The sequence below is a fragment of the Muscardinus avellanarius genome (genome assembly GCF_963383645.1).
Source record: "Muscardinus avellanarius genome assembly, chromosome: 7".
NCBI lineage: Eukaryota > Metazoa > Chordata > Mammalia > Rodentia > Gliridae > Muscardinus > Muscardinus avellanarius.
In genome coordinates, this window is record NC_137793.1 from 26048671 (window position 1) to 26120759 (window position 72089).

A 72089-nucleotide genomic window follows, 5' to 3' on the forward strand; every position below is an offset into this window, starting at 1 on the left:
TCAAGGGGTCATGGGATAGGCTAGGCAGGGGGTTTGGAGCAGGGCACCTGTGTTCCTCTCTGCATTGGCCAGTGGAGCATCTGCCAGCCAGTTCCCAACCCCACCCAACCTTAGCCTCAGCCAGGCCAGGGGAGCTCAGGAGCACACAGGTGCTCAAGACTGCCAATTCTGCACAGGATATTCCTGAACCCCCTGCCCTACTCCAACCCCTCTCCCACCCCCCAGCCCCTCCTGCCCGTCAGCAAGGAGACTGCAAATTCACTTGACATCCAGTTCAGCAATGCTTCTTAAAAACGTTTGTTTGAAGCCGGGTGTAGTGGCGCACACTTGTAATCCCTGCACTTGGGAGGCTGACAGGAGGATCGCACAGGTACAAAGCCAGCCTCAGCTACTTAGTGAGGCTCTCAGCAACTTAGTGAGACCCTGTTTTAAATTAAGTATAAAAAATAGGTCTCTGGTAGCATAGCCCAGAGGTAGAAAAGCCCCTGGGTTCCACCCCCAGTACCACAAGAAAAAATAAATGTTTGTTTGAACTATACATGTGATATACATCAACACAAGCTTCTTGCAAAAATTAAAAAATATGGAAATTTAAAAAATGGAAGGGCCCCCTTGACCTTTCCCAAACCCCCCCTAAGACACCACAGGGATGCACGGCCACTATGTGTGGCCAAGCTTAAGGACTGGGGCGTACCCACCTAAATCACTCAGAACTCTTCTGTATGGGAAGTTTACTAAAACTTTGCCAAGCCACTGTATATTATCCAAGTCCACCAATCATTTAATATTCCCTGAAAAAATTAACTACATTTCTCATTTCCCCCTTTTCTATAGAAAGAGGGGTATACAAATTTCTGAATAATGTTGACCTCCACACCCATGAATTTATTAATATACACATGAATTTATTAATCTGTCTTTCTTGCCAGGAAATCCTTAGAGGACAGAGGAGAAATTTGTCTTTGCCTCCTACAGCATCCTACATTTAGTTATTCATTCTCCCACTTCAGCACACTTAGGTTGTCTCCCTTTGGCCTTTATAAGCAGGCTGCAGTGTGTATCACTGACACACTCATCCCTGAATATGTAGGTGAAGAAGTGTGCCAAGCAGACTGGAGGACCTGGAATCTCTGGATCAAATTGTGTGCACATTTTAAACTTTGATTGCACCTGCCAAATTCCCCTTCCTCTTAGTCATATCAGTTTACACTGCTGTGAGCAGGTCAGGAAAGCATCTGCTTCCTATCTTCAATCCAGAGGTTCTGCTGCTGGATGATCTGCAACCAAGTGGGACATTCTAAATTGCATGGCCTCATGAACAAGCAAATAAGCTTTCATCTCAATATTGATGCCGATGGATGCTCCCTAAAGGGCATTACAATTTGGTTTTGCCTTGAAAGTATTAAGACCACGCTTTGTAAACAAGCCAGGAACATCGCTGTATTCCCCTGGTCCCCTCTAAGTGTAGATCTTCTTTAATCCTCTTATGCCAGTCAGAAACACACTGTTTTACAGTGACTTCACTATCAAGCCAGTAAAATCCCACAGCTGTTTTGGAAGAATTATTGTGTGCCACCCCTCCTCCCCCAGTTTAACAGCAAACAGCAGTCTGCATTAAAAAGCATCTTAGAAATGGGACCGACCATTATCTTAATTACAGTCAACATGTTTATAATGCTAAATACAGCTGACCTAAAAACTCAGGCTTCACGCAGCATGTATGTGGCTGGATAATCTGGGCCCACGTTTATGACATTTGGCTGACATTTCCTCTCTGACCTGTGTAGAAGGATGTATCACAATCCAGGCACATTGATAGGAGGGAGAGCCCTAGTTTGCCATTTAAATAAATTTAATTTTAATTATTTTCCTGAGATTGTGTCAGTGATAGAGAAACCTATCTTAGCAGAGAAAATCAGTCCTCAGAACCTCAGCAGAGACAACCCCACAGCAAACAGTAAGCTATGTGTACAAGCGCCTACCTAAATCTTTTATAAAGTTATTAATGTACCTGTCTTTAAAATATTCACTATAGGAAAAAAGTATTCGCTTGGGTACCTATTGTGTGCCAGGCTATGCTAGGCACAGGAAATATGTGTGGAAAAGTTGCCCCCAAGGGCCCTGGCTGCTCACGGTAGCGACAGGAACCAGACAGCCTGCAGATGTTCACCCTACAGGGGCTGTGGATGGCAGAGGGCAGGTGGGAAGAGGCCCGGTGAGGCTCACACCTGACGTGAGTGCCATACAGAGGAGGACACACAGGAAGGATGCCCCAACTGGAAGAAAAGCAAAGGGGTGTCACCAGGGTGTATCTGAGAGCAATAAAGAGGTGAGTGCAGTGGTAAGGGGGAAGAGGTGAGGGAGGGACTTCTATTCAGGCCCTGGTTATCAATGGCCATCCAGTTCACTCTACATGTTATTTATAAAAAGGGCTCCTGCAGAGGGTGGAGACCACCCCAAAGCAATGAACTTGACAGCATATGGGCCAAACCTTCATCTCCGCACCACATCCTAGACCCAGAAGGTTAGCCCAGCACCCATTCCCAGCCCCAAGTCTGCAGATGCCTGGGCTCCTACCCCAACTGTTCTCTCTCCTTGTCTGTTTTGATCTGTCAAAGCTCTGTCCATCCTTCAAGCTCACTTCCAATGCCACTTGCTTTCCAGTCCTTTGCCCAGTTCCCAAGTGTCTCTGGAAATAGCCCTCCCCAGACACTTCCCCATCCTGCTCTCTCCTCTGTTCCCTCCTCGCTCCTCCTTCCCAAAGCAGAGCTGAGGCCAGGCAGATGTAGATGAACATCTGCTGAAATAACCGACTTAGTCACCCCTGATGGAATCAGCCTGCAAACATGGGGATGTATCAGCCCTTGAATAAGCCATCTCTCACTTTTCTTACCATGAATTTTACAAAGTCGTGTCTTGAAGTCAAAATATCTTAAAATTCTGCTTGTCTTAAGCCTTATACTCTACTCAAAGGCACGTCCCTCCTGTTATCATGCTCGCCTAATTCTGTCAAAGACCATCAACCATAGTCTTGCTATTTGCTGCCAGATAATGGGAAGGGTCCATAGAGGGTTATTACATCATTCATTCTACATTTTTCATATTCCTTAAATAACAACGATAAAAAGAATTTCATAATATGCCAATATTTGAAGTGGTTTAGAATGTCCTTAAGAAGTTATTTGTTTAATTAGGATGACTTTTCTGAGAAACAGAAGAAGTTCATGGTTAAAAGAATAAACTCTAAGATCAGATAATCCCACATTCAAATCTTGCCTCATTTTATCAACTGTGTGATTTCGATACATTTCATCTCCTCTCTGATCACTAAGGAAAGGATGATGGTAATAGTGGCTGCACTAGGATGGACGGGAAAACAGAACAGGATGGAGAATGGATGGTATTTGGCACAGGGCCAGACTCATTGTTTCTGAGGCTTAGTAAAGTGGACCTATTGGCATTACCTGGAGGAAACATTTTCCTTCTACCTTTATTGGATTTTCACAACCTGTTTTGATGTTGGTGTATTTGCATACCTGTCTCCCTTCTCTCCACTACAAAGCTCCTCAAAGTTTGGGAAAGTATCTGATTCATTTCTATATCCCTCGCATCCAACACATGGTCTGAATCATAGAAAATGCTCCTGACTTACAAATTGTATCAAATTATGTGTATAAATATATACACACACATGTGTGTGTATAAACATATACACATATGTGTGTGCACATATATGTGTGTACATATTTATATTTTCCTTGTAATATGCATAGATATATCATCAACTCTGTACAACTCCAGGGAACTTCAGGCCTCACCCCAGACACCATGTGGAGATGGTACCCAAAGACACTAATGGAAGAGAGCCCAGAGCACCTACACAAAGACAGCAAGCAGCCCACACATAAACATGTGGCTCTCATGTTCCCTGTTTTGATTTGTTCATTCCTTTATTCATTCAACAAAGACTTAATGAGCACCACCTGTAAACGGCTCCCTGGATGCTGAGGAATCTCCACAGAGAAGGAGGGTAGGATAAAACAGCTCCTGTTCTCACTGTGCTCAAATCTAGGGAGGACAACAAGGATATGAGGGGTAACTTCATGACAGGGTGATAGGCCTGTGGAAAGAGGAAAGGGGAGCAGAGGCAGAGAGGAGGAGTGGGGGAGGGCCTCTGCAACTATGCCTAAAGCACTAGGTCTTGGAGGATGAGATGGAGTGAGCAGAGGGAAGGGTTTCCTGGGCAGGGGGAACCGTGTGTGCAAGGCTTCCACAAACTCCCAGGTTCACAAGGTCTACCAGATGTCTCCTGCAGGGGGCGTGGCAATAGAAGCAGCTATGGGGGCCATCAGCGCCTACAGTGTGATGGGCCTTGAATGAGCTTGTTTTTTTTTTCTGAAAGTACTTAGGAGCCATTGAAGTATGTTAAGTAAGGGTAAAACAAAGTCCAATTTGTATTTTATAAATATCCTATGTTTATCTTTCCAGGAGCAATGCGAACAGGGCTTGGAGAACCTATCTAAGGGAATGTATCATAGTCAGGATTGGCCCATGATGGGACTCAGAGCGCATAATCTCAAACCAAAACGTATCTCAGAAATCATCTCATCTGACCTCTTTCTTGTAGAGATGAAGAAAACTTATTTTCAAAGGATAGAGAAAGACATCCGTTGGCTTAAATGAGATATCATTTCCTACAATTCAGTCTTCCTAGGCCCACTACCCTCTGTCATTTTTTTCTTGCATCTGGGCTCACGGGAGCATGAGAAGCAGCCTCACTTCTGTGGACACAGCTCACAGCAGATCCTTGTCAACAGGGAAAACATTTATCAGTCCTGAGAGTTGATAGCCTCATGTTCTGTGAGCATGAGAAAAAAATTCAAACTGGTTTTATACATTTTTCTCATTGTGATTAGAAAGCTAAACCCTTTTAAATCAGAGATTACTCTTGAGCTTCTGATACTATTTAAATTACAACTCCCAAATCTTTGAATGATGTAACAGGCTAAAGTTGAAATGCTGCTTCTTAATTCTGTGCATCTCATGGAAGTTACTTAATGTGACAGAAGGCCACGCAGATTGGCCTGGTAACAGATTCTTAGAGGTGTTGTTTTGCTCCAGTGCTCACTATAGCCCCAATCCTCCATAAAAAAAATAGGTTGGTTTGTTGCGTTTTCTATCCAGGAACTCTCAAGCAAATCCTAAGAGGCACATGGAATGGGGAAAGCACCGCAGCTTTCTGTCAAGTGACCACAGTAGCCATTTCTTGCATATCAGCAGACCCTACATTTAACAGACAGGCCATCAACTCATTATTTCCAAAACAAATGCTGCAAGATACGGAGATTGGATGCATTCAGATGTTGTGGAGAGATTTATTCACTCAGTAACTATTGGTAACTTGAGCAATTCTCTTAACTGCACAGACATGAAAAGCCACTTGCATCTGCAATACCAGATAACCACAGCAAAAGACAATGGTCCTGGGAGAATCCCAAATGCAGGCACTCTAAAAGCCATGTCTATACCATCAAGCAAACTCAGGAGAAATCAGATACCTACCAGACCCATTGTTACAAATGCAACAAATGCTAAGTGATCAAACCCTTCAAAATGGGAGTCCTGAAAAGAAACATTGAGCTCCTCAACTGTGCGCTCAGGGCTTTTACAGATACTAGCTTCATTTCAACTTTCACATGAATGAACCTGCACATTTACTTCCATTTCATGATTGGCCAAACGCAAACAAAAAGATCCATATGTTGGCTTATGCGCGCCCTGATTGAAAGTGTGGGAACTCTTGTCCATCTGTGCTCCCTGCCTTCCTCAGGCCCAGGAGCCAGAGGGCTGGGGCCACAGGAGGTGGGAATGGCTAGCGCAGTCTCTGGAGAAAGGATGGGGTCCTCAGAGAGAGATGAGAGATCAGAAAACCATCAAAGTTGAGCTACATATTGGATTGCTTTTGAGGATAACTCCTCCACTGAGGAAGTTAATACAGAAATGTTGCTCCTCCTGTTGAATGGATGAGCTCAACTGAAACTCCAAGTATGACTGGCTTAGATCCCAAGTGAAACCAGTAACTTTCCTGAGTAAACCCCAGATCTACTAATGAAAGCCAGTGCTCAGCCAAGTATGGGAGTGCTCACTTGTAATCCTAATAATTGGGAGACTGAGACAGAAGGGTCACAGTTTCGAGGACAGCCTCAGCAAGTAGTGAGACTCATCAACCTAGCAAGACTTTGTTTCAAAATAAAAATAAAAAATAATGCTGGAGGTACAGCTTGGAGGTTGAATACCCTGAATTCAATCCCCAGTACCACACACAAAAAATTAAAAAATAAAGCCAGTACTCAATCTTCCTTCCTATTTTTGCTAATCACTCATAGGAGTGAGCGTGTGTGCGTGCACACGTGCATGTGTGTGTGTGTGTGTGTGTGTGTGTGTGTGTGTGTGTGTTTGTGAGTACATCTGATTAAGAAGAGCATCTTCTTAGCTGGGGATGGGGGAAAAACACATCTTTTAAAATGTCTCTATCCTGTGAAAGTGTTTCACATATTTAATATTATTAAGGCTAATCACTATAGTTAAAAATGAGATGAAAGTCATGCTATAATTTTGCTTTCGCAAATTACATCCTCAGAAACAAATGCTTTTAGTACAATTAACACTTCATAAGATGTGCTTTATCGATCAAATATGCCAGAAATCCAAAGTATACCCTCACTCTAGGTATGCTGAATCGTATATTTATTTCATATTATTTCTAATGCATCACTTACTTTTTGCTCTTTTGCCAGTAAAATAGATGGCAAAGGGAGGTGTCTATATCCTGTGTACCTAGTGGAAATGGCAGCCCACCTGAACACTATAGCTTATGCTACTAAGCCTCAGGTTCAAGAATAAAATTAAACTTCAAAGAGTAAAAGATATCCAGAAAGCTATGAAGTGGAAAGAAAAGACATGCTTTATGGGCGCTCATTCTAGACATGTTCACTCTATGCCAAAGCCTTGGGAAGGCAAATGTGGAGTTTAAAAGACACCATCTGCTGTGTGATGTGCCAAGTTATAAACTTAACCCTTAATTTGTATGTCACCTGCTGCCTTCCCAAGGGGAGAAAATGGCTGAGCATATTAGTTAACTGAGTAGCATTAGTAGGACCTAAGGTTGTGCCCCATTAGACATCTTCGTAAGCCCAGAAAACAACCTGCACATTCTCTCCAGAAAAAAAATCCATTTTAATATGTTCATAATATTTTAAAATGAGCACCACGCATACAGATGTTGCTATCAGCCAGGAGTCTGCCACAACTCTATAGCAAGCTACAATCTTTTCTACAGTGTTTACTTTATTTAAAACAGTCTCTTTGAAAGAAAAGATAAAAAATTCATAAAACTTTCAAATCTGAAAAATGAAAAATAGAGTAATTCCTCAAATAAGGAAAGGTTTCTTTTAAAAACATTAAGACCAAGGGAAAAAGAGAATATATAGCCCAAATTATAAAATATCTTCTATTTAAGTATTCAAAGGCAACATGTGGTATACACAACAGGAGAAATTTCCAATAAAATAAAATAGCATTTGGTTAAAATGCCCTTGTTTTCTTACATGTACACCTGAGATATCTTAGCTTTTAGAAGACATTTAACAAATACAACACAGCTCATTCTGGGTTGATTTGAGTTCACAAAATAATTTTATTATATGTAAGAAAGCATACAGGCAGCAAAATTAAGAAAACATTCACAATACATCAATAACACAGACCTGATGCAGGAGAGATTTTTCAGCAGATGTTTTTCTTTTTACCAATTTCATCTACATGTTAAGTCAACTGCTTATCCAGAAGAACACTTTTGTAAACATTTCCAAAGAACTCTGTTAAAATGCCCCACATGAGAAGTATCTGGCAAAGGAGGCTGAGGGGACTTTTTACCGTCGGGCTAAGACACGGGAACCTGATTGTGAAGCACTGAAAAAGGAACAGCATTTGTTTTGAGAGACACCGATGGCTTTGGGGTACTTAACACACTCAAAGAGAACGGGATCTCCCGTTCCCTCCACCAACGGCTCTGTCTTATATGAGAACAGAGAGGCACTCTTCATTCAGTAGTACACTGTTAACATTTAAAGACTTTTTGCAAAAACAAAATTGAAAGAAAATCAGCTCCGAATTCAGATGAAAGCCCTGCAGAAGTAGCTCCCTTGGATGGTTTGGTTTGGCCTGGGAAGATGGACACGCAGGACATGGGCCCCTTCCATCTTTGGGGCCCACCTCGCTGTCCAGGCCACCTATTGGTTTGGTTCAGAAAAAGCTATCTGACATAAAGAAATGCAAAATGAGAAAAAGATGAAGAGGGCCAATTATTTTACATACATACAGAGTGGTATATATTTTTCCTTACTAGCTAAGATCACAAATGTGAAATTGTAGTCTTCTTAATGGGGCTTTGATATATTTACAGAACTGCAAATTCTCCCCAGGGGAAAAAAGTCTTTGTCATTTCAAACATTTTAAACAAAATGGTTGCTATGCTTTTAAAATTTTTCTTAGAATCGTTTTAGGGAAAAATGAAAACATTCATAGCATCTGTCAACTTTCACCTAATGTTCGTATCTGTAATTTACGGGATCATCACAACTTTATTTCCTATCAGTCTTTGCTGCGCCTCTAGCAGTTATTAATGAGCATTTAGCATCTCAGATGGTCAGTGTGTTTGTTTCATTGGCTTATAAAGTGCTAGTTCAATGGACAGTTCAATTTCAGATAACTCATTAACTCATTGCTTTATCCTATTAAATATGATAAATATAGATTTATTATAAATTTAAAATATCCATATAATACAATAAATAAATAAAGCTGATATCAACAAAGCATCTCTCAATTCTGAAAAAAAATCCATTCCTACTGTAAGGCTCAATTATTTTTTTTAGAAATAATGTATGAAGGCATGCACCTACCTTTACAATCTGAAAACTTTACTTGGAACAGTTTTAGCACCTGTTTGTATAACAGCAAGCTCAACCCTTCTCAGTTCCTTCATGAAAAAGTTTTGACTTTTAAGTGAAGCTGTTCATTGTTTGGTTCTTTGCCCTATTTCTTAAATCCTAAGTTAGTAAGTCTCAGAAATGATTTTGAAGCCATGTCCTTTGTGACTTCCATGTGTCCCTGTTTGATGAACCAGAAAAACACAGAAAATACATTGGGATGTGTTTGAAAATATGCTGAGTTGTCTGTTTGAAAGCAGCAGAGGGCTCTCCTGACATCCCTCAGGCTCACTAGACCTTCGTTCCTCAACAGCAAGCATCTGAGGTGAGCGTGTGTGAAGTTCAGGTCGGGTGCTGGCCATTGTGTGTGAGGGGCTGGATCTTCTCTAGAGAAACATCAGTGTCGTAGTCCAATATGACCGACAGGGCTGGGGACAGCTTCTCTAGGGGTTTGGCTATTCCACCTGCCTCCTCCTTTTTCAGGTCCTCGGCAGAGCCCACGGCATGTGGGATCAGGTACACCAGATTGCTCTCCTTGGAGATGGAGCCTCGTGGCTCATGATGGCTGGAAAACACCACAGCCCCATTATTATTGATGCTAACTGTCTCTATCGCATTATTTGCTGTCGGGCAAAGTCTGTAGCATCCTAAGAGAGTTGAGAACGCCTTCTGAAAATCAGCATTGAAGGCATAAATGATGGGATTCAAGGAGGAATTAGCCCAGCCGAACCACACGAACACGTCAAAGGTGATGGAATCAATGCAGAAGGGCTGGGCTTCTCCAGCCTGGCAGAAGGGCACCATGCAGTTGGAGATGAAAAAGGGGAGCCAGCAGCACACAAACACCCCCATGATCACCGACAGGGTCTTCAGCACTTTGGTCTCCCTTTTGAAGGACATCTTAAAGGAGCTGTCTGACTGAGAGCACTCAGCAGGGTTTCCATTCCCTGTGGTGGTCTGGCAGTTCTTGGCGTGGACGGCTGCCCTTTCCAAGGCCGAGATACGGCGTATCTGTTTCTGGGCAATCCTATAGATACTGGTGTAGGTGACGATCATGATAGCCACCGGGATGTAAAAGCTTATTAGAGAGGACGAGATGGCATAGGTCCTGCTCAACCTGCTGTCACAGTTGTCCTCAGCCTCTTCCAGGAAAGTGGCATTGCCCTCAAAGAGATCGGTGGGTTTTGCCTTGTGCCAGCTGAGCTGCACTGGGATGAAGGAGATGAGGACAGACAAGGTCCACGCCACACTGATCAGGATGAAGGCTGCCTTGGGAGTCATCTTCCTCTCGTACTGGAAAGGGCTGGAGATGGCCCAGTACCTGTCCACGCTGATCACGCAGAGGTTGAGAATGGACGCCGTAGAGCACATGATGTCGAAGGCCACCCAAATGTTACAGAAGGACCCAAAGGGCCAAAAGCCAGCGATCTCGGCCACGGCTTTCCAGGGCATGACCAAGACAGCCACCAAGAGATCTGACACAGCTAAGGAGATGACGAAGAAGTTGGTCACCTTGGACCGCAGGTGTCGGAACCTGATGACAGCAGCGCAGACCAGCGTGTTGCCCAGGAGGGTGGACAGGATGAGCACGGACAGGAAGCAGGCGGTGAGGATGCGGAAGGAGAAGTCTCTCTCCACCACCAGCCCGGCCCCATCCATGGTAGAGTTGTTCAGAGCCATCTTCCAAGAGGAAAGCACATTGGGGCTGGACACTCCTCAAGTTCCTAGGCAAGGACAGGGGGTCAGTTGGACATCCAGGAGTCCTCACTCACCAGACAGCCCCTGGCACAGCCCCAGTTGCTCCCCTGGGTGGAGGACCTCACCAGCATTCCATCAGGGGAGCTTCCCCGCTGCTTTCCAAGTCAAGCCCATGCAAGTCTCCGTGGTTCTCTGACTGTCTTCAGATTCTCCGGCTCCAGGTCACTGTCGTGAACACCAGTGGGTCCCTAGATTCCCTGAGAAAAGCTCTGGCTTTTAAGCATATTTTAAAAAGTCCACCCAGAGATTCCGGGCCTCTGCGTGCCAGTCAGTTGCAATCACGTTGCAGGACTCTTCCCTCTCTGCCCGTGACAGACAAGTCTTCTCTTTGGAGACGCAGCCGAAAATGCATGTCTCGCTCCCCCAAGCCCCTGTCTCCTCCGCAGCTGTCTAAATGCCCTAAAAAGCAAAGGAAAAACACACAGTCATTCGCCAAGACCTGAGCAGATCACATCTTTGCCCACGTCAAACCTAATCTAATCATTTGCTGGGCAACTGTGTCAAGGCTACCTACCTTGCCTGGAGGTTGTCTTTCTCTCTCAAAGCCCCCCGGAGCTCGGAAAGTGGACTTCACCGGGCCCAGCGGGAAGCGGGAAGCGTGCTGCGTCTAGCCAGCCAGCTGCGCGCAGCTGGAGTTCGGCTCCATAGCGCAAAAATCACCCCGCTGATTTGGGAAAGGGATGCCGCCGAACCAGGCCGCCAGAGAACCTGTGCCGCCCCGGTGCCTTGAACCGCTGGAGATGGGTAAAAGGAACCGGACGGACCCAGGACGAACTCCCGGAGCTTTTCTGGAAGAGGACAGCCCAGGACTAGTCGCTTGCGCAGCTCTGCCTCCTTTCTCCTGGAGCCTAGCGCCTGGACGCCCCTCCAGTGGCCTCCACCCCTCCGGGCAGGACCCTGAGCCTCCCCAAGGCACCTCCCGCTGCCTCTCCGAACTATGGGAGCGCGAGGCGCAGGGAGCCGGAGCCGCGCTGGCGGCGGCGGGCGCACGGGCCGGCTGGGAGCCCGCGAGCACAGCCCACCGGCCCCCGCGTCCCCTCCCCTGCCCTAGGGGCGGGCTGCGCCTGACAGGCAGAGTTGCAGGCGACAGACACACGTGGTTGCCTGGATGCTGCTCAGGGTAAGGGGTGGTGGCGCACAGGTGGATGCTGGCGATCCCTGGGTTCCTCGCCAATCGCTGGACCCCGGACAGCGCGCGGCAGAGCCCGCAAAATAATCCCAGTGTTGAAACCTCAAGTTAGAACAAGTCTCCTACCTGTAAGAAAACTGGCCTGACATCCAGCGCCTCTTGGGGTCAACCCAAACTCAACTCAAAGCCCGAGGGCAGAGAAGACCCTCCCCACTGCACGCACAATGACAGCTGGCCGGTGTCCGACCCGCGCGGGCGCCAAGTGTCCCCGCCTAGAGTCAGACCTACGCGGGCGCCGGTGCTCACCGTCTCGGGAGAGGCCGGGCGGCGGCCGGGGTCCGCAGCTGTGCCCAGGGGGCGCTGCGCGGCACAGGCCGAGCCCGCGCGTCGGGGCTGCGGCCAGCACTGGACTCCAGCTGGTTCCCGGAGCCCTGCGAGCGCCGGGCTCCGCGCCACGCGCTCTGTGGGCCCGCGGCGCCCTCTGCTGTCTGCTGAGGCTCCGGAGCCCGTGGCACCTTGGCAGGTCGCCAAGTCACTGGCACAGGCTTGGTGTCCCCAAGAACCAGCGTTTCCATCCGCTCTTCACCGCGGATGACTGCCAGACCCTGCGAGATGAGGAGCGGAGTCTTCCCTATTCAGGACTCCTCTGCTCGAAATACCCTAACACCGACCAGGGTGAAAGTTCCTTTTGGAACAGGTATTTCACCTGTGTCAGGGTAAAGGAGAAGTGACCCTACTCTCAAAGAGAACAGAGCCCCAGCATTTACTGAGCAGCCTATGTCCCGGGACGCACACCTGGTGACCTTCGCCCCTTACAAGGTCCTTCCCGTAGGCCTGTTCATCTCCACCTCACCTGTGTGTGGTACAGTGAGCTCAGAGAGGCGCGGGGCCTGCACAGAGTCACACAGATGAGAAGGGCCCCAGCCGCTGCCTACCGGCTGCCACTCGTGTATACTGCCAACCTAACCACATTTAGCACCAGAATCCACACACTAAATAGCTATCTACAGGACCAAAATGGAGGGAAGAGAAGATGGAGACAGGAATGCCTGGCTGAGGGCTCCCCAGCCATTCCTCAGCTGCCCCCAAACGTGCACAGGTCAGGATTCCCACGAATTGTGCAAAATGGGGACATCTCGGGTCTTTCTGTTCCTGCATAAACGTGAGAGGGGTGTGAGCCTGAGGCTGGGGAATTACTCCCAGATCCATGTCCCATGGATGCTGTAATAGGATTGTTATAAGGTTGAAATAAGATTCTGGTTGCAGAAAGCGAGGAGCAGAGCCCAGGACCCAATTAATGCATACTGGGCAGAGACTTCCAAGAATCATTAAAAAACAATGTTCTTGTCTCTAAGTGAACCACACTACATGGGCGCTGGAATTTTATCTGTAAACACCCTCAATCTAAATAATATATATATATATATATATATATATATATATATACACATATACATATATATATATATATACACATATACATATATATATATATATATATTTTTTTTTTTGCAGTACTGAGTTTAGAACTCAGGGGCATTCTACCTCCAAGCTACAGCCCCAGCCCAATTTTTTACTCTTTATTTTGAAACAGAGTCTCACGGAGTTGCAAAGGGCCTCACTAAGTAGCTGAGGCTGTCCTTGAACCACGATCCACCGGTCTCAGCCTCCCAAATGCTGGGATTACAAGTGTGCTCCACCATGCCCGGCTTCCTAAATAACAATTCTAATTATCCAGTACAAATTACCTCCTGGTTTCTGAAGAAGGGGCCATATGATTTGACACAGATTCTCCTCTGCCTGTGTTCACAGCTCTGTCCTCCCCCACCCACTCTCACTCCCAGGGTCCCACAGACTTTTATGCATTTTTTGCCATACACATGCCCCAAGAACCACATTCCTTAAGCCATGTGTAACTGTAACATTTCCAGATCATTTTCTTGAAAGAAATCATTCTCCAAGCTTTCTGATTCTTTATTCATCTCTTTTGCTTACCAATAAACACAAATTAAAGGATGCGTCCATTCAAGACAGTCACATGAGACTCTGTGTAACCCCTCACATTCTACCCACCTTTTCATCCTTAAATTTTTGCACTGCAATTACCAGACACAAGCAAGATGGGATAAATCCGCCACCTGGAAATTTGGGGATCTTTATCTGTAGGATAAAAAGCAGGTGGGATTGGACAGAAAGAGGGAAGACTCTCTTAGATATTCCTCTTAAACAAGTAGCAAGGGAGGAATTAATCTATGAGAGCAATTTGCATCTCATCGCCCAGAAAACAAAGAGCTGGACTGTTTCTCTATGGTTCTACAATTCTGAGACATATCCATGAAGCCCTCATCTGCTAGAAATCAGCCCTGGCCTTTGAGTGTGGTTGCAGAGGGAGCAGGAACGAGTGTGGCTTAGATGTCAGGTTTCACTTTTCACACTGTGAATTTCACAGTAACTCATAGTTTGGCTAGAGGTTTGGGATGAGGGAGGGCAGTTCCAATTTCTCTCCCTGGAAGCCAAGGTGAATCAAAACTTTCCATTTTGTTCTATAAAAAAATCTCCCCACAGCATCAAGAACATGCATACAAATGCAAGCAGGTATTAGCATTGGTCCATGCTGGGAATGTAGACCAAACACAAAAGTATCTTTGTTCCCCCAAATTGACAGGCCTTTTAGATTCTACTGTGATTTATGCATTGCAAGAATGGGGCTACTTTTCAGCAAATTTTTATTTGGGGTTTGTAAAAGTCAGCGAGTACAGAAGGTGCACTATCAGAAAGGGCTTAATCTCAAAAAAGAATAAATAAAGCAACTGAACTGTCAAGTATATTAATGATGTATGTAGGAGGTTTTAGGACTATTAAAGCTGACTTTCGACTGTAAATGATTGCTAATGATGTTACTGGCAAGAGATAAAGCTTGGCTGACCTTGGGTAAGTAAATAAAATGCTTGTTTCAGACAATGTAAGTTCTCTGAAATTCCTAATCCTGTGTTCTATTTTCTTCTCCTATGGCTCTACTATTCAAAAATTACCACTTAAAAATTTTGAAAGCAGTGTTCTATTTTGCAGATCAATACAAAGCACAATGATCACTCTAAACTCAATATTTTCAAATCCATCTATCTAAAGTCATGCAAGCTGCAACTTCCCTGTCAAAATAACTGGCTGCCAAATTTATACCTGTTACTTCCGCTGCATCTTTTGATATTAAGAGTTTTTAAATTTCTGTAAAGTAGATTTTATAGAATGTAATGTGTTCACTGCCTTTGTGGGGCGGTATATCATTGTATAATTTCTGTGTGTAAATTGAATGTTTGGGCTTTCAGTACAGTATTTATATAAAGCAAATATGTTATGAAAAAACTTTAGAAAGCAATGTATATCACTTTTGGTAGTGGTTGAGAAGTGATCTAACATGTCTGACTTGTTTTCTATCATAATTTCTATCCTTTCTTCCCTTTTTCCTTGTCCTCTTTTTCTGATTGTTGTCTAGACTTAACTGAGTTGTTTTTTTGTTGTTGTTGTTGTTTTCTGGGGATCCAACCCATAGCCTCTCTCCCATGTTAGGCAAACGCGCTACAGGTAAGCTATATCCCAACCCCTGCATAGTCTTTATAACTCCATTTTATCACCTTTATTGACGTATTTTCTATAACTCTTGTTATTTGCATGGTTGCTTTAGAGTTTTGTTATGGTTTAAATCTGAAAAGACCCCCCGCCCCGAAATTCATGTTCTGAAGACTTAGTGCCCAGTTCAGCAGTGTTCAGAAGTGGAGCCTGTGTGAAGCGACTAGGTTGTCAGGGTTCTAACCTTATCACTGAATAAATCACCGATAAATCCATGGCTGAATGGGCTATTGGGAGGTGGTAGGAACCTTAGAAGGTGGAGCCTGTTGGGAAATGCAGGTCAGTGGGGCGTGTGTCCTTAAAGGAAACGTTTTGTTCCCATCCCTCCCCAGCTCCTACCCCTCTCCTGCCCTCCCTCCCTCCCAGCCTTCCACAAGCAACAGGGACTTATGAATACCCTCTGTCTATAACCTCTCATCTTTCCTCTGGCCACTTTTCAAAAGACTTTTTTCTTTCTCACTCTTCTGTAACAACTTAATTGAGATGCACCTTTGTATAATTTACTTCAAACCTTTAGTGTACTTGGAATCTGTTGTGGTTCTTGTATTTGTAAGGCTTGCAATTTTTGTCAAATTTGGACCATTCTTTTCAAATTATTTTTCTTTTCCCACCTCTTTCCATTGAGTTTTTCAAGTACAAGTGCTGGAGTTTGGCCTACAACTCACTGTTGTTTACTCTCCTTACTCAACTCTTCCCTCCCAGTGTACTCCATTTTGGGTAATTTCTATGGCTAGTTCTTCGAGTTAACTAATATCTTTCTTCTGCTCTGTCTAATCTGTTGTCAATCCCATTCTGCGTATTTTTCTTCTTACATTTTATAGTTTTCCCCTCTGAAAATGCATTTGGCATCTTTTTTTTACATCTTCCATGTCTCTATTGAACTTTCTTAATAAATAAGACATAGTTAAACTTTTTTTGTGGTACTGGGGTATCTGGAAGCCCTTCTACCTCCAGGCTACACTCCCAGACCTATTGTTATATTTTTATTTGGAAACAGGGTCTCTTAAGCCAGCAAGGCTGGCTTCGAACCTGCACTATCCTCCTGTCTCTGCCTCCCAAGCGCGGGGATTACAAGCATGCATCACCACACCCTGCATAGTTAAACTTTTAAATTTTAGTAACAACTTTTTATATTTTTTAAATCTAAAAAGACAATGAAATCTAAACAGGCAAGGAAAATTGGGTTTGGCCAAGGAGACTGGCCTAGCCATGTTGGTTTTCTTCCGATTGTTGTATACCATAACTGCTGCTGACCCTGGTTCTGGTCTACCAGAGTGCCAAATCCAGCCAGGGCTCCACCTGTCATTATGGCTCACCTCCTCCATCTAAATCTCTGTCATAAGAGGTACATAGAATCCATTTGGCCCCAGCCTAGCCTTTGAGGGTTGTAAACACAGATATGTTCAGTAAGAAATGAAATAGTTACAAGTACTGTCATGCATTTTATAAATATATTTATTGCCTTTTACAAGCCAGCTCTTATTCTAGCAGTGAATAAAACAAACATTCTTATCCTCATAATTCACATTTGAGTGCTAAACGAGAAATATCTTTTGCACATCACAATACAGAATTGCCGTGCATTTCAATTTTGTTGAAGAAAAAAATGAATGCACTTGCTAGCAACAATCTATGCCAAGATAAAAGACAGGCTAGTTCACAGAAATTGCTCATACTGTGTTTATAATCTATTTAAGTCACCTTAAAAAGTCTTCTTTAAGCTATTTATTCAAAACATAAAGCCCAGGGGAGAGTGTATGCAGACATACACACACACACACACACACACACACACACACACACACACACACCCCTCAGGCTGGAAGTCAGTGCCCTGTGGAGAAATAAAAACTGCTCATCTGTCTGTTGGGCACAGAAGCAACATATGATTAAAGAATTCAGAGGGTCTCCTTCAGTTCACCAAGGTGTTCATAAGCCAAGGCCTTGGTCGTTACTCCCCCCCCACCCCTCAATAGGGTCACTTTTCACTCTTATTCCCTGGCTTCAATTGCCCTGATTCTGTGAGACAGAGGTTTGAGCTGTGATGGGAGGAGTGATCACAGGCTACACAGACCAGGCCTTCGATGTTTGGCTTCATTAACATCTATCTGTGGGGCTTCCTTCAGGCTTTTCCGCCCTGCTGACTTTCTTTTTTCACCCCTGAAAGTATAAATACCATTGTGTACCATACACGGTTGTTGCAAAGGTTCAGTGACATTCTATCTATGAAAGACCAGAGAGGTAGGACAGGGCATGAAATTCTCCTCCTCATGACATATCATCTCCACAAAGGCTGTTCATTCAGTGTGTGTTTGTTGAGTTTTGCCAGCCAAGCCTCGGTTTCATCTTCCGTGGTGAAAACATCCCAGGTTCTTTGAGTGGGATTGCCTGTTCTTACTGACTCCATCCTGGTAGATTGGTAAGGTTATACTCAGTACAATGTGCCCCACCCTAGCTAAGGGGTAGACTGGAGGGCAGAGGTAGGTTGACCAGATGTTTCCTCCATGAGCTTTGAATGTTAAGCTGAGCAGAGTGGTTTGATATGCTGAAGAAATGCTGTTACTCCCATTGCATCACCCTGGCTGGACTGCTTCTGCTAGGAGAATGTTCATGCAACTCTTGCTTCCAGAAGTCCTAATACTTTATTTCCTATCCATTCCTAAACTCAATTCTACAGACCCCCCCCCCAAAAAAAAAATGTTTTTTACTGTTGCCTGTTCAACGATTTTTTTATGTGGTACTGGGGTTCCTGGAAACCCTTCTACCTCCGGGTTACACTCCCAGACCTATTTTTATATTTTTATTTGGAAACAGGGTCTCTTAAACCAGCGCGGCTGGCTTCAAACCTGCGCAATCCTCCTGTCTCCGCTTCCCAAAGCACGGGGATTGCAAGAGTGAGCCACCACGCCCACTTTCAATGATTATTTTTTTATTGGTTAGCCATAGTGACAACGAGTGGGAATGGGGTGAAGAAAAGGAGACAGAGGAGGAAGAAAAGAAAAGGGGCCAAATCAACTAGAGATATTGTTTTCACTTGCCTGGCCAGCAAAAAGGAAAGTTTATTATGCAGAGTCTCAGATTTTTTTTTTCTTAACTAGCAAGATTACCCTGTGTAATTATATAGTGATGAGTCTTTCCAGACTTATTTTGTTTACAAACTTTATGCCCTACAACAAACATATTCAGTAGATTAAATGAGCAACACCTTCTTCCCTTGGGCACCTCCTTGCACTTGATTCCTATGATTATGCTAGTACAGAAGGAGTTCCAGCCCAGTGGGTACAGAGCTTCAGTTTAGCAGGACATGAAGAGTTGTAAAAGGATGGTTACACCACAAAGTGAATGTATCTAACACTACTGAACTCCATCACTCTTCCAAGGATGATGCTCCATGACCTAATTACCTCCTATTAGGCTCTGCTTCTTAGACTCTGCCACATCAACACTGCCCACTAGGGACCAATGTACCAATGCATGATCAAGGGACACACTCAAACCATAGGCAAAACACAGCAATGGTTGATGATCTGTATATCAAAGGAAATGTTGCATCAAAGAAAAAGAAGCTGAACATGGTGGTGTATGCTTGTAATCCCAGCATTTGGGATGCTGAGACAGGAGGATCGTGGTTTGCAGACAGCCTCAGCTACTTAGTGAGGCCATTTGCAACTCAGTAGACCTTGTTTCAAAATAAGAAATAAAAAATAGGGCTGGAGGCATAGCTCAGAAGTAGAATGCCCTGGGTTCCATTTCTAGTACCAAAAAAGAACCAAATCTAACTCTCCAAATCATTCTAATTGATTTTAAGAGTAGAACTCGTTATTGTTTAAAAATTAGATTTTTAAAAACCACTTAAAGGAATAAAAAACAAATTCTTAAAATGAAATACTATACCAACAGATGTCATTTTTTAAATCCAAATTGAACCCATTAATTAGCGCATATGAGATCTGGTGGCAGAGCAAGAGATCATAAAGTTAAATTAATTAATTTATAAGTAACAAAATAATAAATTAATTGGGTTAAATTACTGAAAAACACTGTCGGTGCCTAATGTGTTGGGTTTTTTAATCATAGTTAGTATAAAATGTTGTTTTGCATTTGATACAGCCTAATAAATGTCATATTATTCCTCAAATATACTAACATAAACACGTATTAAAAATAACGATAACTTGGAAGCAACAAAGTAGAAAGGAAACCAATGATTTTAGTGCCCTCTTCTGACCAAATCTGGTGAACGTTTTATCATCTTGTTTAAATACAAAGAAACTAATGAGTAGTGATATTTATTAACTTGCCTAAAGATCACATCCTGATAAGAGGCAGGGCTAGGATTCACATTGATTTCTCTCTGATTGCAAAACCTGGGTGTTTCCTATGGTCCTTCAAATTTTTGTGTTGATTCATTAAATTACACACATGCACACATACACACACACTTTGAGGGTTTGAGGGGGGGTGTGTGTGTATGTGTGGTGCTGGAGAACCAAACCTAGGGCCTTGTGCATGCAAGGCAACTGCTTTACCACCAAATTTTAACCCAGTCACACAGTTTCTAAATAACATAAATTTATTTATAGTTTTTGACTGTGATAATTTCTATGAAAAAAACAAACAAGAAGAAATAAGGCAATACAGATCAAGATAATTTTTATGGTACATGATTTTATTGCTTATAGCAATTGCTTACCTGCCCTGGGAGAATATTCTACTTCTCCCACTCATAAACTTCAGGCTCCCATGCATTTGTGATGTGCGATGCCTCTTATCCTGGTGAGAAAGGGGTATTCTGGAATGCTGTGGAGCTCAGGAGTGTTCAGACAACTCATTTGGGCCAATCAAACGTGGCTGGGAGTGATATGTATTGTCACCAAACAGAAACATTAGGAATCAGCTCCCAGTTCACCATCTCCCTTCTCTCTACCTTAAGTCCAGTCATGCCCCAGGTTATGACGCCCATCAGTTTGTACAATAGTGAAGCCACCATGGACCAGAGCTGCAGGTGACACCAATGGCATGTTGCTGTTGCTGTAAGACACTGAGATTTGGGGATCATTGTTAGCACAGCATAGCGCAACCCACCCTGACTGATTTCCCTCCTCAACACCAGACAGTTGGTGCAGACTCCTTTGAAAAAGTGACATGAGAAGCCGGGCGTGGTGGCACATGCTTGTAATCTCAGCATTTGGGAGGCTGAGACCAGAGGATCATGGTTCGCAGACAGCCTCAGCTACTTTAGTGAGGCCCTCTGCATCTCAGTGAGACCCTGTTTCAAAATAAAGAATAAAAAACAGGGCAAGGGGTGTAGCTCAGAGGTTGAATGCCATGGGTTCCATTCCTAGACCTGCAGAAAGAAAGATGGAGAAAGAAAAGAAAGAAAAGAAAGAAAAGGAAGGAAGGAAGGAAGGAAGGAAGGAAGGAAGGAAGGAAGGAAGGAAGGAAAAAGAAAGAAGTTATATAGGAGTCAAGACCTAAAAAAAGAAAAGTTTCCATTTAGAACTTTTCAGACAATGCAACATAGCCAATAAACGTGCCCCTGATAGGAGAGAACAGGCACAGAGGAGGAGAGGCCTGGGTCACTGAGCTGACTGCTGAGAGGCGGTGCCACAGGAGTGTCTGCCCTGCGTATAAGGACAGTGGGAGCCGAGGTAGAGGTGAGCTTTGTTCCAGATGGGATGAGAAGTCGTTGAAGGATTCCAAGCAGAGAAATGACGAGCTTGGATTTAAGTATTTAAAAGTCTGTCCTAAATGCAATGTAATGAAGCATGAAGGGCAGCAAGGAGACCAAGTAAAGGCTTCGTCCAGCCCTGTTGTCAGTTGAATTCTATCCTTTTCTCAGGAAAAAAAAAAAAAGTTACACTAGGGTTGTGGATCAGTGGTAGATCATTTGTCTAGTTTGTGTGAGACCATGAGTTCATATCCAGCATCACTGCTAGGAAGAAGAAAGAGAAGAAGAAGGAGAAAAAGAAGAAGTAATTTTTATTACTCAGAATATGACCTTGCATGGAAATAGGGTAATTGATAATATCATTAAGTTTACATGAGGTCATTCTGGAATAAGATGAGCCGATAATTCATATAACTTGTGGGGTTTGTGTGTGGTACTGGGGTTCCTGGAAACCCTTCTACCTCCGGGCTATATCCCCAGACCTATTTTATATTTTTATATGGAAACCGAGTCTCTTAAGCCAGCGAGGCTGGCTTCAAATCTGCGCGATCCTCATGTCTCTGCCTCCCAAGCACGGGGATTACAAGCGTGCACCACCATGCCCGGCTTCATATAACTTATAAACAGATGAAATTTGGGCACAAATACCAGAAGGATGTCCATGAAGATGCAGGTGACATTGGGGTGGTGCAAGTCATTGAAACCAGGACCTAGCAGAGACCATCAGCACACCCCCACGATCCAGGGAGGAGGCAAAACAGATTGTCTCTCACAGCCACGTGGGAGTCAACCCTGCCTTTAGGAAGGGTGACCTTCTGAAATTTCTACAAAGGTACTGACCGTGCCCACGAGAGCCCTGACTTCTTTAACCCTCAGCCTCTTGGAGTCTAGATCTGATCTAGATCCTTAGTAGAAATTTCACACCTCAATTCAAAACTTCTTTTGCAACCTCTACTTTTAGGACTTCATGTGCTTTTCCCTCTGCCTGAACTGCTCTCTGCCAGATATCTGCATGGTTCACTCCTCCCTCCAAGCAAGTCTCTGCTCCAGTGTCATCTCTGCGGAGAGATCTGAACATCCCCTGGAAAATCTCCCTCCCCACCTGCCTCTGTCTTTCCATCCAGCATTCCTTTCTGCCCATTGCTGCAAGTGACTTACAGAAGAAACTAGCTCCAATCACCTGCCTGATCCTGGCTCAGTGTAGTGCCCAGTAAATACATAATAGATGGATTAATGGGTTGGATCTGAACACAAGTGGAGTGTGGTATCTTTCTTTAAAAAGCTCAGGAAACAGAACCTCCAGTGTGAGCCAGAGCAAAAGGAAATGTAAACTGTTATTTTTCCTTAATTCTACTGTAGTACATTAAGGTTAGTTTAACTAATGAATCAGTTCCTTAAATCTATATTGCAATGGCTTACCTTTCTCAGAATAATCAATGTTATCTTCAACCTCCAGGAGCTATTAAAAATATAGTTGTCATCTAAATGATACTTAGTATCACTTTATTTTTATTTTTTTATTTATTTATTATTTATTTATTTTTTTGGTGGTACTGGGGTTCCTGGAATCCCTTCTACCTCCGGGCTACACTCCCAGACCTATTTTTTACATTTTTATTTGGAAACAGGGTCTCCTAAGCCAGCGCGCGCAGCTGGCTTCGAACCTGCGCGATCCTCCTGTCTCTGCCTCCCAAGCGCGGGGATTACAAGCGTGCGCCACCACGCCCGGCAGTATCACTTTATTTTTAAATAAGAAGCCAAAGCAAGATATATTCTTCAGATACTGTGTATATAAGACAGGCTGGCTTTCACTCTGAAGCAAGAATGTTCTGTGTATGACTCTGAGAATATAATTAAGTCTTTTCTGTCAAATAATTAGCTTAATTTAACATAACACCATTTTGTAAAGTTGTATACGTTTCTTCTTAGTACATTAGAATGTCCTAAGCCGGGCATGGTGGCACATTCTTGTAATCCCAGTACTTGGGAGGCTGAGCCAGGAGGATCTGGGTTTGTGGCCAGCCTCAGGTACTTAGTGAAGCTTTCTGCAACTTAGTGAGATCCTGTTTCAAAATAAAGAATAAGGAGAGATTCAAAATGGCGACTGCAGGATGCAACACATCTCAGTAGTTAAAACAAATAAAGTTCAAGTCCGAGAAGGCAGAGTCTTGACAAACAAAATAAATAAAGTTCATGAACCAAAACAGAACCAGGAACCACAGAGGAAGAAATCCAGTACTCTGAACTGTGAGATCCACTGCAAAAAGCCCAAGCACATGACCAAACTGCTGTAGACGCAGCCTGGCCGCTGGCACCATTTTGGGCCATCAGCTCAAATCGCAAGTCCCAGCTCTGGCTGACTCCAGCATGGCAGCCCCAAGAAATCCAGAAAAATAATCCAAGAACTTGAAAGTGGCCACAGAGCTCCAACCTCCTAAGCGACCAGTACCACACTTCAGGGACGTAGAAAAAGATCCAAAAGTCCATTCACTCATCAGAGGTGGTAACCACAGAGGCACAGCGAACCCTCCAAAGACCCAGCAGCAGCAGGTCAACCAGGTAACATCTTGAGTTACTCACTACTCAGCAGAAGACTGCCTGGAGGAGCCCCAGGACCCAGCGGGCTAGTCCAGTTAGAACCTCCAGAGACACAGGAAAGGTGCTCAAAGCGCACTACCTGCACAGGGTCACAGGAGGTTGCTCCAAGACTACACTGAACACCCTCCACCAATGCAGGTAGGGAAGCACAGGCACTGAGAAGATGGCCTGAGTCCTGGGCAAAGAGCACAGAGGCCCAAGTGCCCACGAGCACAGGGTGGAAAAACATGGAATCCTGAACTTACATGGAACTCATTAACAGTGACACCTGATGCCCTGACACCTAAACACAAAGTTGTCAGAGGTGAGAGAAGGGTGCAAATATTCAGAGAGTGGGTTCAAAAGCTGAAAATAATTTACAGAGCAAATAAGAGACATTGGAATATACTCCAGAATCTACCAAGGCGAACAGAAATACAGATATTATATGGGCCCGGTCCTATATACGTAAATTAGTAGTACTTTTTTTCTTTTTTCTTTTTGTTTTTTGTTTTGTTTTTCTCTCACACTGTCACCAGTTCTTTTTATTTTATTTTATTTTTGTCTTTTTTTCTTATTGTTCTTTCTTATTCCCTTTTTCCTTTTGATTTTTTATCTTTGATTTATAATTGTTAGTTTTGTAACTTGTTTTGTTACTTTATTTGTGTTTGTTTGCTCCTTCTTACCGTTCCTTTTACAAACTTCCTCACCCTAGCCTATCTACTCTCTTCTCTCAAAACTTTTCTTTTTTCCCTTACTGTATCTCATTGTTTTATATTCAAGGTATTTCGTATCACCATACTTAAATACTCCACTATGAGTCCTACTATCTAACCTTCTCTCATTTTCAACCAGATACTACCTTATTATACTTAAATTCTTACTCAACCAAATCATATCCTCTACTTTACCTGACTCCTGTACCCATCATCCCAGCTCTACCCCCATTACCCAATCCTTACCACTGAAAAAAGCACTGCTTACTTGCTGACACCTCTAAATTCCTACTACTAATATTGAATTAGACAAAATACCCAAAAGAGACAAGAATGTCAAGACATCAGAAAACAAGCCTGAGAAACCTGGAAATATGAGAACTAGGAACAGTAAAGAAATAACAGAAATCATGAATACTGACCTACAAGAAATGCAAGAAGGAGAATTTCAAATCTTGATCTCCAATATGATGAAAGGCCTCACAGCGAGTGTACAGAAAATGAAAGAGGAAATGGAGACACTAAGTAAAACTCAGAAAGAGGTCTGGAATGAAATGAAAGAGTCAATTAATGAAATGAAGACAGCAATAGAAAGAAATTCTGAAAGATTAGATGAAATAGAAAGTAGAATATCACTGTTAGAAGACAGTTCATTCAAAACCAAAAGCACAGTCAACCGCATATAGAAGTCATTACAGTAACAAAACCTAAACATCTAACAACTATGGGACAACATGAAATGTCCTAACTTACAGATAAAAGACATTGAAGAGGGGATAGAGTTACAAACCAAGGGTATTCGTAATCTCTTCAGAATATAGCATGGTCAACCTGGACACTCATTGTTGGGTGGGGGGAGAAGTGGGAGGAGGAGAGGGAACCAAGCACAGTCTGAAGTATGACATTTTCAGTATGATCCACATAAAATAAATAATAAAATAAAAATTAAAATATAAAAAGAATAAAAAATTGTGCCAGGGGTGTAGCTCAGAGGTAAAATGCCCCTGGGTTCAATCCTCAGCACCACACACACACAAAAAAAAGAATGTTCTAAAAATTTCACATGCCAACCCCTCCCAGAACTCCATTCTAGACAAATCAGCCAATCACATGAAACTCTGAAACCACACTCCCGATCAGTAAGAGTGTGGTGCAGAAATTCACATTAGAAATATAAAAACCAAGCAGACTACCCACCAGGTGTGCTTGCATACCTGGTTTTTCTGATGGCAAACCTTTTTACAAAAAGTAAAATTGCCTTGACAACCCATTTTCAAACACATGTCTTTTCTTAAAAAGACATGAAAATTTATCTCTAAAAAATGTGGGGGCTTTTCCAGGATAGAATCATTGCCAAGAGGGTTGTGAGGACCTCTCTTTAGAGGAAGCATGTCCAAATACCAAATTCTGGCAGCCTCAGGACAAGGAGAGCTGCCACCTCAAGCTAGCAATGAACCCCAAGAAAGTTGATTAGAAGCATGTAAGAAGAAACTCTGGCAAGCTCTGCAGTGACTAGGTAACTCTGTGCACAGATCAAGGTAAGAAGCATTGTGGAAGTTGACTGAATAATTGTCTGGTGGTCATGTGAGAAAAATATGGTCTTTTCCATCAAAAGGACAAGGTAATCTGAATTCAGAAGGGAGAACCTTCTGTTTTGCAACTTCATAGACATGCATATATGTCTATAGGTGCTCAACTCTCAGATGTAACTATTTCCTGACATTTTTTTTCTTCCTCACTTGAGACAATCTGCCTTTTTTTATTAACAAATCCAATTAGATTGTGAAACTATATCCTAACCAATAGGGTATCACCAGGTTTGGGGAAGTTAGGGGTTCATAAAGCCTTCCAATACCCAAAGGCAGTAGGACACATCTCCTCTGAATGGGGGAGCTCCTGGCACTCACCTGAGGCCTGCAGATCCTGAATGAGCCCCGAGCTGTGGTATGGTGCAGTGGCCTTCAAGCCAGGGATTAAAAACTGAGCAGATCACCTCCTCAGTGTACTTCCTCTACCAGTGGACAGTGGTTTCACACCCTTCTGCAAAGAAGTAAAGTGCCTTGCAAATTTACTTTTTATTTCATGTGTCCATATTTTTGGCACAGTTAAATTCTCATTTCCAACAATTAGGGGCTCTTCCAGGATTTAAAGGTCTCGGGTGAGTGCCATGGGCTCAGAAGAGACATGTCCTACTACCTGTTGTGGTGGCCTTTGGGTGTTTAAAGTCCTGAGGGACCACTAACTGGCCAAAGCCTGGTGATAAAAGTTTCAGCAATGTAGGAAAGGGCCCAAGCAAGCACTATAGTGACCAGGTCACTCTGGGCATGGGCAAAGATAAGAAATAAATGCCATGGGAGGAGACAAAGTATTTCCTTGCTGGCCAGGTTATTGCAGAGGCTGTGTGAGTGTGAATGAGATGTGCCTCAGACATGAGGTGAGGGTAAAGTTCTGATCTACAGTTCTGTTGGTGGCTTCATACAGCTTAAGGAAGTCCTCCCAGATGTTGTTGGGGGTTTATACTGACCTAACAATTGCTAAAAATAAAGTATCTAGAAATCTCACAAAGGAAACAGCCAGAGGTAGATGAACTGTCTTCAGAGCGAGTAAGAGACCTTTACAAGAAGGGGGGGTGGTAAACCTCTAAAGACACTCAGAGCCAGATCTCCACAAGAGGGAACAACCAGAGTAGGAAATGTTCTGCTCAGAAAAAAAAGAAAGAAAAATGAGGAAAACATTCCCCCAGACAGTCCCCTGGTAGATAGGCTTAAATAAAGAGCCAATAACATGGGACTAGAAATTAAAAGTACAATGATCAAATATTATTGTTTCATTTGGAATGAAGAACCCATTTTAAAACTGTTGGTGTTCAAAAATTTAGAGGATCATCAGAAACTATTGTGAAAACTTGTATTCCAATAAACTGGAAAACATGGAATAAACCAACAGATTTCTAAATATATAAAACTTACCTAAGTTGAGCCAAGAGGATATAGAAAACTTAAACTATCTAATAGCAAGTAAAGAAATAGAAACAGCAATAAAAATTCTGCCATCCATTTTAGAGAAGAATTAAACTCAATAGTTTATAGGTTATTTCATGAAATAGAAAGTGATGAAATTCTTCCAAATTTCTTCTATGAGGCCAATATCATATTAATACCAAAACCGAATAAAGATATCTCAAGAAAAGGAAATTACACCAATATCACTGATGAACATAGATGCAAAAATTCTAAACAAAATATTAGACATGCTCATTCAAAATCACATCAAGAAAATTATATACCGAGGCATCTTTACTGACCCTTTGTCTGAAAGATTGGTCTAGTGTTGTGAGAGGTGTGTTGAAGTCTCCCAGTATTATTGTATTGGGATTTATGTGTGACTTCATGTCACAAAGAGTTTGATTTATGAAAGTAGCTGCACCTATGTTTAGGGCATAGATGTTGATTATTGTTATTTCCTCTTGCTGGACTATTCATTTTACCAGTAAAATGTGACCTTCTTTGTCTCTTCTAATAAGTTTGGGTTTGAAGTCTAACTTGTCTGATATCATAGTTGCTACTCCTGCTTGTCTTCGAGTACCATTAGCATGGATTACCTTGCTCCAGCCCTTTACCTTGAGTTTGTTCCTATCTTTACTTGTAAGGTGTGTTTCTTGTAAGTAGCAGATGGATGGATTCTGGCTTTTAATCCATTTTGCCACTTTATGTCTTTTTATTGGGGAGTTGAGGCCGTTTACATTCAGTGTGATTATAGAGAGATAATTTTTAATTTCCAACATGTTAAGATCTTATTTCTGTTTGAGATACTGTTTATTCTTCTTTGCTTAGTTGTCTGCTGGATGGGAATTCTTGTTTCTTTGGTTCTGGCGTGTATTACCCATTTCCTCTTTGAGGTTAATCTCCTTGAGTATTTTCTCTAGCACTGGTTTTGAAGACATAAATTCCTTCAGTTGCTGTTTGTCATGAAAGCTTCTTATTTCCCCATCTAATTTGATAGAAAGTTTTGCTGAGTAGGAAATTTTTGGCTGGAAGTTGTTTTCTTTCAGAGTTTGGAATATGTTACTCCATGCCCTTCTGGCTTTCATGACTTTGTTTGGGAAGTCTGGAGTGATTCTAATTGGTTTGCCTCTGTATGTCATGTGGCCTTTTGTTTTTGTTGCCTTTAAGATTCTCTGCTTGGCTTCCACATTAGTCATTTTGACAATTATGTGGCATGGGGATCCTCTTCTCTGATCCTGTCTAAAGGGAGTTCTATAAGTTTCCTGGACCTGTGTATTGACCTCTTGCTCTATGTTTGGAAAATTTTCTGCTATGACTTCCTTGAAGAGATTGTTGATCCCTTTGGTTTCACCTTCTTTTCCCTCCTCTATTCCAATTATTCTTAGGTTAGCTCTCTTGAAATGGGTCCATATGTCTTCAATGTCAGATTCCTGCTGTCAGGTTTTTTTTTCTAAATTAGAAACTATGCGTTCATTTTTGGAATGATCATCTTCAAGAAGCGAGATTCTATTCTCCATGTGGTCTAATCTGTTGTTTATACTTTGAATTGAGGCCTTTACTTCATTAATTGCATCCTTTATCTCTTTTTTACTCTCTCTAAATTCTTTTCGAAAGTTCTCTATTATTTCTAAAGTTATTTTCCTAATTTGATCTTCTAGAGATCTTTGGATTTCTGTGTTATCAGATTCTGATGTTGTGGGGTTGTGGGCATTCACTGCTCCATTGTTATTTCTCTTTCCCATGATTTTGGAAGTTTGTGCCTTCTCTGGGTTCTTCCCTGAGTCACCACGACTTCACTTAAGATTGCTCTGGATCTCGAGTCTGTGGTATCTCAGTCACCACTACTCCTTTACTGGCTTGTATCACAAATTCTCAGACCCAGAGAGTCAATCGAGGCTGCTTAGACCGTGGGGGGTGCCAAGTTGGGCGTTCTCCAGTGGGGAGTTGTGACTATGGTATGATATCTCTGCCACTGCCACTCCCCCACTGGGCTGCACTGCTAAAATCTCCGACCCAGGGAGACTATCTGCGCAAGTCCCTGGGAGTGCAGTACTGGGATTTCTCCCCTAGGGGCCACAATTTGACTCATGGTTATTGAGTGCACTGATGGAGCTGTAGTGAACTTGGTGGATTCGCTGCTGCCGCCACTGGCAATATGGCACCACTGCCATACCCTCGGCCGTGTTGCGGCATATATCTTCTCTGGTTTTGAGTCCACTCTGAGTCCCTGCCAGGTGTGCTGTGCCTGGCCCTTGGGAGCTTTAGATGTTCCCTGCGCCAACAAAACTGCTGACTGCCGCCCGGCTGTTCAGCACCTGCTCACCTCAGCTCGCTGTCCACCCCTCCGCTCTGGAGCCTGGTGGATGGTTGAGTTCGTTGGTCTTCAGCCGTCCAGTGAACTCGCCGTTGCTGCTGGCAGTAAGACGCTGCTCTCGAGTCCTCAGCTGTGAGGTTGGTGTAGTTCTTCTCTGGTTTTGAGCTCTGCTAAGTCCCTGCGGGATGTGCTGATCCCAGCCCTTGGGAGCTTTAGATGCTCCTTGCACCGGAGAAACTACTGACTGCCGTCCGGCTGTTCAACACCTGCTCACCTCGGCTCTCTGTCCACCCCTCTTCTCAGGCGCCTGGTGGCTGGTTGAGTGGATTGGTCTAGGGCCGTCCGGTGAACTCGCCGCTGCCACCAGCAGTAAGACGCTGCTTCTGCATCCTAGGCCGCGAGGCCAGAGTACCTCCTCTCTGGATTTGAGCTCTGTTTTGAGTCACCCTCCTCTCTGGAGCCTGGTGCTGCCAGGGGAGATGTAAGCCACACCGCTCCGGCCACTCTGCGCCGCAGCTCCAGCTGCTCTGCACCACGGCTCTGGCCACTCCGGCCACTCTGGCCGCTCTGCACCACGGCTCCGGCTGCTCCGCACCGCGGGTCTGGCTACTCCGGCCGCTCCGGCCGTTCCGCGATGTGGCTCTGGCTGCTCGGGCTGCTCTGGCCGCTCCACTTGGCTGCTCTGGCCACTCCGCTCCGGCTGCTCCGGCCGCTCTGCTCTACGGCTCCGGCCACTCCACGCTGCAGCTCCAGCCAATCCGCGCTGCCGCTCTGGCTGCTCCGGCTGCTCTGGCCTCTCTGCGCCGCAGCGGGCGTGGCACTTCGGGCTGTTTTTTTTCTGGTGTCTTGTTTTTCCAGCCCTTTTTCTCTGTCCCTTGTATTTACCGTTTTTATTTCTTTTCTGGTGGTGTTTTCTGGCTCTGAAAGGTGCTGGTTTTGTGGTAATAGAGTTCGATTGTTAGCGGGACTTGTAAGTGCCGCTTTCCTCCGTCACCATCTTCCCGGAAGTCCTCACCACTCCTTTTTAATATAGTCCTTGAGACTCTTACCAGAACAATAAACTAAGAGAAGGCTATCAAAGGAATCAAATAGAAAAAGAAGAATTAAAATTATCTTTGTTTGTAGATGACATGATTCTATATCTGGAAGACCCCAAAATCAACCAAAAAACTAGTAAAAATAATTTACCCATTCAGCAAAGTAGTAGGATACAAAATCAACTTTAAAAAAAATCAGTAGCTTTTCTGTTTGCCAACCCTGAATCCACAGACAAAGAAATACAGAAAACAATCCTATTCACAGTAACCTCAAAACCAATAACAAACCTAACAAAAGAGAAATAAAGATAGGAATAAACCTAACCAAAGAGGTAAAAGACCTCTACAATGAAAATTATAAAACACTAACGAAGAAATTGAAGCACTCGAAAGATGGAAAGATCTCCTTTACTCTTGGATAGGCAGGATAAATATCATCAAAATGGACATTCTATCAAAAGTGATCTACAGAATCAATGCAATCTCTATCAAAATACCAATGTAATTCTTCATAGACCTAGAAAAATCAGTTATAAACTTCATATGGAGAAACAAAAGACCCAGAATAGCCAAAGCAATAACCAGTAATAAAAACGATGCCAGAGGCATCACAATTCCTGACTTCAAATTATACTAGTGAGCTATAGTAATTAAAACAGCATGGTATTAGCACAAAAACAGGCACACAGAGCAATGGAACAGAACAGAAGATACAGAAACTAAGCCACACACTTAAAGTCAATTGATCTTCAACAAAGGGGCCAAATACATACACTGAAGAAAAGACAGCTTTCTTAATAAATGGTGCTGGAAAAATTGGTTATGTACTTGTAGAAAAATGGAACTAAATCTTTACCTCTCAACCAGCACAAAAATCAACTTGAGATGGATTAAAGACCTGGAAGTTAGACCAGAATCTAGAAGCATTAGAGGAAGGCATAGATTCAACACTCCAACATATAGGCACAGGTAGAAACTTCCTCAACAAGAACCCCTAAGCTCAGGAAATTAAAACAAGAATTAATAAGCAGGATGGCATCAAACTAAAAAGTTTCTGCTTGTCAAAGGAAATCATCAAGAGTCTAAAAAGAAGCTGGGTGTGGTGGCACATGCTTGTAATCCCTGCACTTAGGAGGCAGAGACAGGAGGATCACACAGGTTTGAAGCCAGCCTCTCTGGCTTAAGAGACCCTTCTTCCAAATAAAATTATAAAAATAGGTCTGAGAGTATAGCCCAGAGGTATAAGGGTTTCCAGGAACACCAGTACCACCAAAAAAAAAGAGTCTAAAAAGAAAGCCTACAGAGTGGGAGAAGAACTTTACCAGCTATCCCTCTGACAGAGGACTAATATCTAAAATATACAAAGAACTTAAAAACCTCACATTAGAAAAACAAACAGCCCAATCAAGAAATGGGCTACTGAATTGAATAGACATTTCATATAAGAGGAAATACAAACAGCCAATAGATACATGAAAAAATATTCAATATGACTTCCGGGAAGATGGCGACAGAGAAAAGTGGCGCTTACGAGCACTGCTAACAACCAATCTCTAGTACCACAAAATCAGCACCTTTCATAGCCAGAAAACACCATCAGCAGAGAAACAAAAAATGTAAATACAAGGGACAGAGAAAAAGAGGTCTGGAAAAACGAGACACCAGAAAGAAACCAGACCGCAGGGCTGCGGCAGGAGCTGTGGCGCAAAGCGGCGTGGGCGCCATCTTCCCTTACAGCACCAGACCCCAGAGAGGAGGGGGACTCAGAACGGAGCCCAGAACCTGAGAGGAGATACGCCAGCCTCACGGCCGAGGATGCGGCAGCAGCGAGCTCACCAGATGGCACTAGACCAACATACTCAACAGTCCACCAGGCTCCAGAGAGGAGCAGAGAACAGTGAGCCAAGGTGAGCGGCTGTGGAACAGCTGGGCAGAATTCGGCAGATTTTTCAGCGCAGGGAGCGTCTAAAGCTCCCAAAGGCTGGGTGGGCTCAACACACCCTGCAGGGACTCAGAGCAGAGCTCAAAACCAGAGAAGAAATACGCCAGCCTCATGGCCAAGGGCATGGCAGTGGTGTCATATTGCCAGCAGTGGCAGCAGCAGTGATTTCACTGAGCCTACTACAGCTCCATTAGTGCACTCAACAACAGTGAGTCAAATTGCAGCCCCTAGAGAAGAAATCCCAGTACTGCACTCCCAGGGACTTGAACCAGTGGGGGAGTGGCGGTGGTAGAGATATCACACCATAGTCACAATTCCCCGCAGGAGAATGCCCAACCTGGCACCCACCATGGTCTAAAGCAACCTCGATTTACTCCCTTGGTCTGAGACTTTGTGGTACAACCCAGTAAAGGAGTAGTGGTGACTGAGATACCACAGACTCAAGATCCAGAGCACCTTAAGTGAAGTCGTAGTAACCCAGGGAAGAACCCATAAAAGGCACAAACTTCTGAAATCATGGGAAAGAGAAATAACAATGGAGCAATGAATGCCCACAACCCCACAACATCAGAACCCGATAAAACAGGAATTCAGAGATTTCTAGAAGATCAAATGAGGAAAATAACTGTAGAAATAATAGAGGTGTTTTGAAAAGAATTCAGAGAGAGCCAAAAAGAGATAAAGGATGCAATTAATGAAGTAAAGGCCTCAATTCAAAATATAAACAACCGATTAGACCACATGGAGAATAGAATCTCGCTCCTAGAAGATGATCACTCCAAAATTGAACACATAGTTTCTAATTTAGAAAAAAAATATCCGACAGCAGGAATCTGACATTGAAGAAATATGGGCCCATTTTAAGAAAGCTAACCCAAGAATAATTGGAATAGAAGATAAAAAGAAGGTTAAACCAAAGGGATCAACAATCTCTTCAAGGGAAGTAATAGCAGAAAATTTTCCAAACATAGAGCAAAAGGTCGATACACAGGTCCAGGAAACTTATAGCACTCCCTTTAGACAGGATCGGAGAAGAGGATACCCATGCCACATAATTGTCAAAATGACTAATGTGGAAGCCAAGCAGAGAATCTTAAAGGCAACAAAAACAAAGGGCCAAGTGACATTCAGAGGCAAACCAATTAGAATCACTCCAGACTTCCCAAACCAAGTTATGAGAGCCAGAAGGGCTTGGAGTAACATATTCCAAACTCTGAAAGAAAACAACTTCCAGCCAAAAATTTCCTACCCAGCAAAACTTTCTATCAAATTAGATGGAGAAATAAGAAGCTTCCATGACAAAAAGAAACTGAAGGAATTTATGTCTTCAAAACCAGCAATAGAGAAAATACTCAAGGAGATTAAACACAAAGAAGAAATAGGTAACACACACCAGAACCAGAGAAACAAGATTTTCCATCCAACAGACAACTAAGATTGGTTATCTTTGGAGATTCATTATTTATGTTAGTCTTTTACCTATCTCTAAATTGTATTGTTTGCTTTTATTGTTGCTAATTTTTAGGATTTCTAGTTGGAATATTAATATACCTTCAGATATAGCATTTGGAAATATTTTATCCCATCCTATCAGTAACTTTTAACTCTGTTTACATTGTCTTTGAATATACAATATTTTTTAGGGAGTTTGTTTACCCCTCTGTTGCCTGTGCCATTGAAATCATATCCAAGAAATCACTGCCAATTACAATGTTGTGAGGGTTTATGACCCAAATTTTCTTCTAAAAGTTTATAGCCTTAAGATTTATATTTAGGTCTTTTATCTATTTTGAGTTAATATTTGTATATGGTATTAGGTAAGGGTCCAATTTTATTCTTTTTCATATAATTGTTATTTTTCAATAATATTTAGTTAAAAGATTATTATTTCTTCCACCAAATGTTCGTGGAAATCTTGTCAAAAATAACTTGACCATATATGGAAGAATTTATTTCTAGGCTTTTTATTTTACTGCAATGGTTTATATATCTGCCTTTATAACAGTACTACACTGTTTCAATTATTGTAGCTTTATAAGGTTTGAAATCAGAAAATATACATCTTCTAGCCTTGTTCTTTTTCGAGATCGTTTTGGGTATCTAGAGTCAATATTTCATATTAGGATAGATTTTTTCTGAAAAATAAATAAATAAATGTATGATAGTTTCACCTAAAAAAAAAAAAAGAAAAAAATATCCTCTGGTAAGAAAGAAAGCAAAAAGAAATATTGAAATGTTATCTTTAAGTCATCAAAAGCTTGGTATCAGACAAATGAAACTGTTATGTGAGATTATCATTGTTAATTTTGGATAAATTGCTATAATATTAGATGTCAACCACTAAGCCAAGCATGGGAAGAAGGGATGGGGGTGGGGATTGGGTAGGGGCTAAATGGATGATGTGTTCATGTATGTCTACAAAAGTTTTTTTTTATCCCATTATGATGTATGAATACAGTGCACCAATAAAAAAAATTAAAAAAGAAAAAATATTCAACATCATTAGCAATCAGAGACATGCAAATAAAACTACACTGATGCCCAACAACCAGTCCCCTGATAACACACTCACTGGGGTATGATACATTCCCACTGCCCTACCAATTAAACTCATTCAATATGTAGGTGACTTACTGCTTTTAGGTAGTCAGAAAAAAATAAATAGCAGCTACATCTATACATTTACTAAACTTTCTGGGTCAATAGTGCTTACAAGTCTCTGAAACCAAATTACAGTTTGTAGAAAAGGAAGTCAAATAACTCAGACATCTTCTAAGTGAGGAAAAATGAAGACTAAGTCCTGAACAGATCACAGGAATAATTAACAGTTCCTTACCGACCACAAAAAAGGGGGCTCTTGAAATTTGGGGAGGTTAATTGGGTGTTTTAGATTATGGATAGACTCATATGCCCTCAAGACCAAAACTTTGTATCTCAAGTTGTTAGATGTAGAACAGGACTCCCTCCAATGGAAGCCGAGAGAAACAACACTAGTAGAAATTCTCAAGCCTCATTACAGCCCCTATATTAGCATTACCTTCTCTATAAAAATCCTTCCTTTTGTTTGTTAATATTGATAAAAGGTCTGTTCTCAGAATTCTGACTCAAGAACACCAAGGAAAGAGACAGCCCAGAGCCTATCTATCCAGGCTTCAGATTCTGTCATGTGGGCATGGCTAGAATGCTTTCACTTAGTAGCAGCCACTGAAATACTAATGAAAGAACACAGAAAAATAACCTTTGAAGGGCAGTTAATTATTAACACCCCACACCAGGTCAGAGCAGTCCTTCAGAAAAAAAAAAAAAACCAGAGAGGCTGATTCCAGAATTCTTAAATATAAAGCCATCCTACTAGGGAAGGATGATTTAGTCCTGAACACAGACAGTAAGTAGTCTAAATTCAGTGGCCTTCCTAACTAGAGATAAAAACTCCAACCCAACTAAACATCTTTGTCTAGACATCATAGACTATCGAAAGTTCAACCTGACCTCAGATAAAGCCCCTTTTTGACGGGGCTAAAAATCTTCGTAGATGTTTCTTCCCAAGTACTTGATAGAAAAAGACTTCATGGATACCTATCTGTTGTGAATGGAGGCTGGTCTACCTTTATGGAGATTACCCAATAATTGTTCAATTCAGACATGTGGATTATTTGCCCTTAAACCCTAAAGGTCCTGAAGAGAAAGGAGAGAACTGTCTACACAGACTCCAAGTATGCCTTCGAAGTAGTACACACATTTTGGTCCAAAAACTTTGGACCAGATAGGGCTTAATTAACAGTAAAGACTAAGATTTAGTGTGTAAGAAACTAATCACCCAGATCCTGGAGAATTTAAAATTAACTAAGGAGATAGCTATAGTTCATATCCCAGTACACCAAAAGGGATACTCTATGGAAAATAGAGTAAAAAAAAAAAAAAAACTTTCTGATGAAGCTGCCAAAGAGCTGGCCCTCTGACCAAAACCCTCATCTTCCATCCTGCCTTCTCTGAGAGTTCTATCAGTTTTTACCCCACAAAGGAGACCCAACTTACTAAAATAAGTATTTTTAAATTTGTTTTTGTGGTACTAGAGATAGAACCCAGGACCATTCCATCTCTGAGCTACACCCCTAGCCTATTTTTTATTATTTTATTTTTGAAACAGGGTCTCACTAGGTTGCAGAAAGCCTCTTCACTAAGTAGCTGAGGCTGGCCGTGAACCTGCAATCCTCCTGTCTCAACCTCCCAAGTACTGGGATTACAAGCATATCCCATCACACCCAGATTTTATTAAAACAATATGCTTTTTATTTGCTTGGTAACAATTTAAGAACTAGTTTAAAGAACAATTATTTGGCATCTTTAACAAGATAATCTCATATCTGCTATTTTTGTAAGGCCTTTTTATAACTCGGGCTAAATGAACAACTATTACTTTTACTCACTAGTATATTTAACATCCTGTATATCTGTGACTGAAGATCTGTATACACCTGAGGGCTGCATACACTGTGGATCCTGGATTCATTTAAATTCCACATAGCCGGGCATGATGGCATACACTTGTAATCCCAATATTTGGGAGGCTGAGACAGGAGGATCACACAGGTTCAAAGCCAGCCTAGGCTACTTAGTGAGGCTGTCAGCAACCTAGTGAGATCCTGTTTCCAAATAAAACATAAAAATAGGTCTTGGAGTCTAGTCCAGAGGTAGAAAGCCCCCCGGGTTCCATCCCCAGTTCCACAAAAATAAATAAACAAATAAATTCTATATAAAAGTTTAAAAAGTAAAAGATATATACATATATACATATTACATTCAAGGTAACCAATAAATGCTCTCTTTTATATAATATGTATCCTGTCTAAACCCTAAATATATAAAATGGTTAGTGAAGTTACTGAAATTTCCATGTGTTTAGTGCCTTCAAAAAATTTCATTCATTTGAGATTTGGTTTACATCTGTTTGCTTTGACTGAATAGATATCTTATTATTGTATAAGAAAGATACAATTGTTCATCTGATTACTAATACTGTGCATTAGCTTTACAAAAGGTTCAGAGCTGCTATTTAACTTTTGTCAATGTTGTTAACCTATGTAGACTTGTAATTATATCTTGCTGAGCCATGGATTATAAATTCCACCCTAGTAGCAAAAGTTAACATACATGTTAACTTCTGTACAATTGTGATGTTAACTACTGGCTTCTTTGTAAGTTAAATGTATTTGTTTCCTAAGTATCTTCTAAAGTTTAAAACTTAAGAAGACACTTTAACAAACTTATTTCCTCTAAACCAAAAAATTACTAGTAGTGATAGTTTTTTGTGTATGTGGTACTAGGAGTGGAACCCAGGAGCTTTTCTACCGCCAAGCTATACTCCCAGACCTTTCTTATACTTTATTTGGAAACAGAGTCTCACTAAGTTGCTGAGAGCCTCACTAAGTAGCTGAGGTTGGCTTTGAACCTGTACAATCCTCCTGTCTCAGCCTCCCAAGCACTGGGATTACAAGCATGCGTCACCACACCCAACTCTAGTGATAGATTTTTTTTTTTTACTTATATTTGTGTGTTCTGAGTTGTATTATGATCATTTTATTTATGCAAAGATACAAACGGGATTTGTTTTGTTCCTGATAATTCTGTTTGAAGTGTTTCTTATAAAACTGTATAACTGTTGTCTGTTAACATTTAGCAGAAATACAACACCCAAACAATGTTTTGAGATGATAGCCATCACTTGCAAAACAGGTAAAACTGACCTTCTGGCTGTTCAACAACCGAGACTTGAAGAACGATCAGGAAATAAAGAGTTAGTGAGAGAACAGTCAGTATTTTGGCCCTTGCCCTCCAAGGTCAAATGCAGCCCAAGGAAGGATGGGACTCTTACAGGCTCTGCTATTCTGGTAAGTCACCTGACCTCCTGAATAGGGGAGTTGTGAAGACCCCAGAGACTAAGAGCCACCAGTGCATATTCTGTGAAAAGGAAGGTCATTGGAGAAGGGAATGTCCCCAGCATTTTAAAGAAAGCCATGTGGTTAGCAGGATCATGATCCACCCTGGCAGGTGGCACAACCAATTGAGGGAGAGATTAACAAAGTTCCTAAGAGTAACCCTAAGGAGCCTTGACTGATTTTAAAAGCAAAATAATTTTATAAAAATTTATCTCGGGTATGGTGGCACATACTTGTAATCCCAGCATTTGGAAGGCTGAGTTGGGAAGATCATGGTTTGCAGACAGCCTCAGATACTTAGTGAGGCCCTTTGCAACTCAGTGAGACCCTGTTTCAAAATAACAACTGAAAAAGATAGGGCTGAATGTGTCGCTCGGAGGTAGAATGCCCCTGGATTCCATTCCCAGTACTGCAAAAATAAATAAATTAATTAAATTAAATTAAATTAAATGCTTACTCAAAATTTATAATGGTACTTCTGTTTTTAGACTCTCTCAGAAGATAGATAGCAGTGGATAATTCTTATAATAAGCAAATTATTTGTGCTAATAGACAGGGTGGTTGCAGTTGATATGCTAAATTGTATGCTTTGTGCCAGGAGGACTTTTCACAATGTTACATATATTTGTGACTTATGGTTTGTTAGAAATGGATTGGCTACCTGGCTTCCAATTTGAAATGCTAATCAGTAGATGATCCAGGGTAAAGAGTTAGAAAAAATTTATAGAAATATATCTGGGTTATTGTACAATGTACTTACATGTGCATTTTTAATGTAGATGCCCAAGGCAAGTGCATTACCACTGAAAAGCAGATGAATGGCTTTGTTGACCAGCAAATCAAAACAACCAGGTTTATAAATGTCAACTCAACAACTCTGATAATAGGCTTAGCACAATGGGCACAACAAAAATTTTAGGCACATAGGAGAGACCCACCTCTCATCTTAAAGGTCTAAGTGTCTGAGATGCCATTAGGGTACCCAGAGGAGAATACACACACACACACACACACACACACACACACACACACACACACACACATATATAATCAGCAGTGATTTCTCAACTATGCCTGAGATACCATCAAGGAAATGGCTGTATAGTTAAATGCTACCAGCAGAATAACCTGGGAATATATATTAGCCTTATATATGATCTTAGCAGAAAGGGGAGGAATATGTGACCAAAGTTGTAACTTTATCCCAAACAATATGGCTCCACATGGCACCATAACTAAAGCCCTCTAAGACCTGACTACTTTAGCAGCAGAACTAGCAAGAACTGGGATAGATGATCCTTTCTCTAGTCTGATGGAACAATAAGTTGGAAAATGAAAAGGAATAATGCTATCAGTTCTAACATCTCTCATTATAGTATTCGTTGGAGTTTGGTGCATTAGGGATAAAAACTAAGTGGGCTTCCCGCCACCTGCCCTTGCACGCTCTGCTTCCCTACTGGCAAGACCCTTTTGGCAAAAAGCAAAAATTGTCTTACTGAGTCATGTGTCTTTTCTTATAACACAATAAAAATTTTTCTAACATAACCAGCCACACAAATAGGCATACCTGCGGGGAACTGAAACTCAAACACAAGATAAACAATGTTTAATGGATAAGAAAATAAAAAATGGGAGAAAAATATGCCAAAAACTTCCTTCCTGGGGTAAAAATTTTATTTCTGGGGTAGTTTCTAGACAGCAGGTTTTTTTTGTTTGTTTGTTTGTTTGTTTTTGTTGTTGTTGTTTTTCTTGGGGTGTGTGTGTGTGTGTGTGTGTGTGTGTGTGTGTGTGTGATTGTTTTGTTTTTTGCTGTTGTTGTTTTGGAGGTTTTTTGAGGGGGAGAGGATACTAGGGATTGAACTCAGAGACATATACCTCTGAGTTATACTTCCAGCCCTTTTATTTTTTATTTTGAAAAAAGGATTTGCTAAGATTCTGAGGCTGTCTTTGAACCTGTGATCATCCTGTTTTAACCTCTTAAGTACTGGAATTATAGATGTGTGCTATACCAGGCTTTGGAAAGTAGTACTTTTCCATACTTTTAAATTTATATGAATATGTATTTATTTATTATAGAATATAACTTGGGTAACATAACCTAGAATTTAAAGTTTTGTGGAAAAGTAAACGTAAAGGCATTCTTCTTGTTGTTTCATTATTATTCTAATTATTATTATTATTATTATTATATTATTATTATTATTATTATTATTATTAGCCTATTAGTCCTGGGGGTTGACTATAGGAGCATTGTACCTCCAAGATATACCTGCAGCCCTTTTTTATTTTGAAACAAGGTATTTCTGAATTGCTGAGGATCCCACTTAGTTGCTAAGGCTGCTCTTGAGGCTATGATACTCCTGTCTCACTATTCCACATACTAGAATTACAGGCATGTGCCAGCGTGCCCAGCTAGAAAGTTAATTTAATAAAAATATTTGGTTCTCACTGGATTTCCACCCTGATGAAACTTTAATCTTATGATACATTCAGCAACATCTCTGCCCAGCAAACTGAATTTCTACTATGCTCTACTATGCTTCTACTGGTTCATCTAGAACAAAATGCTGGAGGAGAGGTTGGCATTTGAATTTTTGGGAAATGCTAACTTACAAAGAAGCATCTTTGCTGACTTGAGCACTATTTTTTTCCTGCCTTGCCTTCAGTGTTACAAAGTCCAATTAAAATGCAAAGGGTTTGTGACCTTTGTCGATGCAAGTTTAGCAAGAATTCCCAAGCATTCATTTTCAGCATCAAACAAAAATACCATCTTAGCTACCTGGGAGCTATTCCTGAAAGACCTTTATTTAAAATAATGGTGTGAATACATAGACTCCTGCTTCCTATTTTTAATACTTCTTATTTTTCTTCATGTTTCCACCTCCTTTTTTCTACATTTTCAAATTCAGTTGCATTCAGCTCAAATAGCACCACCTCTGTGAAAACTCTAGTTAGTCATGAATAAAAAAATCTAACTATAAAAAAGAGCTTTAGATTTACATTAAAAAAAAAGAAGAAGAAATACAGACTTCTTGGTACCCATAACTGGAAGTCTGTGAGGTCGATCTAGCTTCAGGATACTGAGCCTAAGGTTTAAAACATGTCAGTTGAACTCTACCTCTCTGAAGACTAGCAAAGGGGCAACACTGGCACCCTCTGATTCACATTCTCTTAGCTTAGAAACCCCAGCAGTGTTCAGTGTGGTCGAGAAGCAAGAAAGCAGTAAATCTCTTTCTCAATGTCTATGAATAAATTTAGGCAGGATTATTTTTGAGCCAGTTGATCTGCTTGGACCATGTACGAGGGACATGCAGGAACGAGAGGGTAAAGTCCCATAGCTGACCATCTAACTAGATCAAAAGATATGAAGGCACCCCAAGGGGTGTTTCCCATTAGAAATTGGTATTCTGGAAAGCTAAAAACCACACTTAATAATAATAAAAAAAAAAGCCTCCAGTTCTTCACCTGAATAATGTTGCTTCCATCTAGAGAATCTTTTCTTCCCAGAACAGAGGCTGGTACAGACTTAGTTTGTCCAACAAGATGTAACAAAAGTGAAGGTATGCCAAGTCCAAGCCTGGGCCTCAAGATGCCTTGAGCGCAGCTACTCCCCTTTCTGCCTTTGCCAGGGGAATGTGCCCAGCCAACCCCCCTAGAGGAAAGAGACACGTGCAGCAGAGGGAAGCCAGCCCAGTTGTTCCAGCTAAAGCCCCAGGCACACGAGAGAGCCCTGCCAAGACTGGCAAAGCACAGATTGTCCACTGCCAAGCGGGGACACTTTCGTAAGCTCTGCAGAGCCCAGCTCAGATAAGCAGGGCTGCTGGGCCAACCCTAGGCGCAGGGGCTCCTGAACAAAATAAATGTTCAGTGTTACATACCCTGAGGTCTTGGTTGGGACTATTATTACAACAAGAGGCAAATGATACCTGCCAGTCTCTTCTCTGTGTTTGTAGCACTTAGTTATATACTGTTGCAAGTTCAAGTATACATTGAATTGCTGTCAATTTTTTAAATACTTGTTTCCATGTCTATTTCCTTGCACATAAGCTCCTTAAAGGGAAGAACGCTCCTTTTTACCCCTCTCTTTTAATCTTTTTTAACCTACCATAAAAGCTAATTAAATATTCTTAGGAATTCTGAGGATGAGAAATATCACCCAAAATATCTGTGAAATACTGCTTAAATTACGGAGGTCTTGTTTTTCTCATTTCGGTCATTCATCAAGCTGGAGTTGAGTTCTGGGTATTGCATAAAGTGGGGATTCAGTTGTCCCAGTTCTGTTTTATGACTATCTAACCTTTCTCCCCTGACCTGTGATACCAGCTCATACATGGCAGGTGCCTACATTTGCAGGACTCCACAGCAGCTTTTCTGTGTCTTCTGAGAGTTTGTTCATCTTTATACATACTCACTACCTATCTTATGTACCATCACTTTGTAACAAATTTTGTTATCTGCAGGACAAGTCACTCCACTTTACTCTTTTCTTCAAAGTTATTTGGGCTCTTTCAAGCTCTTTATTTTCCCCATATACACTTTATAGTCAGCCTGTCAAGTTATACACACACGCACACTCACGCACACCAGTGTCAGAATTGTTTGGAATTGCATTATGTTCATAGATTATTTGGGAGAGACTTATGTTTTTAAAATTGGAATCTTTCTATCCATGCACATGATGTAATTCACCATGTATCAGATTTAGGCTGCCTTCACACTATGCCCAGGGTCCAACGCATCTCTCTACCAGCTGTTTCCCACCTGGTCCAAGACACCAACATCCCTGGCCCTGGCTCACCACGGTAGCAGCCAAAGCGACTGTTCACTTTGGAGAACACTCGTGTAAATGAGAGTGAACGGGCTCTGCCTCTATGGAAGGCCCTGGGGATGAAGAAATGCCTGAGGACTGGTTCCACACGGCGAACCAAAAGGGCAACGTGGCCGTGCAGAGCAGAGCCCGCGCCGCCCGCCGGGGGAGGGAGGAGGGATGGGGCTGGAGCCGCCGGGCGGGCGGGAGAGCGCGGGCTCGAGACCCGGGGCCGGAGGCGGGGCGCGCGCGGGGCTGGGCCGGGCGGGCGGGCGCGCGCAGGGGCTGGGCCGGGCGGGCGCGCGCGCGGGGACGCGCTCCAGGGCGCAGGGCGCTTCCGGTGGCGGCGAGGGTGCAGAGCGGCCCGAGAGGCGGGAGCGGGGAGTCGCAGGTGAGGCCTCTGGCAGGCAGGACGGCGGGGGCGGCGGGGGCGCTGGCGCTGCGCGGAGGCCCGAGCCCCTCCCGGGATGGGGATGCTGGCTGAGGTCCCTGCACCCGAGCCCGCCGTCCGGCTCCCGGCAGCCGGCACCTGCCAAGCCCCGGGGCCCCGCGGGAGGGGCGTCCGTGCACGCCCTGCCATGCTGTCCCCAGCGGCGGCGTGACGACACGCCGCGGGGAGTCGCCCAAGATGGCGCCGCGCGGACCCGCGCGGGAACTGCCGGGCCGGGGTCCTCGGCCTGCTTGGGGGATGGTGGGCCAGTAAGCGGTTGTTGGATTGTAGGGCCCCCGGCACCTTGCATGCCCCAGCTGTTCTCCTGACCTCTCCCAGGTGTCAGAGGCTCTCGCTAACTTCCCAGGATGGCAGTAACCCTGGTGTACTAAGAATGTGCCAGGGGACGTAGATCCCCTTACTTTTAGATTCTTCCAGCCCAGGGAGGTATTTGTTCTTGTTGTCTCCATAATCCAGATGAGAAAACTGGGGCCCAGAAAGATAGGGTGACCTGCCCTAGGTTACAACAGATGGCCATCGTCAGAGCAAGGGCAGCTGGATGTCAGCATAAATGCTACCTCTGCAAAGATGCTTTCCTTGGTGTGCTGTCCTGAATTGCCTTTTATGCACACTTTTTTTTAAGGGGGAAGGGTACTAGGGATTGAGCCTAGGAGCATTCAGCTTTCCAGCTATACTCCCTAGCCCCTTTAAGTTTTTTAATCTTTTAATTTATTTAGTTAGTTAGTTATGGTACTGGGAATTGAACCTAGGTACATGCTATCTCTGAGCTACGCCACCAGCCCTATTTTATTTTGAAACAGGGTCTAAGTTGTGGAGGGCCTCACTAAGTTGCTGAGGCCAGCAGCAAACCTACAATCCTCCTGTGTCAGCCTCCCAAGAACTGGGATTACAAGTGTGGCCCCTCACATGGCTTGTTTATTTTGAAACAGGGTCTCACTAAAGTGCTGAGGGTCTTGCTAAATTACTGAAGCTGGCCTCAAACCTGCGATCCTCCTGTCTCAACCTCCCAGGTCCTGGGGTTCCGGGCTTGTGCCACCACACCTGGCTTCACGCACATCTTTGTTACATTGCGCCTGTGCTTTTCCCTAATAGCATTTGCCATTGTTTGACATAAATGCTGTTTCCTTGTTTTATTCTCTCTTTAGGAACAGAGCCTGTGTTTATCTTGCGTGACCTCTCTGTCCTACCTCAAAAGCGATTGCTTCCACCAAGCAGGCCCTCTAGGAATATTTGTTGAGTGTCTGTGTGAAATAACCCAGCTGTGCTTGACCTGAGATTGTGGGCACTTATCCAGCCCATGGGCAGCTGCCTTCTGAGCAAGCCCCCATCATATTTTCTCTGCTTTTCTCTTAGTTCTAGACCATTTTCTGCCATACCTTGTTGGTGTTGACTTGTGCCTCTGGATTTTCTCTTCTCTGTCCATCTCTGTTTCAGTGAGTTTCTTCCAGGTCTCAGGCATTATAATAGGTTGGGAGAAGGGTTTTACAATGCAGGTTTAAGGAAGCTTTGCAGCTCTTACGGTGCTGGACTCAAAACTTGATATGAGAGAGAACTGTTTGGAGGATGAATGGCATCTCTGGCAAGAAGTTTTGGGATCTCAGGCCCTTTCTCCCTTGGATCCACAGGTGTCTGGTTTGCAAAACTAATGGTGTTTGCAACAAATAATCTGTCAGTTGTCACTCAGCTCCAGTATAAAACTGCTCTAAGTGTACACTCAGTGGTTAGATTGAAGGTACAGGAAAGGGCAGTCTCTGTGGGTAGAATTGCCAAGAGGGGCCCTCATAGCAAGGGGTGGCTGTAATTTAAGACCTGTAAGATGTTGACAGTGTTGTTAGTTTTTTGCCAAAGTTTTATGAAATCCCATGGGGCTAGGCATTTAAAGGTGCCAATCTAGCTGGGCGTGGTGGCGCACACTTGTAATTCCCGGGTAGGTTCAAAGCCAGCCACGCTGGCTTAAGAGACCTTGTTTCCAAATAAAAATATAAAAAATAGGTCTGGTAGTGTAGCCCAGAGGTAGAAGGGCTTCCAGGAACCCCAGTACCACAAAAATAAATAAATAAATAAATAAATAAATAAATAAATAAATAAAATAAACAAATATGCCAATCTAAAGAGAACATCCCTTACCCTGTCATGGACTTTGGTATATATATATAATCTTTGACTTTGTATATTAAAATATTCAATTGCATATGTTTAACTAGAATGTGGTTGTATTTTATCATTTTTACAGTCTGAGGCCATCATTTTGAGTATAAATTAAGAGAGTTTCTTTTTAATTTAATGGATAAGAACATCATCTGTAATAAGATATTGCTTAAGCAACCCAAACCTAAAAATTGATCTTAGGAACTGAAATATGAACAATAATTGTATTTTCCCATGGGTGTTTGAAAGTTAATGGAGGATCTGCAGGGGGTAGGAGTAGTCTGAGAGGCAGAAATTCCCCATGTCCTCCTGATTCTAGGCGGCCCCGTGTCTCCATACACCATCCCTGGCTTAGGGGAGAGGATACTGCATGGATCCATCCCTAAGTGGGAGTGCTCTTTGACTTGAGTCTCATTCTCTGCCCTCTGTTCAGCTTTCTTGTCTGGAGTTTAATCTCCTGTGTAGCCACACTCATAAGGAAGATCCGCAGACCCACCAAAAGCCAAACAAAATATGTTGCTTTTAAGGCTATTGAGTTAGCGTGCTTATCCTCTCTGGACTTGTCTCTGACTCCCGAAGGGGCGGAGGTGTGGTACAAAGTCAGAACTGCCACTTAAGGCTACGCCATTTTGAAAGTGGGACTTAATTTCTCTGAGCAACTCTATGAAACAAAGGAACACCTTTGGAAGCTGTAAATGAGGATTTCGCCACCTGCTGTTGCATGCAGAGCCCACTGCCTGGAACCTTGGAACCATGCAGGTCCTCAGCCACATGCCCTTGACACTTGACAGCAGGATTCTAGGCTGCTGCCCTGCCCGTCTCCCCCAAACTAACAGCGCCCTCCTTGTAAATCCTTAAGAACACAGTGGTTTTGACCAGTAAACTTCCCGGTTCATAACTTAGTCACCATTGTTAATCTTTAGCCAAGTTAAAGGCCTTTGGTACTAATTCCCTGAGGAAGCACATTTCCTGAAAACTTGTTTTCTGTGAAATTTTGGAAAGTTTTCTGCCACCCCCTTGCCGCCTGCCAGTAGTTAGCATTGTCTTGGCAGGTAGCTAACAGTTTGATATATAGTTTGTCTTGGAGAAAAATTACTTTTCTTAGACATTTCTGATCATTTCCTTTGTGAAGCTGTAGTTCCTCCAGCACTTGACGTGTTCATGGGTAAGACAACAGCCAAGGACCGGAGTGCCCACGTGCCGAGAACTGGCTGGTTCATGAGGATCCCTAGCTTTCAGTGCTCTACTCTGAGTAAGGCTTACCAAAGCCCTCTGGTACCCTTCAGCTCAGTCGTTCTGCCAGCTCTGTAAACCAGCTCCTCTCAGGTTTTATTGATAGAACATTGAGGCTCAGGGTTACAAAGTAACATGCCCAGAAGGAGGTAAAGGGAATCAGGTCTCAAATCTAGATTGTGTCTGTTTGAGCCAAGTTACCATTCCACAGGTTGTTGGCTTAGATTCTCAGAATGGTTCACAGGGCAGAGGCCTCACTGGACAAGAAGCAGCCAGAAAGAACAGGTTCAGTAACCAGGGAATAGCCAGGGAGTCATCGAAATCTCCAAGCTGCTCCCTCAAGAGCATAGGAATCTTTAACTCCAAGAGCTTTCCTTTTGTTATTTCACCTAAACCTTATAACAGTCACCACCCCCAGGTGACACAGGAGGGTGGCCAACTGACTTGCTGAGTAAGTGATTTTATTTTCTTTCCAACAGAGCATCTCCCAAATGCACCCTGTCTTAGGATATTCTTGGGACACTTGTTAAAAATTACATTCGGCTCAGATCTGCAGAATCAGATGCTTAAGAAGATGCTTACCCTAGTCACAGACACTCCAGGCGTCCAGGAGTAGGAGGTCCCAGAGCCAGAGACCTTTTTTTTTTTCTTTCTTTCTTTTTTTTTTTTTTTTTTTTTTTTTTGCACTGCTATTTACTGAAGTGAATCATCTGCCATCCTGTGTCAACCCGGGGGTGATGACTATCATAAGCTTAGATGAGATAATATAAGGAAAGCTCTTCTAGTGAGTGTTTAATAAATGCTGATGGTTATTAGTAGACAATATCCTGACTTTGGTGATAAAGACACAGAGACGCGGAACAGGTGGATAATGTGTCCAGGTCCCCAAGTAGGTGAGAGAGCCTGGATTTGAGCTCTGATTTGTTACCACCACAGCACAGCCCATAGCCACTACCCAGACAGCTCTCCTCCACTCCTCTCCCCTCAGGCTTCCCATCCCAGAGCTCTGAATCACACACCGGCCAGGACTGGGGAGGTGCGGTTGGGAGCCAGGAATTGGAGTTGCATCAACCCGCTGGGTAAGGGCACTGTTTGGATGCTGTCTTACTGGAGCAAATACTGGCTCACCAGTCACGGGTGTGAGGTGGAAGGTGCCCCCTCCCGTCCTCGGGGGATGGTCCCCATCCTCGCACAGCGCTGTAGGCAAGGTGTCTATCCTAGGGAGAAGGCAGCAGTACCCTGACAGAGCGTTCATGGAGAACGCGATGTCCTTTAATGCCCTGAGAAGAGGCGGCCTTAGCTCACATCTCCCTTAGGCCTGTGGTGTACGTGTATGGTGACGATAGAATCTTGTGACGCTCTGGCTCTCAGTGCCACTGGAGTTACTGTGAGTTGAGGATTAAAGTAGATTTAATCTACTGATACAGTTTTGCAAGGTGTTTGCATATTTGAGTACTTGTCATTCCAGACTTCAATACATTTTGCTGAGCTTAGTGATCGGGTAACTCAGTTTAAGACTTTATCAGCAGAGTAGGGGATGCTCATACATAATTACCTTCATATACAAAGAGTATCTACAGTGTGTTTAGGGAAGTTATTTTAGGTTGTATATCATAGAATGTGCTTGTTTTTGTTGATGTTTGTTTGCATTGGGTTTTTTTGTTTTTGATTTTACTTACTATTTACTCTGAATTGAGATCTTTCAAAACATAGGGCCAGATCAGTAAAAGGCTCTTGGTAGATATGGAATGCCTTCATTAATTTTGCTTGTGAACAAATGAATAGAAAGACTTTGAGAAGCTGGACATGGTGGCACATGCTTGTAATCCCAGTACTTGGAGGCTGAGATAAGAGGATCTCCCATTCAAGGACAGCTTCAACTACTTAGCAAGGCCTCTGCAACTTAATGAGACCTTGTTTCAAAATAAAGAGTAAAATAAAATAAGGCTAGGGGTGTAGCTTGGAGGTAGAATGCTCTTGGGTTCCATTCTCAGTACTGCAAAAAAAAAAAAAAAAAAAGACTTTGAGAAATGTATTTTGATGAGGCTCCATGGACTGTGTACCTAAAACTTCAGCCAAGAGATTAAACTTTAACATTTTTTTCTAGGATATTATTTCTGTCCCCTTTGAAGAGTTAATTGTTTTAACATGTATAATGCATAAAATAACCTGCTGACTTTGGTAAGTACAATATAATGCTATAACGATTAGTGGTTCTAAATAGCTGACATCCTTAGTTCATTGTAAGAATGTTTTAGAGTAAGCAGTTAGTAAATGATGGTAGATAAGTACCTAAGTCATTTTGTTTCCCAGCAAAACTGTGTTCACCCAGTGACAGATTGTGTTTTGATTTCTGGTACTCCAAATCTGGCACTGTTTAGTAAACAGTGGGGATACCTGTGGGGGTACATACCTGGCAATGAAAATTACAAGGTATTTGTTTCCTGTCTATTTTTATGTGTGTTTGTATACATGAGTCTATCTATATATTTTTATTGTCAGCATGGTATCAAAATTGGTTTATAGTTAAGTGAATGCTCATAAATTAAAAACAATTTTTGATCCCCCTTTTTTCTATCTCATACAAAATAAATTTTAATACCTTTAAAATCCCAATTTTTCCTTAAAATCCTTTAAGAAAAAGATTCTAAAGTCAGAATCAACACCCCAATTGAACGAAGATCAGGAAGTTATCACCCAACTATTTAAATACGCACAGAGAAACTTTCGATGATCGCCAGTCATTTTTTTCTAATGTCTCTGTTCTGGGATGGGAATTGGGTAATGTGTATTGCTTCTCTACACTCCCCATTACAGCGCTTCTTCAGACCATAGAAAATGCATTTGTTAAAAATCAGAAATCTGCCAGCACCATCCGCAAACCGCAGCATTTTGTGGTTGCCCTTCGGCCGCGCTGCTGTCGGCTGGAGAAGGTCTTGCCTACCCTGGCTGCTCTTCGTTCGGCCGGCTGCAGTGCGTGGTGCTGGACGAGGCACGTTCCCTTCGTTTCACAGCCTTGCCAAGTGCGTGGAGGTAGCATTTCAGCAGTTCTGCCTTCCAGTCAAGGCCTCGGGTAGACATGGCAGAGAGAACATCCTCCCTCTGACTGCTCCTGATCTCTCAGGGCGACTCTCGCCTGCTACAGGTGCAACAGAGCTGATGAACCCACACATTCTGAAACACTCTTTGGCACTGTGTGCAGCCTGTGCATTTAGAAGAGACACAGCTCCTCGAAAGCCTTTTCTCGTCGTCGTGGCTTTGTAAGGACAATGCCCCTTTTCAGTTGTCTTTGGCAGAGTTGCTACCTTTGCCCTCCGCAAGGTTGTCACCTTCCATCCCTCCCTACCCCTTCCATCGCTCCCTTACCCTTCCATCCTCTCTTTTGCCCAGCATTTTAAGTTCTCAAGAGAAGCCTCACCTAAGCCTAAAGCCTGTATCCTTACGTGCCAACTACAGACTTGTAAGTCTTTCTTTAGATTGTTAGATATTCAGAGCCCAGAACAACAGATGGCCTTCGTATTTCAATTCTTAGTCTTTAGTTCTGTGCACCTAAACTAACAAAAGCATGTAGATTGATGTGGGGTTCGACTTGCAGAAGAATGGTATGCCATTCTTTTTAGATCTAGCCCTAGAAGGCCGAGGTCCATTGCTGTGCTCCCTGGAAGAAGTAAAGAGAAGATAGGCAGCCTTCTTCTCCCTCCCTGTAACATCTCTTTGTACCCCTGATCCCCCCAAATGGAGCTTCAAGGAGGTGGCCCCTTTATCTTAGGGCCACCCCTTAAAAATCCTGATTCTTTCCTACCAGCTCTCAGCTCCCAAGTATTGGCCTTTGAGTGCTGGGTAGCCCGGACTGATCACAGGAACAGCTTCCTGATCATCCCTGCTGTATCAGCATGAGGGTGTGCAATGGGATGATTTCCTCCAGTGTAGTCTGCAGAAACCCCTAGTTAAGATGCATCTGCTTTAGAACCATCAATGCCCATGGTCATAAATACTCTCAGCCCTTATGGTTACTAGTGCTTAAGAACACTTCTCAAATCTTTGTCTAGTTTCAACCTTCAGGGCAAATATGTGGACTGCAAGCCACTGGGTGGCTCTTCTCCTCACACATAAACCAGAATGCAGGGATACCAAGTCCACCCCAACCCTATGATCTCTCTTCCTCTCCTGGTGTCTTCAGCCATGCTGACCTGTCGGAGCTGAGCATGCAGGTCAGATGTCTCCGCGGGACATTTCTTAGCCTTGCCTGGCTTGGGCCACCAACCCAAGTGCCCAGACTGATACCAACAGACACTTGGGATGCTGCAGGCTGACCAGTGGGTGGGCAGAAGGGGCATGCACAGTGGTGAAGGCCTTGACCCACTTCCATGGTCAATATAGGACAAGGTGGAGCTGGCCCAAGGCTTCTTCCACCTGCCATACTTCCCCTCTCTCCCAACCCAGTCCCCAGCATAGGAGCGCCTCCCATCCCTGGCACACTGGCAATCCCCTGCTGATTTTAATGTGAAGTAGGATATAAGGGTTTTTGTTTTTGTTGTGTTTGTTTGTTTGTTTGGTGGTACTGGGGATGGAACCCAGGGGCCTTCTACCTCCAGGCTACACTTCCAGACCTATTTTGTATTTTATTTGGAAACGGGGTCTCTTAAGCCAGCTGAGGCTGTCTTCGAACCTGAGTGATCCTCCTGTCTTAGCCTCCCAAGTATGGGATTACAAGCATGCACCAGGAAGCCCAGCAAGATATAAGTTTTTTTAAAAGGCGGGAGTGCCAATGATAAACACTGACCACTTTATTTGGCATGGAGAAAGTGAAAACTGACCGTGTACAGGAAAGTGGAAGGCCTTGCATGAAAAGGGCTTGTCTAATCTAATTGAAATAGAGATCCTAGTAATTGAAACTTAATCTGGTTTGAGATCAGCTGTTTGTATAGGAATGCTAATGCCACATTCCTATTTAACTCATGGGTTTTAAGTCCTGGGGGCCACAGAGCATATGTTACCAAGTCTAGTTGGTATTTCTCATGTCAGTAGGTTGTAACTTGGGATTCTTTCTAAGTAGGGGAAATAGTGCTGTGCACTTTGCCTGTTGCTGCATAAATACACTGTTATAGATTGAGTAACTTGAAACAATTCACTTGCTCTCCTGACTTCCCGGGGATGGGGATTCTTAGGACAGGCAGCCTTCCCCGGGGCTCTAGGGAGAGCCCTCCTTGCCTGCTCTAGCTGGGTAGAGGGCACCTGCTTGGTTTCTGCCCTGGCATCCTTCCAACCCCGCCCTTCCTCACATCTGTTTATCTGGCTCCGTGATTACACTAAGCCCTCTGAATAATCAGGATTATCCCCCCATCTCAAGATCCTTAATCACAGCATCAAAGTCCCTTCACCGTGTAAAGTATCATTTTCTCAGATTCTAGCGATTAAAGTATGCATATCTTTCGGGGCCATTCTACTGCCCCCCCCCCTACAAGGCCACCCAGAGGACTCTTCTATATCTGAGCTTCAGTGATTTGGGGCTGGAGTCTGAAAATCAGCAGTCAAATGTCCACTTCCTTTCTTGCTAGACAGATAAGGGGTAGCCAGAGTGGCATCCCAAAATCTCTTCCTTCTGTAAAAATGTGCATGTTATTGTGAGAACCACAATAAACTGCCCTGGCACTGCACAGTGTAGAAGCCTATACTCCTAGCAAACATCAAGTCCAATTCCCTGAATATTAGTAATAGAAACCACCACAATGCCGGGTCCTTGGCCTCTCTCTCTCCTTTCGCCTCGGTTATCAAGGCTAACACTTGTGAGGGCTCCACAACATTGTTCTGCCTCAGCTGTACTGCAGAGTCACCATCAGATTAGTATAGTGTAGAACTTTATAGTGTAGTGGACAAGTGTTGTGCCTGTTTATAAATTAAACTTTATCATAGGTATATATACATAGGGGGAAATACTCAGTAGATATAGAGAGTTCTGTACTGCCCATGGTTTCAGGCATTCACTTGTGAAAATATAACTCGATCTTTACTATCAAAGGAACAGCTTGACTTAGGCTCCATTTTGTATAACTGCTATTGTGTAACCTTGTGTGCGCTTATTATTTTTGTAAAGAAAGCATTTCCTGGAAATGGTGAGTGCCAGCCTCACCCCCCAGCATCCCCTTTGGCCAATGGCATAAAGACTGTAAGGCTACTTTCCCTCCAGGAGAAGCACAGCACAGAAGCCCTGTGCTGAAAATCAAATCCCCAGCAGTTTTCCACCATATTGTTCTCACCTACCTACCTTGACAGGTAGCAGGATCCCTTCATGAGAAAAGTAAATTTCACCTTGCCGAGCCACTTTTGAATGTGTGTCTTTTCTTATGACACCATGGAAACTTTTTTCTGGTCTGGGAATCTACCCCTCAGATAAGGGAGTGACTGTACACCCTATATCTCGTGTCCCTGGACTTAACACACACAACTTTGACTTGTTCTAATTTGAAATTTAGCTATGTTTCTTACAACCAAATCAGCCAAAGGCCATCATGAGCAAAGCTATAGCCCAACTAAGTCCTATTGGTTCCTCTCAGAGAGAGGCGAGCTACGTGGTGTCCCTTGAGGAGAGAAGGCTGTGCAGGAGAGCAGGAGATGGTGGAATTTAGGTTATCTCCGTGATGCACTGTTTCCAGATGCTTAAGGCAGGACTGGCCACAGGACTTGGGACTGTAAAATAAACCCATGTCACTGTTTCCTAGGAAACTACAAAGTTAAGATAGAGAAACTGGGGACACTATGTCCAAAAATTCCCTACTCTGAAACTCTGTGCCCAAGCTGGAGGCCCAGTGTCCTTCTCACGTCAAGAGTAGAGTGTTTGGTTCTTCTTCTTGTGCTTTCAAATGGCAAAGTTTCTGAACATCTGTAATTATAACAAGGTTTTTCTGTGTGTGTGTGTGTGTGTGTGTGTGTGTGTGTGTGTGTGTGTTGTACTTGGGGATGGAACCCAGGGGCATTCTACTTCTGAGCTACACCCCCAGCCCTATTTTATTCTTTTATTTTGAAACAAGATCTCACTAAGTTGCACATGATCTCACTACTTAACTGAGGCCGGCCATGAGCCTGTGATCCTCCTGTCTCAGCCTCCCAAGGAGTGGGATTAGAAGTGTGCACCACCATGCCCAGCTGCGAACAAGGTTTTTCAATGAAGAAAGAAGCAGTGGTCACTCAATAAAAGGGGGTTGTTAGAACAGTCTCATGTGACCTTGGTAGAAAGTTGGCCACCCATTAACGTCTCAGAGGATGCTCTGTTATCCTGGCTCACTTTGTCAGTAGCAGGGATGATTATATATATAGTGTATGGCAAGAGTATTAGGGACTGAACCAGGGGCATCTACTTCCAAGCTACACCCCCAGCCCATTTTACTTTTTTGCTTTGAAACAGGGTCTCACTAGGTTGCTGCGAGTCTCGCCTTGTTGCTGAGGCTGGCCCAGAACCTGCGATCCTCCTGTCTCAGCCTCCCAAGTACTGGATTGCAGGTTCTACCAGCACACAGGGTTGACTTTTGCTTCATGACTTTCACTGTCATTGCTGTAAATCCAGTGTGGTTTCACATGTACTAGATTCCTCACATACGTGGGCCTAAAGAGCATGCTCGATTCTGATCCAGTGTTCAGTCTAATATTAATTGAGAATTTTGATAAAATACAAATTAAAAGAGTGTCGGGGCCAGCCTGACAGTGGCAGGGCTTTAGCGGGAAGGTAAGCACCAACGGCCCGATCACCACACGGAGCCGGGAGATTTGTCAAGCAAGATCTCGTTTATTCTTTTAGGCAAGTCAATTTAAAGCAAAAAGCAAGGGGGGGATTTTCCGGTCAGGAAACTATTCTAATCTGTTAAACTAAAGGTAGCAGGGGCAAAGAGGCGCCCCCTTGCATCTTTTCGGAGCTATCTGTTGCAGGTCTCATCGGAAGTTCCAGCCTTCGCTACATGTAGCCCATTCATTGACAGCGTGCTCGCTACATGTAGCCCATTCATTGGAAGTTTTGACAGGTGGCCAATGCGCATGGCGCCACCTCGCATGGCGCTACCTGTCATCTGGCGGTTTGGCGCTACATGTAGCTAATTTGTCAGAAGTTCTGTCAGGCAGTTTGAGCAGACCCCAACAAAAGAGCACATAGCATTTAAATCTGACTCATTCTTGAATGACAGGATTGAACCCAGAAATGCTTTATCACTGAGCTACATCCCAGCCCTTTTTTTATTGTATTTTGAGACAGGGTCTCACTAAGTTGCCCGGGCTGGCCTGGCATCCTCCTGTATCAATCTGCAATCCTCCTGTCTCAACCTGCAATCCTCCTGTCTCAGCCTCCCAAGTACTGGATTGATTACAGGTGTCTACCAGCACACGGGGTTGACTCCTGTTTCAGCTTCCTGAGTCCCTTGGAATTATCCTTATGATCTACCCTGCCTAACATGCATCAGACATATAAACATACCCAAAAGCTTGTAATGCACTAAAGAAATAACTTAATGAACAATTGCCTGGGAAAGAAAACTTTGATTGGAACTGGTATTAGAAATGTAGGAAACAGTGTGGTGAGGTGCTTTGACCTGTTTAGCATCTGGTCCAAGAAAATCATCAGCTCTGAGGAAGAGATTCACAGGCAAGGATACAGTAGCGTATATAATGGTGGAACACTGGAATGGCATTAACATTGAAAGTTATAATCTTTAATGCTATTGCTGGGATTAGGAGAAATAACAATTTAAGTGGAGAATAAAGTGTTATCATGTACCCAAATGATGATTTAATGTCAAAGAAGATGAAGTAAATATAAAACTCATTGAAATAGAGTATGATCTCAAATCATCTTTAAATTATACAATAATAGATAGAGAATATGCAAGGACATATATGAAAACATTAACAAAGCTTACTTCAGAGTGGCTGGATTGTGGGGGATTTTCTTTCCTTATTCTTTATTTTCTAAGCTTATGTTTTTTAGAATCCTACAATATGCATGTATTACAGTACCACAGTACATTTCTAAAATAAGCATGTGTTGCTCAGGGAAAGATACTAATTACTATTAGAAAAAAGTAACAGTTTATGAGCCAGAAAATGTGGGTTTTGTGAGGGAAATTGAAGGTTACAGTGTTCTCCTGCTCATGAGGCCACCAGGATGTGTTTTTCCAGCCTGGTGCCGTGGCACACACTTGTAATCCTCGCGCTTGGGAGGCTGAGACAGGAGGATTGCACAGGTTTGAAGCCAGCCTCAGCTACTTAGTGAGGCTCTGAGCAACTTAGTGGGACCCTGTTTCCAAATAAAATATAAAATAGGTCTGGGAGTATAGCCCGGAGGTAGGAGCTTCTGGGTTCCACCCTTAGTACCAAAAAAAAAAGGGGGGGGGATGTGTTCCTCATAAATTAAAGAGCACAATTTTTTTTTTTTTTAACCCAGGGTCATTCTAACTCCGAGCTACACCCCCAGCCCTATTTTTTTTTTCTTTATTTTGAAACTGAGTCTCATTGAGTTGCAAAGGGCCTCACTAAGTAGCTCAGGCTGTTGGAGAACCGTGATCTTCCTGTCTCAGCCTCCCAAATGCTGGGATTACAAGCGTGTGCCACCACGCCCGGCTCTTAAAGAACACAATTTACAGTTTTAGACTAGTGGCTTATGTCCTGAATGAGGGGGAAAATGAATTAGAATCTTGTTTGAATTGTATAATTTTTGGCATTTGCACCTTTTTTTATATTTGCATCATTAGTCACTTCTGGTGAGAATAACACATTCATTGGAGCAGAATACAATCATGATTTAATACTGGTTGTTTCAGAAAAGGGGGTTCTAACTCTGCTTACTGTGAATGTTATTTTAAAGTCCTTTACATTTATTTTTTTCTGGAGAGTATTCTGTAGCTTTTCAACAAGTGAGAGATGATGACATACTCTGTATTTATAAAAAGGACCATGTGTGGAAGTTATTGAAATGTGGTTAAGATGCATTGAGATTTGTGGCCACAATAGGTTTGGGTTAGACATCCCTCTGCCATTTACAGCAAGTTATTTTTACAAATAGAAAGTGCATCTGAATCTGTACTTGAAAGCCGAGAGTGGCTGGAATTTTTGGTGGGTAGTGACCGTGTGGCCTTCCCTGCACCTGTCCTTTGTCTCTGCAGTCCGGGACGATGTCTGGGGAAGTTCCGCCACACATTAATATCAGGGAGCCCCGATGGGACCAGAGCACTTTTGTTGGGCGAGCCAATCATTTCTTCACTGTCACCGACCCCAGGAATATTCTGTTAACAAACGAACAACTAGAGAAGGCAAGAAAAATCGTACATGATTACAGGTAACACTAATGATTATGTTTGGTTTTTTTTTGCTAAATGTATGAATAGCTTATCATGGTAGTCTGATATTTTTAAGCCTTCACTCAGTGGTTTTACAGCAATCTTTTTTTTCTTGCAATGGAATCCTCTTTACAAGTAAATAAAATAAAGCAGAAAGACCTGTTGTATTCCCGTTGTCGACCCTTAATACAGATATCCAGGTTCACAGGAACCTGAAAATGAGACACTCATCCCTCCTCCTGTAAGTACCAATCTATGAGACCCCCCACAAAGTCTCCTTTCTCTTCTCGAATACAGCCACACCCTTCTTTCATAGCTACCCTGTGACTTCTTTCTCTGGACAGAAATAGCATTATACAAATAAGTATAATTAAGGGTAGGGTGGTTGCTTCTGAAATACAGCCCCAGTTAATAAAACTAAAGATAGGCATTCAGTTGAGAAAGATGCTGGTGAGAGTTCAGGATCTGTAGATTTGGGATGCACTCCATCAGAGATAGGGCCAAGCCTGGGCTTGAGCTTAGGGAGGATGCTACCAACACAGGCATCCCCTATACACATTGGTTTCACAGCCACAACTGCAGATGAGAAAATTTAAAAACAAAAACCTGTGTCTGTACTGAATGTGTGCAGACCTTGTTTTCTTATCATTATCACCTAAACACTAGAGTATAGCTACTACTTATTTATCATTTTTTGCCTAAACACTATAGTATAGCTACTACTTACATAGCATTTGTGTTATGGTGGGAATTATAAGTCATCTAGAGACAATTTAAAGTATACTAGAGAATGTGAATACATTTTATGCAAGTGCTACACAATTTTATACAAGGGACTTGAGGTTCACTGTGGGGTGGTGTTAGAACCAATTCCCTTCCTTTTATCCCCATAAAATCTATTACTATCCAAGAGAATACATCCCTGTAAAGATTGCAGTGAGACACTCTTATGATGTAGAGATATTGAAGACGAGACTTTTCTTTTTGTGTACACACATGCAAGTGATACTATTCTCAATGATGAGGGGGCTGCTTATATACACACAAAAAAATTGGTGGTTTTCTATATACCAGCAGCAATCAATTCACGAATATTTTATTTGTATTAATTAGATAAAAAACATAAAATACCTGAGCACAAGGTCCCTGCCATGTGTGGCAGTTATAAGGCCACTAGGAGTTATCAGAAGAAGGTTTTGAGTAATGAGAGCTAGGTAGGCAGGCTGGACAGGAAGGAAGATAATACAATTTCAGTCCAAGTACATTATGATTACCTATAAAATTTATAAAACAATTGAAAAGTTTTTTTGGGAGAGGAAACTAATGAGTATAACCGAGGCATTCTTTGTTCTGCTTTATTTTAAAGAATAGAGTGAGCAATAGTTGCTCTACTAAAATTAAAATGGACAACCAAATTTAAAGAATGGATGTTGATGTCTGGGAGAGCAAACACAGCAGAAGGTCTAAAAAGCAAGCCCAGTACTCAGTCGCCATTGATGAAGATCAGCCAGCTGGGAAATAATGTTTAAGCAAGGTCTCACTAAGTTGTAGAGGGCCTCGCTCCTGTACCAGCCTCCCCAGTACTGGAATTACAAGCATGTGCTACCAAAGCTGACTATATTTAATCATAAGAATGATGATGTATTTGATCCTAACACTGCCATAACAAGTTATCACCAAGTGAGAGGCTTAAAACAACAAAAATTCATTCTCTCCCGTTCTCGAAGCTGGAAGTCTGATATCCAGGTGTCAGCCTGGCTGCACCCGCTCTGAAGACTCTGGGGAGAGTCCTTCCTTGCCTCCTCTGTGGTTCTGCCAGAGGCTCCGGTGTCCCTTGGCTTGTAGGCACAACTCTACATGCACCACCATGTAGCTTTCTTCTTTGTGTTAAAACAGCCATTTTGCAAGGAGATCATGGGTTTAGCAACCACTGTAAACCAGTGCAGTTCATCTTGGCTAGTTGCATCTGCAGAGACTCTGTTTTCAAATACAATCATATCCTACTCTTCTGGGTTGATACAAATGTATGTGGAACACTATTCCACCCAGTATAGGTGATTTAAAAGACTATCTGAAGACAGAAAAATATCTTCAGAATATGATTGAATTAAAAAAAAAACTCCTATTAGGCAGAAGGTCTGGCCTTTAAATAAACCCAGTCTATATAGACTTGAGAAGTGAGACTGAAAATGTATCCACCAAAATATTACCAGTGGTGAAGTGTAGGTAAAGCTGGAGTGATCTTAATTGCTCTAATGGATTTCTATATTTTCTAAAATTCAGACAGTGACCAGTGAAGGGAGAGGGGAAGAGGGAAACTCCCTAATGCACATGATATATGTTCACAAATATTCCCAAGTTAGTCATTAAGCAGAACATGAGAATGAGGGAGGGGAAGGAGGGAGGAGTTGGGGAAAGGCTAAATGAGTGATGGATGTGTGCATGTGTGCCTCTACCATCCTGTACCACATTAAGATGTATGGCAAATTTTTTTTTAAGAGTGGGGAAATTATAAATGATGTACCTAACACTTTCATTTTATACTAAAAGTTCATCTAAGTTTCCAAACTATGAGTTTAAAAATAAATCAATATTTTTGATTGATATAGCTTTTGTCTAATAAGTTAAAAATATTGTAGAGTTAGAAAAGTTGAAGCTATATATATATTTTTTTTTTGAAGTGTGGTGCTAGGAATTTTACCTCCAAGCTACATCCCATACCAATTTTTTTTTTTTTTTTAATTTGGAAGCAGGGTCTCATTAAGTTTCTAGGAGCCTTGCTAAGTTGCTGAGGCTGGCTTTGAATCTGAGATCCTATCTCAGCTTTCCAAGTACTGGGATTATAGGCATTTGCCACTCTGCCTGGCTTCAAACTACACTTTTTTTTTTTTTTCCCCTGTACTGGGGATGGAATCCAGGGGCATTCTACCACTGAGCTACACCCCAGCCCTAATTTTTATTTTTTTATTTTGAAACAGAGTCTCACTGAATTGCAAAGGGCCTCATTAAGTATCTGAGGCTGGCTGTGAACTCGGATCCTCTTGTCTCAGCCTCCCAAATGCTGGGATTACAAGCCTGTGCCACCAGGCCTGGCTGCTTTAATTAATTTATTTATTTATTATTTTATTTTTTATTTTTATTTTTTTTTTACTGTCAGAGATGAGTGGTACAGCTCAGCCATTGAGTGCATGCTTAGCATACACAAACCGTGTTCAATTTCCAGCACCCAAAATACTTAAGTAAACAAACACAAACTAGGGATAAGGATACATTGCTCTTGATTATAGGTAACAGCTCTCACTCCCATGTGGGCACAGCTGTTTCAGGCAAGTGTAAACTCAACAACACCTTGTAGCTGCTTATCTCTAGGGAACCTGTAAAATATCCGGGATGAACAGTGACCTTGTCATTTCCTGTCGTTTTCCTAGACAAGGAGTTGTTCCTCCAGGTCTTACAGAAAATGAGCTGTGGAGAGCAAAGTACGTCTACGACTCGGCCTTTCACCCTGACACTGGTGAGAAGATGATTTTGATAGGAAGGATGTCAGCTCAGGTCCCGATGAACATGACCATCACAGGCTGTATGATGACATTCTACAGGTCAGCCATGGATGGGTAACGACAGCTGGCTGGTTAGAGAGCCTAGAAACTCCAAGCCCCTACATCCTTAGTAGTGCATTTTACTAATACAGAATAACGAGTTTTACTGTGGCAGGTTCCTGTATATGCCTAGCGTACTATGGCCATCTCCACCCCGACTGCCCTCCCTCATACTATGGCCATCTCCACCCCCCACTGCCCTCCCTCATACTATGACCATCTCCACCCCCATCGCCCTCCATCATACTATGACCATCTCCACCCCCCACTGCCCTCCCTCATACTATGACCATCTCCACCCCCCACTGCCCTCCCTCATACTATGACCATTTCCATCCCCATCGCCCTCCATCATACTATGACCATCTCCACCCCCCACTTCCCTCCCTCATACTATGACCATCTCCACCCCCACTGCCCTCCCTCATACTATGACCATCTCCACCCACATTCCCCTCCCTCATACTATGACCATCTCCACCCCCCACTGCCCTCCCTCATACTATGACCATTTCCATCCCCATCGCCCTCCGTCATACTATGACCATCTCCACCCCCCACTGCCCTCCCTCATACTATGACCATCTCCACCCCCATTGCCCTCCATCATACTATGACCATCTCAACCCCCACTGCCCTCCCTCATACTATGACCATCTCCACCCACATTCCCCTCCCTCATACTATGACCATCTCCACCCCCATTGCCCTCCATCATACTATGACCATCTCCACCCCCTCTGCCCTCCCTCATACTATGACCATCTCCACCCACATTCCCCTCCCTCATACTATGACCATCTCCACCCCGACTGCCCTCCCTCATACTATGACCATCTCTACCCCCCACTGCCCTCCCTCATATTATGACCATCTCCACCCCCCACTGCCCTTCCTCATACTATGACCATCTCCACCCCCACTGCCCTCCCTCATACTATGGCCATCTCCACCCCCACTGCCCTCCCTCATACTATGACCATCTCCACCCCCCACTGCCCTCCCTCATACTATGACCATCTCCACCCCCCACTGCCCTCCATCATACTATGACCATCTCCACCCCAACTGCCCTTCTTCATACTATGACCATCTCCACCCCCACTGCCCTCCCTCATACTATGGCCATCTCCACCCCCCACTGCCCTCCCTCATACTATGACCATCTCCACCCCCACTGCCCTCCCTCATACTATGGCCATCTCCACCCCCCACTGCCCTCCCTCATACTATGACCATCTCCACCCCCCCACTGCCCTCCCTCATACTATGACCATCTCCACCCACATTCCCCTCCCTCATACTATGACCATCTCCACCCCCCACTGCCCTCCCTCATACTAAGACCATCTCCACCCCCCATCGCCCTCCATCATACTATGACCATCTCCACCCCCCACTGCCCTCCCTCATACTATGACCATCTCCACCCCCCACTGCCCTCCCTCATACTATGACCATTTCCATCCCCATCGCCCTCCGTCATACTATGACCATCTCCACCCCCCACTTCCCTCCCTCATACTATGACCATCTCCACCCCCACTGCCCTCCCTCATACTATGACCATCTCCACCCACATTCCCCTCCCTCATACTATGACCATCTCCACCCCCCACTGCCCTCCCTCATACTATGACCATTTCCATCCCCATCGCCCTCCGTCATACTATGACCATCTCCACCCCCCACTGCCCTCCCTCATACTATGACCATCTCCACCCCCATTGCCCTCCATCATACTATGACCATCTCAACCCCCACTGCCCTCCCTCATACTATGACCATCTCCACCCACATTCCCCTCCCTCATACTATGACCATCTCCACCCCCCACTGCCCTCCCTCATACTATGACCATCTCCACCCCCACTGCCCTCCCTCATACTATGGCCATCTCCACCCCCCACTGCCCTCCCTCATACTATGACCATCTCCACCCCCCACTGCCCTCCCTCATACTATGACCATCTCCACCCACATTCCCCTCCCTCATACTATGACCATCTCCACCCCCCACTGCCCTCCCTCATACTATGACCATCTCCACCCCCCATCGCCCTCCATCATACTATGACCATCTCCACCCCCCACTGCCCTCCCTCATACTATGACCATCTCCACCCCCCACTGCCCTCCCTCATACTATGACCATTTCCATCCCCATCGCCCTCCGTCATACTATGACCATCTCCACCCCCCACTTCCCTCCCTCATACTATGACCATCTCCACCCCCACTGCCCTCCCTCATACTATGACCATCTCCACCCACATTCCCCTCCCTCATACTATGACCATCTCCACCCCCCACTGCCCTCCCTCATACTATGACCATTTCCATCCCCATCGCCCTCCGTCATACTATGACCATCTCCACCCCCCACTGCCCTCCCTCATACTATGACCATCTCCACCCCCATTGCCCTCCATCATACTATGACCATCTCCACCCCCACTGCCCTCCCTCATACTATGACCATCTCCACCCACATTCCCCTCCCTCATGCTATGACCATCTCCACCCCCATTGCCCTCCATCATACTATGACCATCTCCACCCCCACTGCCCTCCCTCATACTATGACCATCTCCACCCACATTCCCCTCCCTCATACTATGACCATCTCCACCCCGACTGCCCTCCCTCATACTATGACCATCTCTACCCCCCACTGCCCTCCCTCATATTATGACCATCTCCACCCCCCACTGCCCTTCCTCATACTATGACCATCTCCACCCCCACTGCCCTCCCTCATACTATGGCCATCTCCACCCCCACTGCCCTCCCTCATACTATGACCATCTCCACCCCCCACTGCCCTCCCTCATACTATGACCATCTCCACCCCCCACTGCCCTCCCTCATACTATGACCATCTCTACCCCAACTGCCCTTCTTCATACTATGACCATCTCCACCCCCACTGCACTCCCTCATACTATGACCATCTCCACCCCCACTGCCCTCCCTCATACTATGACCATCTCCACCCCCACTGCCCTCCCTCATACTATGGCCATCTCCACCCCCCACTGCCCTCCCTCATACTATGACCATCTCCACCCCCCACTGCCCTCCCTCATACTATGACCATCTCCACCCACATTCCCCTCCCTCATACTATGACCATCTCCACCCCCCACTGCCCTCCCTCATACTATGACCATTTCCATCCCCATCACCCTCCGTCATACTATGACCATCTCCACCCCCCACTGCCCTCCCTCATACTATGACCATCTCCACCCCCATTGTCCTCCATCATACTATGACCATCTCCACCCCCACTGCCCTCCCTCATACTATGACCATCTCCACCCACATTCCCCTCCCTCATACTATGACCATCTCCACCCCCATTGCCCTCCATCATACTATGACCATCTCCACCCCCACTGCCCTCCCTCATACTATGACCATCTCCACCCACATTCCCCTCCCTCATACTATGACCATCTCCACCCCGACTGCCCTCCCTCATACTATGACCATCTCTACCCCCCACTGCCCTCCCTCATACTATGACCATCTCCACCCCCCACTGCCCTTCCTCATACTATGACCATCTCCACCCCCACTGCCCTCCCTCATACTATGGCCATCTCCACCCCCCACTGCCCTCCCTCATACTATGACCATCTCCACCCCCCACTGCCCTCCCTCATACTATGACCATCTCCACCCCCCACTGCCCTCCCTCATACTATGACCATCTCCACCCCAACTGCCCTTCTTCATACTATGACCATCTCCACCCCCATTCCCCTCCCTCATACTATGACCATCTCCACCCCCATTGCCCTCCCTCATACTATGACCATCTCCACCCCCATTGCCCTCCCTCAACCCTTGCTCTTCTCTGGTAGTCTTCCTTCTACTTCATGTCTTTTTCCCCCAAAATAATTTTGTACATAAATACTTTTACTAAAATTAAAGTTAATTTTAGATGTTAATAAATGTTCATCTTTGAGGTGGTGGGTATATTAATGAGTTTGATTTAATTGTTCCATGAAAATCTCAAGCATCATGTTATACCCTACAGACCTGTTTAATAAAAATAAGATTTTAAATAATTAAAAATAGAGATATAGTTATAGGGGGGTGGGGAGAAGTATTTTACTTTTAGTCCTACTTTGTGTGTGTGTGTATATATATATATATAATACTCTACCAAGCAGTAGGTTTGGTGTGATGGCTTTAAATACTTGATTTTATTTGAAGGCCCATTTTCCTTTTTCCTATGCTAAGTACCATCTTCTTTGTTGTTCAAAGGAGGTAGAAGTTTTCCCTAATTCTTAGATCCAGAAGAAAATGAAATAAAGAAAGTCTGCAAGCAAATTCTCCCTTTCTTTCTTTCTTTCTTTCTTTCTTTCTTTCTTTTTTTTTTTTTTTTTTTTTTTGTGGTACTAGAGATGGAACCCAGGGGCATTCTATCTCCAAGCTCCCAAGCTCTATTTTTCTGAAACAGGATCTCACCGAGTTGCCAAGGGCTTCACAAAGTAGCTGAGGCTGTCTGCGAACCGCAATTCTCCTGTCTCCGCCTCCCAAATGCTGGGATTACAAGCGTGTGCCACCACACCCGGCTTCAAATTATCTTTTTCATCTATTTACATAAATATAGGCATAAGCAAAGATATATGTTTAGGTAGACATATAAACCATCATGCATTGACATATAGGAACGTGGTTAAGAGAGGCCAGGACTGCTTTGCCTATAAATGGCTCCTTTTTGCCTAAGAGAAGAGACCTGCCATTGAGGATCTGCTCTGCCAGCCCTCTACAGACTTTGACTCACATCATTGTCATAACCCTCTGAGCTTTGTGACAGGAAACTGATGGTCAGAGAAGATAAGTCTTCCCAGTGTCTCGGGCACTAAGCCTGTGGCCACACACACAGCCTGGCCAGCCTTGGCCCTCTCCACACCCCTCCACGGTGGCTACCCGCCAGTTTCCATTGCACAGCAGCAGGCCAGGAGTGGCAGTGGGTGAGTGATGGGATCGTCTGTTTCAGGACCACCCCGGCGGTGCTTTTCTGGCAGTGGATTAACCAGTCCTTCAATGCAGTCGTCAATTACACCAACAGAAGCGGAGATGCTCCTCTTACCATCAAGTAAGGCTGCAAGGCTTAATGTCCTCCTGGCTTCTCTAGCACTCCTTTGATTAAGTAGCAATTCTCTCCAGTTCAACAAATGCCTTGGTGCAAATTGTTTTTGTTAGGATACTTTAGGGAATATGGGCTGAATACTATGTAGCTTCTTTTGAAGCCAAGTGTTTTCTTTCTCTCCCTCTATATCAAGACATGATTCTTCTCAGGCTTTATTTGTGCTGTGAGCACCTCTGCAGGACATAGCCAGGGCGCTCTCAGCTCTGGCTCTGGCAGATGAAGATCTATACTCGCTTTCCGGCTGCTGGAGTCAGAGCTACCAGCACCAAAGTAGGGCAGTTGAGAGTATGGTTCCGAGGAGTCAAGGAGAGATAACGGTGGTGTGGCTTCTAGACCTGCTCTGTATCTAAAGTGGTTCATCTTGGAGCCCAAGAGAAAGCAGCGAGTTCACAGATGTGCCTCCTGTAAAAGAAAAATCCAGATGAGCTAGAGATTGATGAAACAAAAATGTTAGTATAACTTGTATAACACTTGAAAGAAAAGCATTTCCCTTGTTATCATTGAATATTGCCTTTGACAGCCCCAACTTCTATTCTACTATCATCAGAGGAGTGAAAGAGATTCACATCTGCAGCCCAGTGGTATTTATCACAATTGGGAGAACATTGCTGGCACTTTTCCTTTATTTTTTTGCGGTACTAAGGGTGGAATCCAGGGGCATCCTACCTTCAATCTATGCCCCCAGCCCTATTTTTTCTTTATTTTTGAAACAGGGTCTCAATGAGTTGTGGAGTGCCTAACTAAGTAGCTGAGGTTGGCCACAAACCTGTGATCCTCCTGTCTCAGCCTCCCAAGTGCTGGGATTGCAAGCGTGTGCCACCGCGCCTGGCACTTAATTCTGTTTTGAAGATGAGCCTTTGGGTATGTTGATACAGTGAGATAAAATTTTTAAGAATGGCAGCATTGAAGCCAGGCATGGTGGTACACACCTGTAATCCCAGTACTTGGGAGGCTGATTTCTCTACTTACAGAGTGATAATAAATGCTATTTTGTGACTCTATTTCATATTCTTCTATTTCCCCCATATTTCTTCAAGTAATGTGCCAGAGTTTTCCCACAGCTCTCACCACTTACACAGCATCCCTTTATTTTTCAGCGAGTTGGGGACAGCTTATGTGTCTGCAACGACTGGTGCTGTGGCAACAGCTTTAGGACTGAATGCGCTAACCAAGGTATTCAGATTTGTATTTCCATGGCGGGGCTTCTTCATGTATTGTCAGCTGTCTGGCTCCGAGTTCCTCTGTTATTTATCAAAAGCATTCCAATCATATGGCTTTCAGATTACAGCCCTTATCTATAAAGCTGCATACTTTAATTATATCTTCCAATGCGTTTGAAAAGGCTTGTCACCAGTAACGTCAGCCAAGACCTCAGCCTGTGCCTGGCTCTGTATATTAAATGCTGAATGTCGCCCCCACCACATCCTAGCAGCCTCCTGAGACTGGTGGAGGAGCCAGCATCTGAACTCAAGACTGGGACTTCAAAGCCCATGTGCTTTCGACCACACTAAGCTGTCAAAATGTCTTGGAAGTGTGTATTTTCCTGATATGCTCATGCTGGGAACATAAAAACACCACTAGCAAACGTGTTTGAAAGTCCTCCTGGCCTGTTTCTATATGACCAGGACTCGGTAGCAGTTTGAAGACGCAATGGGTATTTCCACTCAGTCCCCAGGCAGAGTGAGATAATGCTTCCAATTATCTTTCCTGCAGCATGTGTCGCCCTTGATAGGACGCTTCGTCCCCTTCGCTGCTGTTGCTGCTGCTAATTGCATTAATATTCCGTTAATGAGGCAAAGGTAAGATGGACCTTCACGCCTAACAAGGACTTGTTCTTGGCAGAAGACTCTCTTCTGATAATGGGCCTGGTTGAAATGTTCTGAAATTTATTTTCACATGTAAAGATGAAATTATATGAGATCTGGGATTTGCTTAAAAATAATTCTGGCTTGGAGGCAAGGATGGGGCATTGAGTACTCCTTGTGGAAGCAGGCTGGTGAGTGTAACATAGTCCACTCTGTGTAATGAGAGCTCCAAAGATACGTCTCCAGCTTGCATGGAGTGTCTACACAGGGAAGATCTGTGCATAGAAAGTTTATTCTCCAAAACAGGCTCCTCTTTCCTCCTAGGATTTTTCTTTTGGAGCCTAAAGTAATAATAATGTATAGCTATGAAAGGACTTGTTTAGAATTGGCAAATATTAAAGGAAGCCAGAAAGAACATGTTAAAGCATTTTGGAATCGATCACAATAAAGAAACAGTAACAATAGCAATTATACTTGCAGTGTTAGAAATTACAGTTGATAAATATCCAATAAGAGCCAGGTGTGGTGGTACATGCCTGTAATACGTGTACTTGGGAGGCTGAGACAGGAGGGTTGCAGGTTCGAGGCTAGCCTTAGCAATGTGGAGAGATCTTCAGCAACATTATAAGACCTTGTTTAAAAAAATAACAAAATAAGCCAGGCATGGTGGCACACACTTGTGATCCCAGCATTCGCGAGGCTGAGACAGGAGGATCTTGGTTTGCGGCCAACCTCAGCTAATTAGTGAGATCCCTTGCAACTCAGTAAGACCCTGTTTCAAATTAAAAAATTTTAAAAAATCAAGCTAGGGGTGTAGCTCAGAGGTAGAATGCCCTTGGATTCCATCCCCAGTACTACAAAAAATAATAATAATAAAATAAAAAGGACTTGGTGTAGCTGGGAAATAGAATGCCCCTGGGCCCAATCCCAAGTACCACAAAAAAAAAAAAAAAGCAAACAAGCAAATAAATAAATCTTTAATAGGGCTGTGTTTTGGCTTCTCTTTCTATGTCAGTACATTTAGCTGACTTAAGAATGCTATGTGTCATATCTATTTCTGAGTGAGAAGATTGCACATATTTGTACGTGAGCATAGAAGTTAGCATATCTACCCCCAAAAAATCATTGTTATTGCAAAAGGCCCACCCTTTTTTAAAAGTCTACTAGTGTCATTTGACTTTTGTGTCTACCAGAAGGGAACTGAACTTGCTTGTGGTACTTAAAAATATCCCTGTCAGTGCCAGAGTGACACTGAGTGGGCATCTGGGTGGAGTGGGACTCGATCTCACCCCACGTGGTGCTATTTCAAGGCACCACAGGAAGGCACCTGCAAACCCTCCTTGCATGTTCTTACAGGGAACTCAAAGTTGGCATTCCTGTCACCGATGAAAACGGGAACCGCTTGGGTGAATCGGCCAACGCTGCCAAGCAAGCCATCACACAAGTGGTCATCTCCAGGATCCTCATGGCGGCCCCCGGCATGGGTTAGTGGGACTTCTCATCCATTCCTCCATCCCATAAGTACAGGCTCAACTTGCTTAATGTGTCACTAAACAGCAACAACAAAATATCACTCCCCTTAGTGAAAATTACCTTCTGGCGAGAGTGTAAATAAAATATATATTCAGGTTGAGTATCCTTTTTTCTGAAATGCCTGGAACCAAATGTATTTCAGATTTAGGAATATATTTCATATTTAGGGCCTTATATTTGGGGAAATTTGCATGTAAATAATAAACTATGTTGGGGATGAGACCCTAGTCTAAACATAAAATTTGTTTCACATGCACCAAATGCACAAGGCCTAGAGATAATTTTATGCAATCTTTTTACTAGTTTTGTGCATGAAGTGAAGTCTTAGCATTGTAGCTGAATGAAGTTGGGAGGGTCCTTTCTCCCTGGGTTGCTACCAACTCTGTCACGTGCCTGCATTTTGACTAATCTGTCCCAGAAGTCTAGTATGGGATTCTCACTTTGTGGCATCATTTCTGTGCTCACAAAGCTTTGGATTTTGGAGCATTTTGTGTATTTCAATTAGGGATGCTTAACCTGGGTGCAACATGATGATAAGGGCTAAGAGGGCGTGTTGCAGTGGAAGGAGGTGAGCAGCCAGGGGAGGATGGGGTAGAGATGAGGGAGGGGCCAAGCAGTTGTCAGGGATGATGTTCTGGTAGAGGAGTATCAAGGAGCTTGAGAGGGTGGGAGCTTGCCTCTTGTGATGAGGGGTCCCAGGGAACAGGGGAGTGGAGAGAGGGGCAGAATGGAGAAAGCAGGAATCAGGGCGTCAAAAGGCCCCAGAGAACCTGAGGGGCTGCTGAGGTGGCTGGGGTATAGGAAGCTACACGGGGCTTGGAGCATAGGACTGCCACGATCCTGTTTCCATGTTAGCTGCATGACTGTGCCCTGGGTTGAGAATGGACTGTGGGGATTGCAAAATGCCGGGTGGGCGCTGATCAGGAGGCCGCTCAGCACTCCAGGCCAGAGATGATGGCTGGTTGGACCAGGGCCAGGCAGAGCAGGTGAGGAGCATTTGAAGAGAAGAAATTTGATCTTTATACAACTTGAATTTTAAAAGCTGGGTATGGTGGCACACACTTGTAATTCCAGTATCTGGGAGACTGAGACAGGAGGATCATAGGTTTGAGGACAGCCTCAGCAAGTAATGAAATTCTCATTAACCTAGCAAGGCCCTGTTTCAAAATAAAAATAAAATAGAGCTAGTGGTGTAGCTCAAATGTAGAATGCCTCTGGGCTCAGTCCCCAGTACCACAAAAAATAAATCTTGAAATTTCCAAAAATCCTTGGGGAGAAATAAATTTCCTCTGAAGATTCTTTTATATTCATTGGAGGCCCATGGAATAGAGCAAATTAGAATGCTTAGAAGGGCTATTAATAAGGCCTGCTGAGTGACGAATCAGTTTTCCTATGGAGTTTGAAATCAACATGGCAAGAAATGAAATCTGCATTGGGTTTCACAGCTCTGATCCACCCATTAGGCTGCTTAATGCTACCTTTAGAAAAGAGGCCTAGAGATGGTTCTCAGACTTACTGAAATCAGGGGCCTGGGAGCTGTAGTGCTCTTTGCAGAGAATAAACAAACCAGTCATTAGAATGTTTGATTTAGAAGAATGTGCATTATACTACAAATACTATGGGAGATTTGCACATCCAGGATTTGGTTATTCATAGGAGTTCTAGAACCAGTTCCCCTTGGGTACTGAGGGACAAGGGACAACTGTATTTGCTTTCCAGCTCATTGGGGAAGATGAGCATTATCTGATTTCACAACGGAACCCCTTGATTCCCTTGTAGGGGGTTGCCCGTGTGTTCTATGGGTGGTCCAGGAAGCCACAGCTCTGAGACAGGCTGTCTGCCAGTCTAGGATCAGCCTGTTTGTCACTACCCAAGAGGAGGCTGTGGAACCCACCCCGACCCCGATTTCCACATCAGTTGAAAATAGTGTTGCAACTCCAACTTCTGCCCTGAGTTGGCTTTTGGTTTAGGTCTTTCCCATTTTGAAGTGTCATCTGCCTCTTGGACTTCATTTCCAGTAACTTGGCTAGTTTAGTCCCCAGAGAAGAGACCCAACCCTTATGTTCCGATGAAACATGTAAGGGCAATGGCATATGAAAGTGCTGATTGGGCAGTTAAGTCTGATGAAAGTTGTGAGTTAGTTAAGTGAGTTAGTCACATGCATTATCCCAACTACACATCACATCTGGTTTAGCATAAGCCCCCCTGTATCATAAATAGGAAAACAGAGAACTGAGGCTCAGAGAAGTCAGAACACTAGCCTTCCCAAGATCACCAGTGGGCCATCCAGGTGGTCTAATGTACACGGAAGCAGCTTCTGCCTGG

General features: G+C 43.5%; 2 protein-coding genes across 2 annotated transcripts in view; one reads left to right on the plus strand and one right to left on the minus strand.

The window, feature by feature from the left end:
* Positions 1-9332: 9332 nt before the first annotated feature.
* Positions 9333-10670, minus strand: DRD1 (dopamine receptor D1; the record flags this gene model as incomplete). The annotated part of the gene is made up of 1 exon (XM_080699406.1): positions 9333-10670. The coding sequence occupies one exon, from the start codon at positions 10668-10670 to the stop codon at positions 9333-9335; it is 1338 nt and encodes a 445-aa protein (XP_080555532.1).
* A 46822-nt stretch (positions 10671-57492) lies between these two features.
* The window catches only part of SFXN1 (sideroflexin 1), a gene marked incomplete at both ends in the record, with an annotated part of 23614 nt that continues 9017 nt past the window's right edge, over positions 57493-72089 (plus strand). Inside the window, 6 exons of the mRNA XM_080698899.1 lie at positions 57493-57656; positions 61086-61256; positions 66274-66372; positions 67524-67599; positions 68140-68225; positions 69588-69715. Of these exons, the coding sequence (XP_080555025.1) occupies positions 57493-57656; positions 61086-61256; positions 66274-66372; positions 67524-67599; positions 68140-68225; positions 69588-69715 (724 nt within the window). The remainder of the gene's footprint in view (positions 57657-61085; positions 61257-66273; positions 66373-67523; positions 67600-68139; positions 68226-69587; positions 69716-72089) is intronic.